General features: G+C 38.4%; 1 protein-coding gene across 2 annotated transcripts; it reads right to left on the reverse strand.

Annotated features, from left to right (window-relative positions):
* Positions 1-2,469: 2,469 nt before the first annotated feature.
* HSF2 (heat shock transcription factor 2) lies at positions 2,470-42,289 on the reverse strand. 2 transcript variants are annotated; one of them, XM_027551096.1, is made up of 13 exons: positions 42,093-42,288; positions 22,905-23,013; positions 22,613-22,740; positions 21,646-21,770; positions 19,367-19,442; positions 15,923-15,984; positions 14,910-14,997; positions 13,031-13,179; positions 12,364-12,603; positions 11,606-11,711; positions 7,430-7,483; positions 3,923-4,004; positions 2,470-3,496 (listed from the first exon to the last, which is right to left on the reverse strand). In XM_027551096.1, the coding sequence occupies exons 1-13, from the start codon at positions 42,183-42,185 to the stop codon at positions 3,204-3,206; spliced, it is 1,605 nt and encodes a 534-aa protein (XP_027406897.1). In that variant the 5' UTR covers positions 42,186-42,288; the 3' UTR covers positions 2,470-3,203. The 2 variants fall into 2 exon arrangements, with proteins under 2 accessions (XP_027406897.1, XP_027406898.1); XM_027551097.1 differs by lacking the exon at positions 7,430-7,483 and having other exon boundaries at positions 42,093-42,289.
* Between the last annotated feature and the right edge of the window lie 29,800 nt (positions 42,290-72,089).

The raw sequence follows: 72,089 nt of genomic DNA on the forward strand, positions 1-72,089 counted from the left end.
TTTAAATACTGGTAAGAGAATGACACGTTTAAAAAATCCTTTGCAATTCAGCTGATTTATATTTCTTTTCTTTCACTGAAATAATCAGGATGATCTAATTAAATTACCAGCTAATAAAATTTTTTAAATACTTGAGTGAAATCTGAAGGATTTCATATTTGGTGACATTGCTGTAACAAAATTCCTTCTATGTTCATCTCTTTTTTTGTGTTAAAGTTTCTTAGGACTTGATAAAAACAAATTGACGCTCTTAATATATTGATATTATAAACTTACCCCCAGATAATAAAACATTTGGGGGAAAAAATCCCTGAGATCTGTTCACCCCACAAAAAGATGTATTTCTGATAAAATTTTACTTTTTATGTTACAGTTCAAAATTTAAACTATCTTAGTGAACAGTGAAATCTCTTAACAGATCAATCCCCCAAAATTCAGAGGCAGAACATAATAAAGGTTTGCTCCCCCCTCACCTGCAATCTAAAGGAATATCCAGGATTGATGGGTGGCTCTCCTCTAAGCGGTGATCCAGGAAGCCAAGTTTCCTCCTCCTTGTGTATATACTCAGAAGCCACATACTCCTCTGCATCAAGCTAGCAGATGAGTAAAAGGTGAGCAGGGTTGCATGGGGGAAATTTTCAGACCAGACCTGTAAGTTCTGAACATTGCTTTTCCTGATTTATTAGAATTCAGTTCCATAGCTACCCTGTTTACAAAGATGGATTTAATGTAACTGCATGATATGAAATGGTTCAGCAATTAACAGTCTCTGCCACATACCTTTATACTGTTTTGATCAACTGTGTATTTATAATTGGAGACAAACTTTAATGCTTGGAATTTTAAAGTTACAGAAAGTAATTTCAAATTTAGTTGCAGAGAAGTGCAACAGTTACTGTCAATGTATGACTATCATGCATAATAAAAGTAGTATAAAATTCTTTGGAGAAAGTGGAATGGATAATGATGAACACCAAATCACTATGGTATTTAGATATACATTTTAGATATACATTTAAAAGCATGTTAGAGAAGGCAATGGCACCCCACTCCAGTACTCTTGCCTGGAAAATCCCATGGACGGAGGAGCCTGGAAGGCTGCAGTCCATGGGGTTGCTAAGAGTCGGGCACGACACAGCGACTTCACTTTCACTTTTCACTTTCATGCATTGGAGAAAGAAATAGCAACCCACTCCAGTGTTCTTGCCTGGAGAATCCCAGGGACGGGGGAGCCTGGTGGGCTGCCGTCTATGGGGTTGCACAGAGTTGGATGCGACTGAAGTGACTTAGCAGCAGCAGCAGCAGCAACTTTTTAAAAATGGCAGTATTAACAGTATTCTAAATTCCCCCTGGCTACTTAAGATGAAAGTGAAAAATGAAGGTGAAGTCGCTCAGTCGTATCCGACTCTTTGTGACCCCATGGACTGTAACCTACCACGCTCCTCCATTCATGGGATTTTCCAGGCAAGAATACTGGACTGGGTTGCCATTTCCTTCTCCAGGGGATGTTCCCAACCCAGGGATCAAACCCAGGTCTCCCGCACTGTAGGCAGACGCTTTACCATACTTAGGATGAAAAAGTTTAAATGTCACCTTAAAAAGTACTAGGAGATACAAGGTTTTCAAAATTATTTTTAAAATACTTCTAGAGTTATCCTTAAAGGAGAAGAAACTTAATCATATCCCCCAGTGAAGAAAGGAAGGGAAAACGGAAAAGTCTCTGAAGCTATCTCTCCTCTCTAACTCTTGGCACTTTTATGCAGAACACTGTTTTGAGTTCTTGAATTTGTTCACCAAGATCCCACTGTCAGAGCCAAGTATTTTAGGATCTGCTAAGGAAGGGTTTCTTACCCTTCTGTGCTAGGCTTTATTTGAATTTTCATATCATAGTAAGAGAAATTCCAAGATACTAAGAGAGAGTCTATAGCCAATAAGGAAAGCCATCTCTGTAATTTCTCATCAAACAGCCCTATTTTAAAAAGCATTCAGATACTAGCTCACTGCTTCCAGTTCTCTGCTCGAAGGTAGAATTCTTCAGGTGATGGTTCTCTGTCCTTGCATTAAGTCTCTCTAATCCTTCTGAGCAAATGTTTCAAAGTGATTTAACTGGTTCTCTTTTCTCTCAAGGTGAAAATTAAAGGCACTTTGCATCCAGTGATAATGTTCATACCTAATTTGGACAACTGGAAGCATTCTTTTCTCAATTCTTTATTAGAAACATAGAAAGTAAGCCAGTATAATTTTTAAACAAAGAACTTAAAACACATTAAATTTGGAGTCATTATATTTTCCTCCTTGTTGCAATACAACCTATCCTCTGAGATGAGGCACAAAGAGCTTGGTATGATTCATGTTTAGAATAATGGACAACAGACAAAGTTCACAGTTTACATCTACCTACTTCATATGAAAAGGAAAGACTGTCACATGTGGATGTCACTCCAAAGAAGACACATAACAGACACTAGATACGCAACATTCATTATATTTATTTTACTAAATAGTATGCTTCAAAAAAACACAAAACAAGCCAGAAAACTTTTACTTAAAACTAGTCCAGTGAGCTGGATGGGTTGACACCATCCCATCCCCTTCTGTCTATAATATATGCAGCTGAAACTGTATCAGACAGCAAGCACTCAAGTATATGTTGCCTTCCTTTTGAACATGAATGAACTTCTCTGAACCAAGAGAGACAAATGAAGTTTTACAAGATACAGGCACTTTATGTTCCCAGTTTTATAAAGAAGTCATGTGAAAATACTCAATAAAAGCAACTGGAACAGAGAAAGCTTTAGGAGTTCTACCATTAGTTATAGTGACTTACACTCAAGGCAAACAAGACAGCATCAAACAAGTAAAACAAACAAACGAAAAGTTTAACTGGGGTTAATGAACATATATGTAAAAAAGAAATCCAATTTAGTGTAACTGGAGAAAACGGCCATTTGAATCCAACTTAAAGATATGCCAATAATTTGATTTAACACATCAAATCTTTATGTACCTATGTAATTGAGTAACACCTGAAAGCTTTGCAAGAGTGGGTGGTTAGTGAGAAAAGCAAAAGGTGCTTTTGATTCCACAGTTATCTGATAAAATGAAACAAAGAAATTTACAAAAAAAAGTACCAAATGATACTTTAAAATAAATAGTTCATCATTTTGATGAATATATACACGTAGCGTCCACTTCTTGGGGATTTAGCTATCTAAAAGTGGCATGTCACTATCCAGAGGTGCAGGAGCGAGTTCACATAAATAAAACAGTGTGGCTTCACTAGCTTCAGCTTCAGTCAATGGCTCCAGGCGAACAAGCTTACTTTGGGTTGGTTCTGGGTCCAAGCTGCTATCCAGAAGCTCATCAACTTCTATGGGTTTATCTACAGAGGACATAACTTCTGACGATGTGGTACTCCCCTGTTCAACAGAAGAAGCAGGGTTCCCATCGAGGAATGCAAGAAGTGGAAAAGCAGTGTACTGGATAAGCTGCTTATCTATAATGAAGATAAGAAAAATGCTCTTTTACCATCAGCTTATACAGAATTCAAGCTGAAAGTGGAAAAAACAGAAGTAGATGTGCTTATGTGCAATCATTACCCTTATATACAGTCAAACATGATACTTTGTGTCAGTAAATTTAAAAATATGTAAGTCAGAAAATGTAGTCTTATATTCACTAATTAAGAAATGAGGGTTCTTTCAGTTCTTCTGAAGTTAAATAGGGCGGGAAATTACAAACTTTAAGAACTATCACTACACGAATTTCCTTTATATGCTGGAACCTTGATATGTTATGAATACAATGAAGACTAATACATATCCATGTTCAATCATTAAGCATGGCAAAACCTTCCTTTGCTCACATTAGTTTCTACATAGAAACCTTAATTTTAAAAAATGAATACTACATTTATACCTACCTGTTTTGGGCTTAGATTTTCTTCCCTCTTCTGAAACTGGCTGAACTACATTGTTCTTGGTTTCTAATCCTTTATTCTCAGACTAAAAGAGAAAAAATAGTATAAAAATCCTTGTCTCATATTTTTTATGTTCCTGAAAAACAGCAAAACATTTAAAATTGGTACAGTATATGAATACTGGTATGTTCTCTGAAATACATGGGAAAGGGGAGCTTCAGGAGAGATGAACTAGAGAGAGACAGAGAGAGAGAGAGAGAGAGAGAGAGAGAGAGAGAGAGAGAGATTTGAGTAGATGTAATCAAATTGGCTAAGAAAACTACTGCTGTCACCAAGTGGATGAAACAAAGAACTTGAACTAGGATGCCAGTAAGTACAAAAAAGGAGGGGCATTTCAACAGCAGAATAGACAGACTCTGTCAAGAGTAGAAGATGGTAATGTATCAAAGATGGCTAGTTTCAAACTGCTAATGAGCTAATTCTATAAACAATTTTAAACAGTTTTGGCTTAAAATGTATTACACATTTCGCTCACAAACAGAATATTTAGCGTAAATAAACATATTTACAGTAGCCCAGGATGACATGATGACATCCTTAAAACTATTTATATTTGGAAGCCTCAAATGTGAGGCGGTATTTCTTCATTTCCTTTTTGTGGCTCTTTCAGTTCTTTTCTGTCATTTAAATTACTTCTTTTGACACTGTCTTCTCTCCTTACACCTGACTGTAAGGGAATTAAATCTTTAACATTAAGTTCTTCAGTGCTTTTTTCAATGATGTTCAAACTGAAGTGCTGAGGTTCAAAATTTTTCCTGAATAGCTGTTAAGTCCCAGATATCTGCATGCTTGTAAATTATATATGGTTTAACATACTAATTCCTATAATTTCCCTGATATCAACACAAAATTAAACAGTACAAATTTCCAGAATTCACAGATAATACTGACTTCATGACATAATAAAAACTAAACTTCCCCCCAAATTATTTCTCATTTAGCATTCACAATTAAAAAAAGCATTAATGCAGTAATATTTTCTTTGTGTTTCTACTTCCTGTGCTAACTTGCCTCAGTTGTGTCTGACTCTTTGCAACCCTATGGACTGCAGCCCGCCAAGCTCCTCTGTCAATGGGATTCTTCGGCAAGAATACTGGAGTGGGTTGCCATTTCCTCCTCCAGGGGATCTTCCTGACCCAGGGATCAAACCCAGGTCTCTTATGTCTCCTGCACTGGCAGGTGGGTTCTTTACCACTAGCGCCACCTGGGAAGCCCTAAATATGTATTTTTCAAGGATGCCACTGTTGTTATTCTAATATGAGAACCAGGAAAACAAGCGGGTTTCATCTCCCAAGCAAATTTTTGCTTATTCCTAGCAGCCACTGAGACTGCTATACTGCATACTGATTCATTAGGAAAAAGTGCTTTAATACACATCGTACAATACTTGTCACCGGCAACGGAATGAAAGCTGATGTGCCAATTATTTAAAATTAATCGAAATTCTAAAACATGATAAAAAATCACTCTCAATTTTAATTTTTCTGTAGTATTGTAGAATACTATAGAATTTGGGCTTCCCAAGTGGCTCAGTGGTGAAGAATCTACCTGCCAATGCAGGAGACATGGTTCGATCCCTGGGTCAGGAAGATCCCTGGAGAAGGAAATGGCAACCCTCTCCAGTATTCTTGCCTGGAAAACCACATGGACAGAAGAGTCTGGTGGGCTATGGTCCACAGGGTTTCAAAAAGAGTCATACATGACTCAGCAACTGAACAAACAGTATTGTAGAGAATATGCAAACTTGCCATTTAACTGTTATTTCTGAAAGCTTTTGGGAACAAGAAGATGATCCAAGAACAGAGAATGCCTTCATGTCTAACAATAAACAAACAGTGCAGCACATTCACTATATATATGCATGATCCTTGTTCACTCAACCTAAGGTCTGCTGCTGCTGCTAAGTAGCTTCAGTCATGTCCGACTCTATGTGACCCCATAGACAGCAGCCCACCAGGCTCCCCTGTCCCTGGGATTCTCCAAGCAAGAACACTGGAGTGGGTTGCCATTTCCTTCTCCAATGCATGAAAGTGAAAAGTGAAAGTGAAGTCGCTCAGTCGTGTCCGACTCTTCGGGACCCCATGGACTGCAGCCTACCAGGCTCCTCTGTCCATGGGATTTTCCAGGCAAGAGTACTGGAGTGGGGTGCCATTGCCTTCTCCAACCTAAAGTCTAACATTCAGTAATACTGTATTACTAAAACACAATCGGACTGTGGTCCATAAATTCTTATAATGTAAACCTAGGCAAACTATAATCCACATGCCAAATTCAGCGTTCTACCTGTTTCTTAAAAAGTTTTACAGAAGCACAACCACACTTATTCTCTTATGTATTATCCATGGTTGATTTTGCAGACCTGAGTAGTTGTGAAAGAGAATATCTGGCTTCCTGCAAAGCCCAAAATATTTAGTCTTCAGAGAAAAAGTATGCCAACCCCTGATATAAACCATCCAAATACCAAATATATAACCAACTTCCTAGTTCAAAAATTCACAAGTACCTTCAACTTTTAAGTTACCCAAGCTATAACTTTGAAAATGTGGTGAGGCTATCCTCACTGAACATGACAATAGTTAGAAAAATTCCACCTCCTCACTCTAATACCTCGTATTTATTAGATATATGTTCATTTTTTATTAAAAAAATATAAATTAAATTTTGATTCTACTGAAGAATTTGTACAAATTTCAGGGGAACTGATTTACCTTTTTATTCAATGAAAAACAGGAATTATGAAATGATTTGGTATAAATACAAGATAAATGAAGTATACACCTACTCAAGACAATAAGCCATACAATGTAACAGACTGATTTCTAAATGTCCGCTCTAATAACTTGATATCCTTATTACTCACTGAAAACCAGTTCTAAAGAATCTGTTAACTCGTGCTAATCCCAACTATAGTTACTATGTTTAAGAAAATAAAAACTCCCCTTAAAAAAGTCCCAAATCCATACTTCACTGATTGAACTCACCTTCCCTACAAATAATACAAATTCCTGTGCTTTTACTATATGCTAATAAAATGAAGGAACTCATTTTCAATATGAATACCCTCAAATTTCAACAAAAATGCTGAGGTGTTATTTATAGATGGAGTAAGAATGTAAAATGAAGACATCAGAACACGAAGAAATAATATTTTAATAATTTCTTTCAGCGACATACCTAAGTATGCCTAATTTAGTCAGTTTATCTTCCAGCACGTTGAATGCTAATTCCACATTCACATTTAACAGCACAAGGCACAGAAGAATTGGGCAATGATCACCCCATAACCAAAAGCTAATTTTTCATTTAGAATTTTATTATCTTGATTACATGTATTAGGTAAGCGTATAAAATGCTTTTTGTAACTGGGAGTGATACTGCTCTCTACTTGGACTTTTTTTTTTTTCAAATTCTTACAGCTATGGGTCCTGAGCAACATGAATTAAAACTTACTTTTGTATTATTGATGTAATCTGTGGGATTCATCTGCACAGAACTAGTGAAAAGCTGAAAGACCAAACAAGAAAGATGATAAGTTTAAAAAATATTTTTAAAAATTTAACTGTGTGTTCAAAATTTTATACAGCTATGTAGGGTGAAGAGATGTATAGTTCCTGCACTACAAATTTTCCATATAGTAAAACAAGTTTGGAAGAGAAAAGCAAGAAAGCAGAAAGAAAAGCAAACAAAAGCAGAGCAAGCTAGCCCATGCATTAGATGTTTTAAGAATTTCTACCCTATAATAATAGTAGGGTAAATCACTTGAAACAAATGGTGGTTTTCCCATCTCCCCTCTCCTTCATTTAGTTTTTCCTCCCTAAATGCCTTCAGCCTTAAATGGCAACCAGGGCTGAATTCCTTGCCCTTACAATGATCCTTCACTGACTGACTACCTGCTAATTATGCGATAATTGTACAGAATCTGCTCTATGAGAATGGTTCCTAAATTACACCTCAGGTGGAGTCCTCTGATCAAATGGTATAACTCCACATTGATTATTTCACATAGCAAGGGAAGCCACATAGCAAGGGAAGCCACAGATGCTAAGACCACTGCTTACTGCACTCCTGAGACCAGCCACTTTACAAACATAATTTTTGTTTATGTCATAAGCTTCAAAGTCATCCCTTCCACAGGGATTTACTGAGCATCTAAGAAATAATTGACATCATGAAGAATACAAGATGACACTATACCTGCTCTCCAGGAGCTTACAATCTAAAAGGCAAGATAAGAACAAAATCAAATAGCAACATATGATCAGATACAATCCAGTATAATAGTAATTAATGGATGGTGGGGCTCAAAAGTACTAAGGAGCTAAGAGAAAGAGAAAAGAAAACACAGACACACAGGATGAGACAAAATAAACTATGTGACATGTATCCGTTCCTGGAAAATGGTTAGGACCTAAAAAGGAGAGGATGTCATAGCATTAGCAACAATAGAGAGGAAATGGTTGTGAAGTAAGTTCTACAAATGAAATGACTGGTCCAAAGGACACAGAAGTTCTGACCTGAATAGTTAAGTTGTATATGTGAGGTTTTTAAAAATAAGGCAAGGCCAATGAATGGACAGGACATTCTGTCCACAATGAGCATCTTGGGAGTGGCCTGAGTAATGAAATATACTGACTAAAGCATTTTAAGAGAATGAGCACACCAAATGGTTTGCAGGACAGAATGAAATGCAGAGGCTCCTTCACCCTCTAGACACTCATTTCTCTCCTTTAAAGTTCCACATTCACTGTAGCCCTAAAAATATCCTCAGCTCTTCCTTTCCTTTTCCTACTTTTATACCACCTACTGTTCCAGAAAAAAGAAGAAACTCGGTTTCGTAACTATAGGTAGGTAACTATACACATCACTGCCAATCTCTACCAGTTCAGCTTACACATGCCTTGGAGGCCTGACCAGATTTTGTCCCTACTGAGAGTAGCATCTGAGGAGGACCTGCAGTATAAACTGCTCTCTCCTCCTTTGCCCCAACCCCCCATACGCTGACTAGGGACACCTTCATGTATTCCTAGCAGACGCATGGTCTCAAGTAGGAAAAAGTAGATCATGTATGAGGAACTGACACGGTTCAATTCCAAGGTCAAGTCTCTCCTACTGATTCCACATTGTGTCACTTAGTACTGAACTCTGCAGCAAGAACCCATGAACTTCTCAGCATATTTATTCACACATATACTTATTTTTTCCATTCAGAAAACAATGCAGCTTATGAGTAATTTTTCATTTATAACAATACTGCATAATTCAAGAATGAAACAATGAAGGTCTTAGATGAGAAAGGCAACAGTGGAAACAGAAAGGAGGCGCGATTTGTGAATGCTATCTTGGAAAATACACAGCACTTGGTAAATGGGGAGATAAAGAAACCAAGATGACGATGATTAGTATCCTGTGTCAGTAAAGAGAAGTCTGATACCACTACAGAAAATAAAACTAAAAGGTAGCTACTTTAGAGAATAAACAAAAGTTTGGTGTTAAACACAAATAATTTAAGGCAAGATCTAACTGATGATCCCAAAGGCATGGAATTGGAATTCAAGCCAAGTTTACTTTAAAAAATATTAAGAGCTGGAGATACACTTTTGAGAGCAATCCTACAAGCCAAAATCCCTTGAGAGGCAAGACAGGAAAAAGAAGAGGCAGAAAAAAAATAGGATAAAAGACTGGGTACTTTGGGGAATAACCACAAGTGTAAGACAGCAAGACAAAGAAAAGCTCTTAGAAGAAACAGAATGGTTAGGGACACAGGAAGAGAACAAAGAGGTCCAGTGCCTTTAAAATCAACATAAAAAGTTCTATTGAAGAAAATCATTGGTGTTAAATAATAATAGTGTCAATTATTTATAATCTTTACAAAAGCCCTTCATGTCAGGCATTAGCCATATTTAATAGATGGGGAAACTGAGCAAGGGAGGTTAATTTTTCCAAGATTAATAACATAGCTAGTAATTAACATGAGCCAAAAATGGAACCCAAATCTGTCTGATTCAAAACAAACCTTCTTCCACTAGCCCAGTGGCCTAATTTAGGGAGAAAAAAGTTGCAGTCTATTTACAATAGGTAAACCAAGGCAGCATAGGATTTGAGTAAATAAAGATATTTACTGTCAGATTTACTTGACAGATACATATCTGTCAAGATAATCCAGAACTTCAAAAGAAAATATGGAATAAAAAAAGTAACAAACACAGCCACTCATTTCTACAGTTTTGGAGTATAAGGATTAGAGAAGCAGAATGGTAAACAAGCAGAGCAATACATCAAAATGTTTTATAAGATGGAGATTACCTGTACCTACTGAAGGCAGCTGGGAAAGATCAAGGCTAGAGATAGAAAAATAAGAGCGGCAGAGGGCAGGTGTACAAACTGTCTTGAAAGAGCAAACAGGTACTTACTTTCTAAGAAGAAAGTATATGAGACTGTACAACTGATGAGAGGACCGATGGTGAATTATGGTGAATTATGCTCTATGAATAGGGAAGAATTGGCTAGATAAGGTCGTGAGGACAGAAGAATGTGCTAACTGTTCCAAAGTTAAATGACCTAGTTGAAGACAGAGGATTTGTAGACAGTAAGAATTACAGGATTTTATTTCCTTCTATGTGATGTAAGGGACAGATACTCTAAAAGGTCTCTAAATTCAGACTGGGAACAAAGACTGCAGAATCAAGAAGGGCTGTCAAGTTATTGTTAACAAGTCGAAGTAGGTCATTAGTATGGATGTTAAATTTACTAGAGAGCAACATGGAAAGGGAATCTTCTAAGAAGGTGAAATCCATCCTGTGAGGTACTAATGATTTAGGAAGAATAATAGCCATCTAACACTGACAAGGCTTTCCAGGTGGCTCAGAGGTACAGAATCTTCTGATGTGAAAGAAGCTGCATTTTAAGGGGAAAACATACCAAAAAAAAAAAAAAAAAAGGAACAAAAGTTTTCAAGAAAAAAACACAACAGAAAATGGAAATAGAGGAAAGAACAAGATTCTTCTGAATAAGACCAGGCCACATAGGAAGCTTTAGCTAAGGGAGACAGGAATGGTAGGAACAAGAGAAAAGAAAGCAAGGAAGGTGGTTAGTGCCAAAAATGATAGACAAGGATTCAAAGTCCAGACAACACTGGAATCAAGTTCATACAGGTGCTGGTGAGGACTGGAATAGGGGAATCTTGGGACTCAAAATATAAAAAATGTTTAAAAACAGCAAATATGACAACATATAGTACATTTGACTGAAAAATTAATTCCCAAATATTGAGAAGTGTCTCCATGATCTTTTTTACAAACTTCTACTAATTTCTATTCAATGACAATTTATTCCAGAGCAAAATGTAACACAGCAACAAGTCCAGACAAGACCTGGATTTAACAGTACTTTTGAAAAGAGTTGATATGTTGTTGCAGAGGGATTAACTGAACTTCTACTCAGAGACAAATAGTGATCACCCTCCTTCACTGTCCTGAAACCATCTGTCCATTCTAACAAAACCATTTCATTTAAAATAAATGAAATGCAAAAACAGTGTAGAATTCAATAAAATGATGCACTGATTTATAAACAATATTCACATATACACAAACTGGTAGTACAACAAAGAATATTCAAAGTACCTACATCAACCAGGAGATCTGGGTCTATGCTAAACTGTCTTCCTGACAGCATGGCTTGGAAGTCCTCTAAACTGCAATCAATACTGTCAAGATAATCCAACAGCTCAACCCTAAGGAAAAAAGATATTAAAAAAAAAAATCAAATATAGGTTTCCTGGCTTTTATGTTTATAATCACACTGCAAACTTGCTAGGCAAAATATTCCTAGCAACTGCTGAATCCTTACCAATTTTTAACCTTAAGAGATCCTATTTAGAACTTAAGATTCAAAAATTCAGTTACTTGAGAACCTACAGCCTTTATATAAAACTTTAGTTTTTAAAGAAAAAAATTCTGCAATAACACAGTCTGACTTTATCTTTTTCCTCTGTATTATAAATTATAAATGTTTCACCTCTTATTACTGGTCTTTGCTACTAACTTCATGTTTTCTTATACTATAAATAAGCTCCTTAATAGAGATTGTGTTATTCTGTAGTCCTGACAAAAACATAAATACACAAAAACACACACACTTTGAAGACATTCAAAAACAAGTATTTCATTAAATAAATCTAAGGAAATGACAAGAAAATCCCAAGACTGCTCTTGGAATAATCAAAGCTTTCTCAAAATAACATTTGCAGAGTTCAGTCCGGACCAAAATAGAAGGTTGACTACCTGGGTTCATAACCTGAAAGTAAAATCATTCACAGAGAAAAAGAACATGTGAAGTAAAAAAGAATGCAAATAAATTTAAACAGCATCCAGATGAGTACTCACTTTCCTAAAAGATTGATGTTATCATTTAAAATGGAATCCATCATGGTCACGGGATCTTCTGTGGTCAGACTAGATGAGCCATTCAGCTGGACGGCACTAGACATGAGAGGGCTGGAGCCGTCACTGCCTGAACTCAGGGATTCTCTGGCTGGTTCACTCTGATCTCCACTTTGGATGACAGGTGCATATTCATCTTCATTGTCATCTTCAACAATGACAATATCAGGGTACTGGCTACAGCTAGATTAGCAATGTGAGAAATAACCAATTACATTTTCAGACGAAGTCAATAAATTCACCCTATCCAGTCATTCTCCAGGGAAACTGTCCCCCTGTCCCCCGCAAAGCACCTGACAAAACGTTTAATTTTCTTGAGTGTGAGGTTTAATGACAAATATGATACTTCATACAATGTAAGAGAACAAAGACCCAATTAAAGGTCTTAAACTCCAAACCTTAAAAATGAGAATTAATTCTCATTGCTTTTTGCTGAGAGTCTTTTCACTGGAAGGAGGGAGGTACTTGGTTGAATAATTTGGCTTAATTTTTCAGTTCAACAATTAAAATATGGGTGAGATATTAGTTCATCAATGAATAAAGTAGCTTTAAATTTAGATCTGTTAAGAAAAGCATTATTTTCATAAATGTTACTTCATAATCTCCTTACTTGGAAGGATCAGATATAACATCCTCATTAGTTTCTGGAATAACTGGGATATTTTCTTCATCTGCATTATCATCAGTAACATCATAAATAATTATGTCATCTGAAATCCGCTCCCTTGACTTTAAACCTTCAGTCCTACTGTGTGGAACCTAAAAAAATCAGGTAGAAAATGTATCAGAAAACAAATTATTTTGACTACCAAACAACATAGCATTTAAAAAATGGTAACTGGGCTTTGAGATACAATGGTAAGCAAAACATATTTTCTCTGCCCTAATGGGACTTATACACTAAACTGGTATTAGAAGTACCAATTCACAAAGGTATAAGGTGTATTATCTGCATGCTACTTAACTATTTCTTTCACTGTAAGGGACCGTAAAGATGACATACCTCAGAATGTTTTAAAGTATTTCTTATACCCAAAGAGTTAAAAAGCTTAGGACTTCAGAAATCTCAAGCATAACCAGACGGCCACTAGGCTGGTGGAGATTATTTCAACTTCAGCTACTTTTGTTAGACACGTTTTATTCTGACTCATTAGATGGTTTCTTTAACAGGGGGGGGAAAAAAACACTTCAACTATCCTACACTAGATGTCAGTTTGGCTTTTTAGCAATGATTTTTTTGTTTTAAATTCAGCTATAAATATATTCAGACCATAGGTACATTAATAAAAAAGCATTCTTCAGAGCAAACTTCAGTAATTATTACAATGCAAAATTATATCAATTTCAACACTAGATAATATAGAAGCATAAGACAGAAATCAAATTAAATTATGAAATCTTCACCATTTACATGAATCTTCAATCCTAAAAACAGATATCATTGACTATTTAGAAACGCTGGGAAAAGAAACCAGATGTTTGGGTGACTCTAACTTGCCTGAGAACAAAAATCTCAACACCCTAATAATAAATCTAAAACAGTATTCAGAATTCTAGGACTTTAAAGTTACTTTTTAAAGTAACTTTACTTTACTTTAAAGTTATGATAATCAGATATTAATAAGTCTGGATTCAACTAATCTTCAACTGGGTATAAGTTTGACAATTTATCCAGAGAGCTTGTAATAAAAATTAAAGTAAACAAAAATATTTTTTGCAGTTGCTATACTACAGGAGTCTAGTCTGTGTACATTTATAGTAAAAGCTGGAAAAAACTTAATCAATGGACAAGTACATAATTGCATTATCATAATATTCAATTAACCCCACAGAGTAGTTAAGATGAACTAAATCTCTATGTTTAATAAATCACAAAAGACCAAGTGAAAAAAGCCACACTGCAAATGGATATGTACAAAATAATATTTGTATAAAGTTTAGACATATACAGGCTTTCCTTGGTGGCTCAGATGGTAAAGAATATGCCTGCAACTACAATGTAGGAGACTCAGGTTTGGTCCCCGGGTCAGGAAGATCCCCTGGAGAAGGAAATGGCAATGTATGCCAGTATTCTTGTCTGGGACAGAGGAGCCTAGAGAACTACAGTCCACTGGGTCACAAGAGTTGGACACGACTGAGCAGACTTTCACAACAGAGGTATACAAAGTAATACCAAATACTGTTCATGGATTCACACATCAAATAGTCATGGGAATAAATACTAATTCAAGATAGTGATTTATCTCTGGATGAGAGGTGAGAGTGAGAGGGAAAGAAAAACGAACTTGGAAACAGCCAACTGAGACAACTGTATGTGTAATAGTTTATTTCTTAAAATAATCTAAATTAAATAATAAAAAAGTCACGATTTTTAAAAGCAGGAGGATAAGCAGTTAAGATTACTCAGTAAACTTTTTTAAATGCATGAGAGACAGCTGTATAAAATTTAGTTTGAGATAATAAATAGAAAACACAATTTGAAAAATTACTTTATGATGGTGATTATCAGCTGGTTCTTTTACTATGTGCTGAAACAAATTCTTCTTTTGGGCTCCATTAGTGTTCAGAAGTAGAGGCCTGAAAATCAGAGGATATATATGAAGTTTGGTGAAGCAAACATACAAGGAGTTTAGGTTGCTTCTAATAATTTACCCACATATAAACACACTCACTTTAACAATGAATAAAACATTTCAGTAAGGGTCAAAGAAACTCTTAAAAAAGATTACATCTTAGGAATAGAAACTGGGGGATGAGTGTGTCTAGGACTTTTATTTCTCCATTCTTCTGTACTATCTGTTCTAATAAACATAATAAATTATTCTCCCCAAATACAGTTGTGATTGAACTATATAACTCTTTATGGTACTTACATAGTTTAAAAAAAAAAAAAAAAAGGTAGTATCACAAAGAATTAGTAGAAGCAGAGTTATTTTCACAGCGTAAGCTGTAAGGATAAACAAGGTCTGCTAAAATCCTCAGCCTTACAAGATAATCTTTTTAATCTTTTTCTCCTTCTCCTATTCCTTTGTCACTGTTTTTCTTGTTTTAATTGTGACAAACGTAGTTATTCACATTTATGGGTATTACAACCCATTGTCAATACACAGGTTTTTAAAGAACTTTATGAATGGATTAAATATGAGATAAAAATTTAAACAAGTAAAAATTTTTTGTTTTCTTCAGCATGTATCCTCTTTTAACAGTTTCTCTCATAAGGTCTTCTAATACCACAATAATTTGCTAATGTAAATGAAAAATGAATTCTTTATCAACCATATGTATGTAAAATGACCATTCAGGCTATACTGATCTCTCAAAAACAGCAAGATGACAACGGTAGAAACAATACCACTCTTGAAATGTTGGAAGATAATAAACAAGGGAGGACCGTTCATCTGGGACAACAGGCATATTAAGCAAATGAAGGCCATTCATGATTAAACTCTAACATGTTTGGTTGTCTACAGATAGGTGAAAATGAATTACCATAAAAACTTACCTTTTACGTTTTAAACTCACAAGTTGGTTATTCTGAACCAATGTAACAATAAACTGGACAATCTAAAAGGAAAATACAGGAAATATCCCATCATAGATTCCTAATTCTTCCGTCTACAAGTCTTATAAAATTAATTCAGGTACTATATGTCCTCTATTCTTAGTCACATAAGCTTTCACATTTAATAACACTTTAAATTTGGATGCATCTTATAATATTAAAAAAAAATACCAGCTTCCAGGCAGAATAACCTGTGATAAAGTTGCTGCTACTTAAAATATAGAGGTACCCCTGGTGGCTCAGATGGTAAAGCGTCTGCCTACAATGCGGGAGACCAGGGTTCAGTCTCTGGGTCGGGAAGATCTTCTGGAGAAGGAAATGGCAACCCACTCCAGTATTCTTGCCTGGAAAATCCCATGGACGGAAGGGCCTGGTAGGATACAGTCCATGGGGTCACTAAGAGTCGGACACGACTGAGCGACTTCACTATCACTTTTAGGACATCCATCTTCCCATATATCTATATCTAGCTTCCTCCCCTGCCATCCACCTATTTATCTCTCCAATATTCAATTCAATTATTTGTCTTGGTATGATAAATATATCACCTGGATATAGATCCTTGGCCTGGATATAGATCCTTACTTTTAAAATTATTTCAAGAAGATTATGATGCAAAAAAGAAAACTGATGTTTGACAAATATTTTTTTTATACCAGGAACATAATTAGAAACAAAAGAGATTGCCAACTCTCTCAGATCATAATGTTTTCAAATTATAAAAGTTATTGGCTAATTCTAGAAAATTATTGAGACACTGAACATCTGTCAAAGCTTCCAGATGACAATCACAGGAAGCTGATTTTCAGTCTCATTAAATTTAGAAAAAACTATTAAACAGATCCAGATATGCAATCAATTCTTTATATTTTATGACAGTGTTTCTTAAAATATGGTCCATGGACCAGCAGTGTTGGCCTAAGAGCTTTTTAGACATTCAAATTATCTACCCCACTCCAGAAATGCTCTAACATTCTGAGGGTAGGGTCCAGCAAAGTGTGCTGTTCACCAGCAAGAGCTCCAGGTGATACTGATGTGAATGTGAGAATCACTGGTTCAGGGTCTGCCTTGAAATTGTACTGCCTAAAGGAGTTAAAGAAGTAAACTATGAAAATCAGTATATCACTGAGATGCTATGAACAAAGGCCAAGTGACTGACAACTATCTAGAATCTTTGCAGAAGAGTTCCTTGCACAAGCTTATAAAATATAATTACATAAATAAAGAGAATTGACAACTGAAAATACATAATGTATAGCTTTACTATTGAACACTCTCCCCCAAATGAGGCTACTAAATGGCTTGCCTTACAATCAATATTAACTTTTCCACAGAGAAAATAAAAATATTTTAATTGAAGAGTTAGACAGCATTAGTCTAATATGCTTTTGAACCGTGGTGTCTACAGATAAGTCAAAATGAGTATTTATTGGAAGGACTGATGCTGAAGCTAAAGCTCCAATACTCTAGCCACCTGATGTGAAGAGCAGACTCAATGGAAAGGCTCTGACACTGGGAAAGATTGAAGGCAGGAAGAGAAGGGGGCGACAGAGGATGAGACGGTTGGACAGCATCACCAATTCAATGGACACGAACCTGGGTAAATTTCGGGAGACAGTGAGGCACAGGGGGGCCTGGCATGATGTCCCCCTGGCATGGGGGTCACAAAGAATGGGACACAACTTAGTAGCGAAACAAGAGTCTTTGCAAAGGAGGTTAGCCACTAAATTTACTTGTTTAAAAGGAAATGCTGACAGCTGATGAAAAGACAACATTTAACCTTAAAGATACGTATGAAACAGTTTAATTATTTTTGTTAATTTATAAAAAACTGTTAGGGAAAATTCTAAAAACATTAGTTAGCAGAATTTATAAGAACATGAAATGCTGGTTAAATTTCTCCTGAAATCTGTTGCAAGCTTCAGCTCTCTTTTGACACTTTGGCACTATGTTGTACAGAGTCTGTTTCCTGAAGATGAGGCATTTAACATTTATATCACTGGACTTCTGTACCTGAAAAGTTCTCTAACAGATACCTCCAATATATTATTCCAGTTAATCCAAGGCCAAAGAGGAAATGGCAGAGTTAGAAACAAATTCCAGGAATAGGGAAAAAATTATCAGCAATCTATCATGCATTATGGAAACTTCCTAACTCTACTAAAACACATAGGTTCAAACTCAAATTTGAGGAGACAGAATGTTCGCTTTCATGAAAAAAATGAAATATTAAGTATTTTACCAACTATCCTTGCTTTCAAGGAAAAGACAACAACAAATTATGAAGTATTATGAGTTAACATTTACCAAAACATTGTTTTGCATTGTGTATCTGAAAAAGATACACAAATTTTTTAAAAATAAAGCACAGGTTAAGATACATCTATCATTTAAAATTAGGTATTCCTAAACAGGACTTCAGGTTGGAATCAACTATGGAAATTTTAAAAATACATATACTTGGACTAAACAATAAAAACTGAATCTTACATTCAACCTTCCCCTGAAACTTATTTTTAAAAAAATCAGTGTATCTGTTTTGACTATAGGCCGAAGGGTGCAGCTACCATTCATATCTGTATTCTAAACCTCTCCACTACATCCAGATCCTTTCAGTCATACTCCTATTTTTAGCTAATGGCCTCTGAATAGGAACAAACTGAAGCTCTCCCACCCTCCCTCCCCCTATAAAACCTGTTGCTTAAACTTAAGAGTACAGTTTACTCATGAGCAAAAAATAGCTGCCTTAATTACTTTTATGTTTCACCTCTTATTAACATATGAAAGCTGATATGAGAAGATTAAATCACAAGGACACAATGCAGCAAGGAGATTTTCAGTTCCCCCAGTAATTTTCAGCTCAGATACTAATTTAGGATTTATAGTACACCACTTCCTTAACTGCCTTTCTGCACAGGCTAATAATGACATACTTTGATAACTAATTTTTTTGTTTAGTTGCTTTCAAAATATTAGTCATTTATCTTTCATGACCATATCTTTGCCTTTTAGAGTAAAAAACAGTAAAACAAAATCAAAAAATTGGACTCAGTATAAATGTCTTTTACATGTTAAAAAATTAGTAGTGTATTAACTATGTTCCTAAGAATGAAGCATATTAAAGCTGTTATATCAGGCAAAAGATCTTACTAAAAGCTAAAGAAACATTAGCTGGAAGTATAGTATGATGATATTTAGCTAATGAGAAATTTTTTTTATTCAAAAGAATATGTAACACTTGGCTTGATTTCACATTTTTACTTCTGTGTACCCAATATATATAAGAAACTAAGATCAATCACTGACTATTCAACAGAGGTTTTTTTGAGGGTCACAAATGATACTCATTAAATTCAGATTACAGTCATAGAGAAAAAAACTCACCTTTCGAATCACTTGTTGCTGTTGTGCATGTTTTGCTCGTAATTCAGACACCTCCTTCCAAAGGGACTCATTCTCACTGTTATTTATCAAAAATAAAAATTTTAAAAATTCAGTCAGAAAAGCCAGATCTCAATATCTTTAATTAAGAACACCAGAGAAATAAACTAGTTTTTACTATATATCTTCATGAGAATAAAAAATTTTGGTTCAATTACACAGAAGGGCAACTAACCTTGACACAACGCAGAATCTTTACTTCGTTAACAGTAGTACCCTGTACTCATGGCAATACATATATTCAAAAACTAAGACACACACCTACATCCATAAAATAGTAGGCCATTTACTCCTCTGACAATCTGGTTCATTATTTCTTGTTTAAAAAATTAACTTTTCAAATATGGTTACCATGTGAATTCTGGACTTGTGCTTAGAAAACAATTCTTAAAACAAAGTGACATTTACTCAACACTTGTTATGCCAGGCACTATTCTAAACATTTTACGTGTATTACTTAAACTTTTCTAAAATCTGTCAAGAAAAGAATCATCTCTTTTTTTTTATAGATGAGAAGACTGAGACTCAGCTAATTGAGAAGACTTACTCAAGATCATACAGACAATTTGGTAAGTGTTGATGCAGAACTAAAGACTATCAAGACTATAAAACAGTCTAAAGATCTGTCTCAAATACAATCATATAAATGTCTGGGTTTTTTTAAAGCATATTAAAAATGTGTTCTGTTTTGTTTTAAGGCATACCCGAATACATGACAGGGACTTTCCAGGTGGCGCTGTGGTAAAGCATCTGCCTGCAATCCAGGAGACGCAAGAGACAGAGGTTCAATCCCTGGGTCAGGAAGATCCCCAGGAGAAGGAAATGGCAACCCACTCCAGTATTCTTGCTTGGAAAATTCCATGGACAGAGGAGCCTGGTGGGCTACTCCCAGGGGGTTGCAAAGTGTCAGATACAATCAAGCACACACACAAACACACAAATACATGACAAACCAATTACATGTCCAGTAGCAATAGCTTTATTTTTCCCCTCACTCATCATCTTCTATGGAAACTGCAGTTATTAAATGTTAATAGCAACGATAATTTTGAGTAAGACATGAAAGAATTCATCTATTAAATGCTTTAATTTTTGTTCTTTTGTTAATTAACTTCCACAAAAGCTATCTTCCTCAATCCAAACTACTGAATTTAAATACAGAAGTATAGAAAATAAGATTTTAATACTTACTGAATAATTGTACTTTCTCTCAAAATATAAATATACTGTCATTTGCCTACTAAAGATAAGTAGGAGAATGGTTACCATGAAGATTTACAGGATAAATTTGGGATCCCAAGCCTTAAAAGCTAAACCTGAGATTCAAGGAACTGGGTCAAAGGACACTTCAGTAGACACAAGATACACACAGTAAACCAACATAAGAGTTTAAATAAAACATGCAGAATGAGTAAGCCTAAAATTAATGCTTATTCACAAAGGGACTCAAAGTTCAAGGTTACTCTCAATGAAAATACTTAAGAATGACTAAACTAATGACCTATGTTACAAATGGGAGAGACAATACATAAAATAACTGCCCTTTAAGACCTTGGTGCCTATTTACATTGAGAAGAATTCTAGCTACTTACTAAGAACAGAAATATAGGTCTACTTTATATACAAGTTAATGTGGCATTAGAATAATGGTGCCAAAAATTCCAGTTTAAAAAAAACACATTTTTCTGTAGATAAGAAGTATGACTATGACCTTCTCAAGTCTATGTAAAGTACCAAGTAGGGCAAGTCTCTTGTGACCTTTTCCCCCTATTTTTTGTGTCCTACTTTTTCCTAAAAGATAGGCCACATAGCAAATGTCTTAAGAAATTTCTATAGAAGAAAAGGACAGGTGACATATGTAGTTTTTATGGCTTGTGGTCCTCACATGTGTGTGAACAAATCAAAGTCAACCTAAACAGAGTCATAATTTCCGACACCAACTTAATGATCTATCATCAGTAAGACTGTGCATCAAATTGTTTTGATTGCCCAAGTTTACATATATTCTTTTCACCACCATCATGAAAACATAATATTGGGGTAAAGTCTATGGCTACCAATAAAAATAGAGGGAATTAATACTTTAAAAAAATGGTTTTTGATCTTGGCTCCAACATAATCTAGTTACCTAAAGCACCAACCTCCAAACCTCAACACACACACACACACACACACTCAAACACCAACCCCTGTTATGATGATTATATTTTGAAATACTTTACCTTTTTAATTCAGAAAGCCTGGACTCAATTGTTTCTTGTTTTATTTGAACCTTTTGAGCACTACTTATAATTTTTGTTAAATCTTCCTGACGAATTTTATTTTCTTCTGGTTTTGAAGATGAAACCTTTCAAAAAGTAAATGTAGGAAATTAAACAAATACTAAACACTGTGGTTATAACTCAAAGTTTTCTTGTTATAAATGGTTTTCTAGCCTGTCAAGAAGGTAAGATCCAGTTCCAAAAGCCCAGGAAAATAACAGCATTCATGGCTCAAAGAGAGGATGAGGAATAATCTATTTATTTATTTTCACTGTGGAAAAGTTTCCACGAACAGAAGCAACTTAAGGGCTTTTTTTAATTTCCTTCTGCCAAATTTCCTGTAATTCCCCCAAGCCTCTTTATTATCACATTCCACTTTTAATTAAATTTATACAGAATAGCTGCACACTAAGGCCATGTTCTGTCATGGTTCACTACCCTTTTATCCCCACCTCCCTTTGTGGACTTAGTCAAAATAGCTCATTTCAGCAAAAGATATCATACGTTCAAAAATGTTATTATTAAATACCTACTATATATATGGGACTTAACCTTGGGCACAGGATATTCAGCAGTGAATTACAGAAACAGGCCCTCTAAGCAGCTGACTTTCTAGTAGGAGCGTATGTTTTTTAAGCTAAGTTATAAGGAGTGAGCCATCATAATACAGTTGACTCCTTATCCTAAGTCAGAATGTAAATATTTCCTTCCCTCTAAAAAAGTATTTAAAGACTGAGCCCTGTACAGCTGAACACAGAGGAAAAATCAGAAAATCCATAGAGGGCATACTTAAAGCATTATTAGTCTAAATTGTCCCCAGCAAAATCTGTCTATTTCAGTACATTTTTACTTTCAACAAATGAAATATGTCTTGACCAAGTATACTACATGTTAATGCCCTAATTAAATCACGTTAACAATAACTCACCTTCCTTTTAATGTTCTCAAGTAAATCATCCTGGCCTTGTTTGAAGTAAGGATGTTGAAATTCAACAGGACCATCTCGTTCCTGCTTCACAATTCCAGAATCAATATGTACTACTTTACGAAAACCATCTGAAACACATTCAAAATTCAAGTAAGTTAAATAGACAAAGTAAAAAACTTAAAAATTAATGGTGCTTCTATGAATATATTTTCCTTTATCATCCTAATGGGAGGAAAATGGTTTAATCAGTGACTGATGACAGTACTCCAATTAAACTGTTGTTCTTACTTACACATATTCAATTGCCTCACAAAGCTTGCCATGTTATTGTGCTTGAAGTATTTGGGAAGAATTTCTTTTGCAAATCTTTGTTCATCCAAAACCAGAAAACTCTGGCCATTCTGAAAAAAATGGAAAATATCAGTGTTAAGATCCTCCAACAGCAGGTGACACATATGAACCTCAAAACTTGGCAGTCCTTCCGTAACACCTCAGACCATTTTGTTCCTGTTAATAGCAAGAGAAACAAAATGAAATTAAGTTCTAAATTTCAATTAAGCTCCAAACTGCAATCAAGCATTTTGATGTCAATCTCAAAAGTTAGAAGTATATCTCAAAACAAAAAATGCATCAGACTCTATGGCTAAATATTAAAAAGACTTCCCATTAAAAGTTAAAATTTGGTGTTTTTGATGCATAAAGCTAACGAAGAATTAAAATCTGCATTTTTAAAGAAGTCACAAATACAATTTCTAAAGAGAAGAAATTACCATAGAAAAATGAGTAAAACATATGAGCAGGCGATTTAGAGAAGAGAAAATACAGTTAACAGATACAAGAAGGGAGTTGCCTGGCAATCCAGGGGTTAGGACTCCAGCTTTCACTGCTGTGGGCCTGGGTTCAGTTCGGGTCAGGGAACTAAGATCCCACAAGCCGTGTGGTGTGGCCATAAATAAATAAATTTGTTTTATACAGAAGAAGAATACTTAAACTCACCAGTAACAAAGGAATTAAAACTAAACAATAGTGAATAGTTATTTCACAGTTATCATATCGCAAAAGTTTGCAAATAAGTGTCAGCAATAAAAGGGAGCAAAGGGAGCTATCACATATGGTAGTTAATTACTGCTGCTGCTGCTAAGTTGCTTCAGTCATGTCTGACTCTGTGTGACCCCATAGATGGCAGCCCAACAGGCTCCCCTGTCCCTGGGATTCTCCAAGCAAGAACACTGGAGTGGGTTGCCATTTCCTTCTCCAATGCATGAAAGTGAAAAGTGAAGTCACTCAGTCGTGTCCGACTCTTAGCGACCCCATGGACCGCAGCCTACCAGGCTCCTCCATCCATGGGATTTTCCAGGCAAGAGTACTGGAATACCAAATTTTAACTTTTAATGGGGTCAAATTTATCAACATTTTCCTTATTATTATTTTTTTTTTTTTTGGTGTGTGGGAAATCATAAAGATTTCCTGTGTTGCCTTCTAAAAGCTTAACCTCTTTGATTTTACACATTTAGAATTGATTGTTTTGTGTGGAGAATAAAGTGTATCAATTTTCCAAATGATATCACCTTTTGTTAGGTCTTCATTCAGGTGGCCTAATGCCACCTCCAGGTCTTTATTTGTTAGGTGGCCTAATGCCACCTCCATTGTATATCGAGTTTCCTAGGTTGTATGAGTCTGTTTTTGGACTCTCTAAACGGACAACTATCTGTGTGTATACACTTGTGAGTGTGTGTAATCCTAAGGCAATATTTCTTTTAATTACTATAGATTTGTATTTATTTATTTGTGATCCTCTGTTCATTATATAAACTTAACATCTGCTTATCAAATTCACAAAAAATTGTATTAGAATATTGACTGAAATTATATTCAATTTATAGATTTGGGTAGAATTAGCATCTTGATAATATTGTCTTTTGTCCATGAACTTGGCATTTATTTCTTAGTGTTTATTATATCCTTTCTTAATGTTTCATGATTTTCCAATAAATGTGTCTTATACAAAAAAAAAAAAAGACTTCCTCCATCTACACAAAAACAAAAAGAAATACATTATGTAGCCAGTATAATTACTTAACACTGTTTTAAAGTCAATGGAATTAAGACAAAAATGAGATAAATTTGAAAAGAAGCCATATTTTATTGATTAAACATAATTATATCTTTGTACAATCAAATGAAAAACCAAAGGAGAATTCAGCAGGATATCTGGCTACTAATTAATACATTAACAAAAAAAAGGGTCAGATGAGAAATTATAGAAACAATCTCATTCACCTTTGTATCAAAAAGAATTAAACATCAAGGAATGAATTTATCTAAGGAAACAAAAAGCCTGCACTCCAAAAGCTGTAAGACAATGATGAAAGAAAACGAAGATGGCACAGATGAAAAGATATACCACGTTCTTGGATTCAAAGAATCAATACTGTCAAAATGACCATAGGATTCAAGGCAATCTACAGAGTCAATGCAATCCCTATCTAATCACCAATGGTGTCAGTCACAGAATCAAAACAAAATCTTAAATTATATGGAGACACTGAAGACCCTGAAAGCCAAAGCAATACTGAGAAAGAAAAACAGAGCTAGAGGACATCAGGCTCTCTGATTTCAGGCCATATTACAAAGCTATAGTCATCAAAACAGCATGGTACTGGCACAAAACAGAAATATAGATCAATGGACAAAATAAAAACCCCAGAAATAAACCCATGAACCTACAGTCAATTAATCTACAACACAGGAAGCAAGATTATACAGTAGAGAAAAGACGGTTTCTTCAATGATGCTGGAAAAACTGGACAGCTACATGTAAAAAAATCAAACAAACATTCTTTAATATCATACACAGAATAAATTCAAAATGGATTATAGACATAAATATAAGGCTGGATACTATACAACTCTTTGACATAAATCAAACAATATATTTTTTGAGCCCTCTCCTAGAGTAATGGAAATATTAAGTTGATGAAAAAGCTAACTGCAGTTTCAGACTATGAATTTTAAATCATTATAACGAGACTCAAACATATCTTTAATCAAAATACTAACCATTACAACATTAAAATCAACACATTTTTGCCAACAAGAAATAAGTTTATTCCTGTAGCATAAAAAAATCATGCTTCACAACTGGCATTTTTTGCCTCCTGCTGGCTGTGGAAGCGTTTTCCCAGCAAAAAGTTGTTGAAATGCTTGAAGAAGTAATAGTCAGTTGGCAAGAGGTCAGGTAAATATGGAGGATGAGGCAAAACTTCGTAGCCCAATTTGTCAACTCTGAAGTGCTGGTTGTGTGACGTGTGGTCAGGTGTGGTCCTGGAGAAGAACTGGGCCCATTCTGTTGACCAATGCCAGCTGCAGGCATTGCAGTGTTCCATGATTGCATCAATTTTCTGAGCACACTTCTCAGATGTAATGGTTTCGCCAGGATCCAAAAAGCTGTAGTGGATTAGATGGGCAGTAGACCACCAAACAGTAACCATGACCGTTTTTAGGGGCAAGTTTGGCTTTGGGAAGGACTTTGGAGCTTCTTCTCAGTCCAACCACTGAGCTGGTCATCACTGGTTGTTGTATAAAAACCACTTTTTGTTGCACCTCATAATCTGATCAAGAAATGGTTCACTGCTGTTGCTTAGGATAAAAGAAAACAATACTTTAAAATGATGATTTTTTTGATTTGTGGTCAGCTCATGAAGCACCCACTTATCAAGCTTTCTCACCGTTCCAATTTGCTTCAAATGCCGAACGACCACACAGATGATCCTGTGTGGAGTCCTTTGACAATTTCTTGTGTGGCTGTAAGAGGATCAACTTTGATGATGGCTCTCAATTGGTCACTGTCAACTTCGAATGGCCAGCCACTACGCTCCTCACCTTCAAAGCTCTCGTCTCCTTTACAAAAGTTCTTGAACCACCACTGCACTGTATGTGCGTGTGTGTTAGTTGCTTAGCCATGTCCGATTCTGCAACCCCACAGACCACAGCCCATCAGGCCCCTCAGTCCATGGGATTCTCCAGGCAAGAACACTGGAGTGGGCTGCCATTTCCTTCTCCAAAAGAACTATATAAAGAAAGTGAATTCGCTCAGTCATGTCCAACTCTTTGCAACCCCATCGACTGTAGCCTACCAGGTTCCCCCATCCATGGAATTTTCCAGGCAAGAGTACTGGAGTGGGATGCCATTTCCTTTGTTAGCAGTGCCCAGGCTAAATGTGTTGTTGAGTTGCAAGCTGTCTCTGCTGCTTTATGACCCATTCTGAACTTGAATAAAAAAATAGCTCATATTTGCTTTTTGTCTAACAGCATTTCTAGAGTCTAAAATAAACATAAAATAAACAGCAAGTAATATTCACTGCAGCACTATTTACAATAGCTAAGATATGGAAACAACCTAAATGTCCATAACAAATGAATGGATAAAGATGTGGTACCTATATAAAATGGCTGTTACTTAGCCATTGAAACAATGAGATAAGACCATTTGCGGCAACATGGATGGACCTGGAGATTACTATACTAAGTCAGACAAGGAAAGACAAATACTATATGATACCAGTTATATGAGGAATCTAAAAAAAAAAATGGTACAATGAACTTACTTTTAAAACAGAAGCAAACTCACAGACTTAAGAGAATGAATTTACGGTTAAGGGGTAAGGGGGGCGCAGATTGGGATTTGGTGATTGACATGTACACACTACTATATTTAAAATAGATAACCAACAAGAACTTACTGTATAGTGCAGGGAACTATACTCAATATTACATTACAACCTAAATGGGAAAAGAATCTGAAGAAGAATGCATGTGTGTGCTTAGTTGATCAGTTGTGTCCAACTCTTTGAAACCCCACAGACTGTAGCCCACCAGGCTCCCCTGTCCATGGCATTCTCCAGGCAAGAATCCTGGAGTGGGTTGCCATTCCCTTCTCCAAAGGATCTTCCCCACCCAGGGATCAAATGCGGGTCTTTATGCACTGCAGGCAGATCTTTACCATCTGAGTCAATGCAACAATCTAAATGGGAAAAAAATCTGAACAATAAATACGTGTATGACTGAATCACTTTCTGTACACCTGAAACTAACAGGACATTGTTAATCAACTATGTTCTAATTTAAAATAAAAATTAAAAAAATAAAATCACTAGTATTTTTCTATATAAAAATAAACAATTTGAAGCTTGCTCCTCAATAACCAAAAACAGTATGGTACTGGCATAAAGAGAGACTGACCAATGAAAGAGAATAAAGAGCCTAGAAATAAACCCTCATATATACAGCCCAAGAATTTCTGACAAGGGTGCCAAGATAATTCAACAGAGAAAGAACAGCCTTTTCAACAAACAACATCAGTAAAACTAGATCCTCACATGCAAAACAATGAAGCGGACACCTTATACCACATATAGAAATCAACTCAAAACAGATCAAAGGCTTAAACACGACAGCTAAAACTACAAAAATCTTAAGAAAAAACACAAGAGAACACAAGAGGGAAAAGCTTCATGACAATGTATCTGGCAATAATTTCTTAGGTAACACCAAAAGCACAGGGACCAAAAGCAAAAACAGACAAATGGGGCTATTTCAAACATACAAACTTCTATGTACAGAACACTATTAAGAGAGTGAAAGGACAGCCCACAAAATCAGAAAAATGATTTGCAAATCATATATCTGACAAGGGTTTAATATCCGTAACAATTACTTTTTTAAAACTCCTATAACTCAACAACAAAAATAAACTACCTGATTAGGAATGGGCAAGGACTTGAATGGGCTTCCCTGGTGGCTCAGTGGTAAAGAATCCATCTGCCAATGCAAGAGACTTGGGTTTGATCCTTGAGTCAGGAAGACCCCCTGGAGAAGGAAATGCAATCCACTCCAATATTTCTGCCTGGGAAATCCCATGAACCAGAAGAGCCTGGTGGGCTATAGTCCATAGACACGACGAGTTGGACATGACTTAGCCACTAAACAACAACAAATGACTTGAATAGACACTGTTCCCAAAAAATATATACAAATGGCCAATAAACACAGAAAAGATGCCTCGTATCACTAATCATCAGGGAAATACAAACCAAAGCCACAATGAAATACCATTTCACTCATCAGAATGGCTCTTAAAAAAAAAAAAATACAAAAACCTAGAAAATAATTGTTGGTAAGGATGTGGAGAAACTGGAACCCTTGTGCACTTCTAGTGGGAATATAAAATAGTGCACCCACTGTGGAAAACAGTATGGTGGTTCCTCAAAAAAATTAAACATTTTTTGTTGGTATTGGTAATGACCAATATATCCAAAAGAATTGAAAGCAGGGACTCAAAAAAGGTACACATATGTTTATAGTAGCATTATTCACAATGGTCAAAAGGTGGAAGAAACTCAAATGTCCACTGAGAGACGAACAGATTAACAAAATGTGGTACACACATACATTGTACAATTGACTATTATTCATCTTTAAAAAGGAAGGACACATGCCACAGTATGAATGAACCTTGAAGACATTATGCTGAGTTAAACTGGTCACAAGAGGACAAATACTGTATCATTCCATTTACCTTAGGTATCTGGAGTACTCAATTTCATAGAGACAGAAAGAAGAATGGTTACCAGGGGCTAAGAAGGAGGGTATTGGAAATTATTATCCAATGAGTACAAAGTTTCATTCTGGGAAAACGAAAAACATTCTGGAAATGGATGGTAGTGATGATCACATAACCAGTGAATGTACTTAATGTCACTGAACTGTACATTTAAAAATGGTTAAAATGGTAAAAATGGTTAATTTTAAACTAAAATGGAATAAAGATTCCAATAGTATAAAAATTCAAGAATTTAAAAATAAATTATAAAAATACACAAGATTGGGACTTCTGCGGTGGTCCAGTGATTAGGAATTCACCTTGCGATTCAGGGGATGGATCCCAAGACAGGGACCTAAGATCCCACATGCCAAGGAGCAACTAAGCCCGCATGTGTCAACTACTGGGCCCTCATGCCACAACTACAGAATCTGTACCACAAAGAGAGATCCCAAGGCTGCAACTAAGACCCGACACAGCCAAATAAATAAATACTTCAAAAAAAAAAAAAAAAGGACCTTTAAGAAAAAATTACAGAGGTTCAAATAGTGTTATAAAGATGTCAAGTCTCCTTATGTTAACCAATATATTAAATTCTGTCTCAATTTAAAAAAAGTTTTGGAGACAACATGAAGAGGTGCTACCATGACCAAATACTAGGCACTAAAGTTCATTTCATAAAGACAATTATGTAACAAATAGGCAAGAAAATACTGAAAACAATGGAGAGAGAGATGTTAATCCTATCCTTTACAGGTAATAGAATTATAGTGTTTACAAAATTTGATACTAAAGATGGATACTAAAGTTGGAATAGCTGAATGGACAGACTAGAGAGAACAGAAGCAGCAACAAATCTATCTGAGAATTTGATAAGTAATAATTAAGGGTAGCATTCAAACCATGAGGAAAAGGATTAGTTAATAAACTTTCCATTTGGAAGGAAAAAACAGAAGCTCACTGATAACTGAAAGCCACCTCACTTTTTATAACCAAGCTTCTGAAAGCACCATAAAAAAAAAAGAAAAAGAAGTCATAAAGGTAAAAATTAAAAAATTTATTCACGGGGACTGCTAGCTGCCTACCCTATCTTCAGATTTCTCTACTTTCTTATTTTTAAAACTAAAATTGTATATATTTAAGGTGTACATCAGTGGGCTTCCCTGGTGGCTCAATGGAAAAGAATCCACCTGCCAATGCAGGAGACAAGGGTTAAATCCCTGGGTTAGGAAGATCCCCTGAAGTAGGAAATGGCAACCAACTCCAGTACTCTTGCCTGGAGAATCCCATGGATAGAGAAGCCTGGCAGGCTATACTCCACGGGATCGCAAAAGAGTCAGGCATGATTTAGCAACTAAACAACAAGGTGTATATGATGATTTGACATATATTCTCACACACGGTGAAATAACTATTACAGCCAAGCTAATTCACCAACCTAAAAAGCTTCTGCACAGCAAAGAATAATCAACAGAATAAGATGGCAACTTAATGGAATGAGTGGAAATATTTACAAGTACTGCTACTGCTAAGTCACTTCAGTCATGTCCGACTCTGTGCGACCCCAGAGATGGCAGCCTACCAGGCTCCCCCGTCCCTGGGATTCTCCAGGCAAGAACACTGGAGTGGGTTGCCATTTCCTTCTCCAATGCATGAAAGTGAAAAGTGAAAGTCAAGTCACTCAGTCATGTCTGACTCTTATCAACCCCATGGACTGCAGCCCACCAGGCTCCTCCGTCCATGGGATTTTCCAGGCAAGAGTACTGGAGTGGGGTGCCATTGTACAAATATTTACAAATACAAATACATTGATAAAAGGATAATATATAAAACATAAAAAAGAACTCTCGCAACGCTAAAAAGACACACCCAATTAAAAAACAGGCAAAGATTTTGATCATACATTTTCCCAAAGAAGACATACAAAAGAGCAGCAAGTATGTGGGATACTCAAAATCACTGATGAGCAGGCTCCCCAGGTTAGTGGTAAAGAACCCACCTGCCAATGCAGGAGATATAAGTAACATGGGTTTGATCCCTGGGACAGGGAAATCCCCTGGAGGAGGGTATGACAACCCACTCCAGTATTCTTGCCTAGAGAATCCCATGGACAGAGAAGCCTGATGGGTTACAGTCCACAGACTCACAAAGAGTCGGACATGACCGAAGCGACTTAGCACGCACTGATTATCAGAGAAATGCAAATCAAAACCTCAATGAGGTATTATCCTATACTTCTCCGGATTGTTGTTGTTGATGTTGTTCAGTTGCTCAGTCACGTCCAACTCTTTGCAACCCCATGGACTGCAGCATGCCAGGCCTCCCTGTACATCACCATCTCCCAGAGCTTGCTCAAACTCATGTCCAATGAGTCAGTGACACCATCCAACCACCTCATCTTCTGTCACCCCCTTATCCTCCCGCCCTCAATCTTTCTCAGCAGCAGCGTCTTTTCCAGTGAGTTGGCCCTTCTCATCAGACAGTCAAACTAGCGGAGCTTCAGCATCAGTCCTTCCAGTGAATATTCAGGGTTGATTTCCTTTAGGACTAACTGGTTTGATCTCCTTGCAGTCCAAGGGACTCTCCAGAGTCTTCTCCAGAACCACAGTCTGAAGGCATCAATTCTTCAGCGCTCAGCCTTTTTCACTGTCGAGCACTCACACCCATACATGACTACCGGAAAAACCATAGCTTTCACCATACAGACCTTTGAAAGCAAAGTAATACCTCTGCTTTTAAATATGCTGTCTAGGTTTGTCATTGTTTTTCTTCCATGGAGCAAGCGTCTTTTAATTTCAAGGCTGCAGTCACCATCCACAGTAATTTTGGAGTCCAAGAAAATAAAGTTTGTCACTGCTTCCATTGTTTCCCCATCTATTTGCCATGAAGCGATGGGACCAGATGTCATGATCTTCGTCTTTTGAATGTTGAGTTTTAAGCCAGTTTTTTCACTCTCTTCTTTCACCTTCATCAACAGGCTCTTTAATTCCTCTTTGCTTTCTGCCATAAAGGTGGTATTTGCATATCTGAGGTTATTGATATTTCTCTCCACAATCTTGATTCTAGCTTGTGCTTCATCCACCCCACCATCATGTGAAATATGTACAGCATTTCACATGATGTACTCTGCATATATGTTAATTAAGCAAGGTGACAACATACATACAGCCTTGATGTATTCCTTTCTCAATTTGGAACCAGTCCATTGTTTCGTGTCCGGTTTAACTGTTCCTTCTTGACCTGCATACAGGTTTTCAGGAGGCAGGTCAGGTGGTCTGGCAGCCCCATCTCTAAGAATTTTCCACAGTTTGCTGTGATGTACACTTGTCAGGATGGCTACTACTAAAAAAAGATTTTTTTTAGAAAATAATAAGTGTTGGCGAGAAATGCAGTGAAAAGAGAGCCCTTGTGCACTGTTGGTGGGAATGTAAATTGGTAATGTCATTATGGAAAATGGTACTATATATTTCATAGTACCAGAACTACTATATGATCCAGGGGCCCTTCTGAGTATACACCCAAAGGAAATGAAATCAGTACATTTAAGAGGTATGTGTGCTCCTGTGTTCACTGCAGCATTATTCACAATAACCTCACAAAAACAACCTAAGTGTCCATCAAAGGAAGAATGGATAAAGAAACTGTGATATATATACGTGTGTGTATATATATATGTACACACACACATATACGTATTTATCCACAATGAAACTGCTCAGCCTTAAAAAATGAAAGTGATCCTGCCACCTGCAACAACATGGATGATGCTCTAATTTCATACTAACAACACAGTTTTGTTTGATGCTACAATTCTCAGTCCTTCTTACATATAGAGGTGGCCAAATAACATATCTGGCAAATACAATATAAGCAAGGGAAGAAGGTAGAGTCTCATACATGATAGAATGTACAACAAAACAAATAATGATTTTCACTTATTAGACTGGCAAAATTTTAAGTTTAGCAATAACCACTGTTATTAGGAAGTGGTTATTAAAATTTAAAAGTGCATACATCTCTCTCTATCTTAAAAGGACTTTCTCTCTACCTTTGACTTCTTCTTACACACCGTATCTGTCTTTTTATTCATTACATAAAACTTCCTTCTCCAATTCAGGCCCAGCTACTTACTCTCACTAAAAACTGCTTTCAGTTTTTCTCAGTTTACTCAAACTTTTTTCTAAAACGTCAAACATCAAGTTCAATACCTTCTTTTCAGTTCTCAACTTCCTACACCTCTCTGTAGCATTTCATTTGGGACTACAGACACTCCCCTCCTTAAATGCTCTGCTCTTATGGCTTTGAAACTATACATTGGGTCTCCTATCTCTCGTATTTCATTTGTCTTCCACCTATCAAGAGGAAGTTTGTTTTTTAGGTTTCTATCCTTTATCATGATACCTTTATACTCTTTCCTTAGGCAATCTCAGCCACACCAGTGTATCTAATTACTAACCTTATTACATATAATAATTATCACATCTATGCCTCTGCCCCTGAACCATATCAAATTTCCCCCTTGAATTATCAATCGTTAACATTTATACACCATGTTCTTTAATTTACTGAGTTACAGAACTTGATGTTCTTTAAAATTGAGACAATCTTCTCAACCTATTGTCTATTTCAAACCTATCATCCTACTCCCCCAACATCAACTTTTTCCTGTAGTTTCCATCCTGGCATGCCCTGTGCCCTCTAAATTACCCAATTAATTTTGTTATCAATACCAATATGGTAAATTAAAACCCCTCAATTCTAGCAGCTAATAATTTAAAGAGCAAAACTGTCATATCCAGATGCCTATGGATGTACACTTACAGAATCCAAAATCATAAAACGATTAGCTCACTGGTTTATTATCAATATACAAATGTTACCTGTATTTCTAATTACCAGCAATTGTTCAATTTATTTTAAATAAATTGAATATAAAATACCTATATTTTATTTTAGCTTTATTTATATTATAAATGATATTATAAGATATCTATTATATATTACCTATGTTATATATTATCTATACCTAGTAGTATATATAATTATATATTATAAAATATCTATATTTTATTGAGTATAAAACATCTATAAAGTCTAACAAAGATGTACAAGACCTAACTGCAAAAAAACATAAAACTTTATTAAGCAATAAATGAATTTAGAAATATGCCCTGTTCGTGGGAATACTCAATATCATAAATATATCTATTTTCCCTAATCTGATCTATACTTCTCAGTATAATTTCAATTAAAACTCCTAATAGATTTTTTTCAATAGAACATGATTTTAAAACATATATGAAAGAGCAAGAGTAGTCAAGACACTCCTAAGACTAGGCTGCCCTCCCAAAAGCAAGACTTTTTACAGAGCTACAGTAAATAAGACATATGACATGGGAAAAAGGATAAATTGGAACATTCCAATGGAACAAAATAGAGAACCTAGACCCCAAAAACACAATTTATCTACATATAATTTTGCTTGTAAGACAGGTAGCAACACAAATCACTAGAGGAAGAAGAAACTATTCAATAAGGGGGTTAAAACTACTAAATATTTATGTGGAGAGCAATGAAATGGATCAAACAAAAATCAATTCCAGGTAAATTAAAGATTTAGGTACAAAATGCAAACCTTTAAAACTTTCAGAAGGGAAAAAAAGAGAGATGGAAAAGCATCTCTCTCTCTTCGGGGTAAGTAAGCAAAAACATCTTGAAAAAATGAAAACTGTGGACCACAAAAAGGCAGATATATCATACTAAAATTAAGAACTTATATTCATCAAAATAAAGGGAAAAAAAAAAAAAAGACAAGCCACAACCAGGAGAAGGCATAGGCAACACATACATTCAAAAAACACACAGAATTATAAGAAATTTCTATAAATAATAATAGATAAACCACCCAATAGAAAAACAGTCAAACATTTCATACAATAGGACACACAGATGGCCAATAAATATGAAAAGATGTTTGAACACATTAATTATCAGGGAAATATAACCTCACTGAAATAGTATTTTATACTCACTAGACAGATAAAAATTCAGAAAAATGAGAATATCAAGTTTTGAAGGGACAAATTAATGGAAAATCTCATGCATGGCTCATAGGAGTACAAGATGATTTGACTTTGGAAAATAATTTGATCTTGAAGTTGAACATTTCATATCTTATTTTCCATAAATTCCACTCTTCAAACTACCTTAGAGAAATGTTTGCTTATATATACCAGAAGAGATACATAAGACTATTCATAACAGCATTTGAAATCATTGATCACCTCTTTCTTGAAACTATTTTCTTCCATTAACTGATATGACCTCACTCCTTGTGTTTCCTCCTTTCTTACCATTCCTTCTCAATCTCTTTTGCTGTTGTTTTTTTTTTTTTTCTTTTGTCTTTTATACTCTCTAAATATTGGAATACCCTATCTTTCAGGTCCTTCGATCTTCATCTATCTTGCTGAATGATCTCATCCAGTCCCATGGCTTTACCACCCGCATCCTCCAAACTCCACCTGGAATTGCCAGAGTTTTATATTATCGAAATAACCTATTCAACACTGCCACTCAAAGGTCCTGGAGTATAGACGTCATTCATGTTGTTCTCCTTTCCAACACTGCAGTTCCCTACCTACTTTGAAATAAGGTGTGACCATATGACTGAGTATGGTCAGTAAAATGCAAGCAAAACAGAACTCTCTTAAAGTAATACTAGTAATCTATTTGTAATCTCAAAGTTACTGTGGCCAAAGAGAATCCCACCTGTACTTCTCTGAATCTCCACATCTCAGCAAATGGTACCATCATCTATCCTTTGCTCAGACCATATATATGACTCATTTTAATTCTTTTCTATCCCTCAACTCCAGACAAATTTATCAGTAAGTTCTGTGACTTTGCTTTCAACATAGATATTATATCCAAAAGTTTCTCACCACCTCCACTATTATCCTAGTCTCAGCCACACTATTTTTGATACCTTAGAGGAAACCTATGTTTTCTATCTAGTTCCTTCATTTCCAATCTCCTTACCATGTCCTAAGACCCTATAACATCTGCTTCTACCTACCTCTCTCTCCATGATATCTAAAGATAATCCAACCACATGTGCCTTCTGCAACTGTACGAACACGCCATGCCCAAGGTCTTTACATTTGCCATTCCCTTTTGTCTATCTGGCCTATCCTTTCTAATCATTCAGATCTCTGCTCAAATGTCACCTCCCCAAAGAGGCTTTCCTCATCACTCTATTTAAAATATAATAAATTCCAGTCATTTTACAGGTTAGTCATGAATTTACTGCTCCAAATTCATTCTTTAGTGTCTGCTCTGCAAACATGGAGCTGAGTCTTAAGTATCTTTATTTTTTGTCAAGATGTTAAGCTTTGTCATAGAAGATACTATACAGATATTATAAGAGGGAGGGGCTTCCCCTCCTGGTTCCAGTGTGAACTTATGTTCCTGCTGTGTAGGTTCTCCAGCACATAGCTCTCGCAGTGCATGGGCGGCAGAAGCACCCTAAGGCCAGCTTCCCCCAACACTCCCTTTCCTTCGGGAGGCTTCAAACTGGAGTAGCTCTGGCCAGACATCTCCCCATGAACACCTTTCCTTGGTACTCGAGAGCACAGACAGATAAACATATTCCTAAAGGTTCAAGTAATAAATATTTTAGGCTTGCAGGTCATAAAGTCAGAACTCTGCCCCTGTAACAAGAAAGCAACTACGGTCAATAAGTAAATCCAGGGAGCTTGGCTGTATTCCAAATAAACTTTACTTATAAAACAGATGGTTGGCTCACAGACCATAATCTGCCAACCCCTGCCCTAAAAGGCATATTTCCCACAAGTTCTGAAGGATGGATTTCTAGTAAGTTCCATGAGTGTGGTATCAGTGACTTCTCTGCCATTTAGTGAGACATTGTATGGAGATAGTCTCTCTCCAACAAGGTCTCAGAACACGGGGGTAAGGGCTCTTACTTGGGCACTGGATCTTAAGCCTACCAGTGATGGCTGCTTCTTAAAACTACTATTCTTATATTCTTTAGAGTTTTCTTTAGTCTAATTCTCCTGATATAGTTAGTTAATCCTATTAAACTTTCCTCTGTTCAAAATACTTGTGTCTTCTGTCTCCTAATTAAACTGATACATTCTCCTTACGCTGCTTTATTTTGTTACTTATCACTAACTGAAATTATATTATTATTTGTGTTTGCTTACTTTTTAATTACTAGTGTCCTTCATTAAAATGTAAGCTCCATAAAGACTGCTAGTTTTTTCACTACTGAATGAATTCCTATTACCTAGGCACACTGTCTTGTCATAACAGATTCACAACTACTACTTGGGAGTGACTGAATGATGAGCCTTTGGTCACAGTGGACTAAATTATATTTTTATAATTTCAACTCTTGGATTATATATAACAAATGAAAAAATGAATGCCTCTTGTTTATATCTGCTCTCTCTCTCAAACACACACAACCCTAACTCACTCATATTGTTCTGTGTCTCTGTTTATGGTATTCCTTCAGTCTCTGCTTCAAAATTAGTAAATAAGCTCTTTGTACACAAAAATTCCACCTTACTGCTGTTTAAACTTGTGAAGTTTAAGTACTGTAACACAGAACTCTCCTGATACATTTTACCTTGTATCTCAGAAGGGTGGGAAGGATGGTAGCCTCTCTTCAGGCCTTACCTAAAGTTTCCAAAGAGTAGTAATAACGGTTTCTGCTAAGATTGGTACTCTTGGTTTAAAATGTCCAAAATAATTTTAATAATAATACTTCAGCTCCATTATTTTAAAATGGTTTTCAAAACAGAAATTGGTATTATTTTTTAAACAACCAGTCTATAATTTCTTAATGTTTACCAATCATTCCTTGTGAGCCTCTAGCTCATTCTCTCTTGTGTGCGTGCATGCTAAGTTGCTTCAGTTGTGTCCGACTCTGTGATTATATGGGCTGCAGCCTGCCAGGCTCCTCTGACAATGGGATTCTCTAGGCAAGAATACTGGAGTGGGTTGCCATGCCCTTCTCCAGGGGATCTCCCCGAACCCCAGCGATTGAACCCATGTCTTTTTTGTCTCCTGCATTGGCAGGCAGGTTCTGCACCACTAGCATCACCTGGGAAGTCCCATTCTGTCTTACTTATACAATAAAAAAGTACTTGCCAATGAATCGGTCAACTTTTCTGTAGGCTCATCTAAAGTGGATTTAACCTCTATTTTGCCATATTTGTGGCCTTTCTTGTTTTCACTGGAGAATACTGTAATAATACAATGTTTGCTGGGAAGGTCAAAACAATACCATAACATTGGTAAATCTAGGGATCTATTGTTCAAATTCATCCGAAACAAGTAGGAGACACTGGACAAATTTTAGTTTTGTTTCATTTCCCTCCTATTTCCTTGATTTGTTTCTGCTGACTTGAGATGGACAGGGAAATAGAAACTGCCATAGGGCACAAAAAGGGGAAACAAATGAGTAAGAAGTCTTTGGTGGAAATCACTTGTTGGTATTCTCAAGCAACCTGAAGAACTGAGACAAAGCTAACAACTCTGGTAAAACAATGACCTCCAGTTCTGTCCTTTTCTAATACTGCTTCACTTCAACACACACTGAGTATCATGTATCAGTAACAGTAAAGGCTGTTCCTCACTATCAATGGCAAGAACTTCCATTCAGCTTCCACAACCTCTTGTCCCTGAATATCAAGTTTCCCCAGTTGCTACCAAGCTAAACCTGTGCTTTCTGTTTAGGGCTCTGTTACATTTAAAACAGTTTTAATTTGTCCAACAGTACTATCTCTGTCCTTGATTCTGATAACAGACTTCCTATCAGAGCCAAAACAGCTACATAAAACTTTGAAGTTATAGGAAATGTAAGAACAAAAAAGAAAGGAAAAAGAAGTATCAATGAGGAACTTTGGGGGATGTACAACTTCTACTGAGTCTGTAACAGTATAAAATTTTGATTGGTGAGAATATTATATTTTTTAATTAATGACATGAATGGGGATATTTCATTTTTGTTATATTACAAACTTCAAGGAAAATTAAAGCTATGTAAGTCTTCAGGAATATTAAGCCAAACTTTTCAAACTGCAGTTGGTAAGAGTTTTCTCCCCTTGCCTTATACTCAAGCTACAGGAGTAAATTATTTTCCACAAGTGAAAACAATTACATAAAAGATTGCCTGGTTTCCAAAACATCTGCTATTTCTAAAAAGTCTTAATATGATTTTCACTCAGATAGTACAAATGCTAAATTACCTCAACAGAAGTCCAGCAAAACAAGTTTGAAGGAAACCAGAAACAACCATAAATAGCAACTTTTAAAAGATGAGAGTAAATTATTTTGGTTTTTCCATCTAGCATCATTGTTCAATTAAAGTTTTACCTTTCATTGTTAACAGTGTTTTTAAAAAATCTGTGGGAGCGTAAGACAGCTTTCCTAAGCTTAGCCCTAGACAGCATTAATCCAGAATTGTCCACTGACTTGTGGAAGTAACATTTTGATATAAGACTAACTATTCTAACAACTTGTATTACCTGCAGTGCTATTGATGGAAAATGATGTGGGAGATCAGAAATTTATATTAGAACCCTACCTCCAATAATGGTTAGCCTTGTATTTATAGATAATCTAACCTGCCTAAGTCTCAATCCTCATCTATATAATGATGAGACTAAACCAGATGATCTTTTAAGATTCTTTTCAAGCATCATTCTACCTTATTCTTTCCTACCACTTCCACTACATAGTCCATGGATTTCACTGCTTCATCAAACATTAAGTACCTACTGTGTCCCTTGGCACAGATACTGTTCCCTTCCCTCACTGAATTTGTTTTAACTGTCCCACCATGTATTAAAAAATGAGTAGCTAAAAAAGAAGCTTTGACTTAAAGGAAAAACTAAGAATGATTTCTAAGTGGCTTGTTTATCTGGCTTAGAATTCATAAAATGATGCTTTCATGGATTAGTATGAAACTCTACGGGGGCTTCCCAGGTGGAGTAGTGGTAAAGAATCTGCCTGCCAATGTAGGAGACGTGGATTTGATCTCTGGGTCGAATCAGGAAGATCCGCTGGAGTAGGAAATGGCAACCCGATTCAGTATTCTTGCCTGGAAAATTCCAGTGGACAGAGGAGCCTGAAGGGCTGCAGTCCATGGGGTCACAAACAGTCGGACATGACTGAGCGACTGAGTACCAGCAGCATTAAACTCTACATATTTGATACTGCCCCCAAAAAACATTATTAAAATATTCTGACTAATGAAAATCTATTAGACCTGCCACTGACGTACGCCTTAATTAAGACCAATTACCAATATATTTAGGTACTATTTCTTGGCAATAAAAACAAAGCACATCCAAGACAAATAGGTGTGATAAAGTCAGCAGGGAGTGGGCAGACTCTCAGTTCAGTCTTCCATGCACAAGGCTGAGTAACAGCAGTCCGTGCTGATCCATCCTTGTCAACTTTTAATCCTTATGACTGATGAAAAGCATGAGACATATGTTTATTTTTAAGTGTATACTGGTGGCTGGCTTCCTGTTTTCACCCCTTCTTTGTACAATTGCACAGAATTCATCAAATGTTTTAAATACAACATCCAGTTCATGATACTGACCTTGAGGAAAATTAAGTCATAGAGAGAGATAAAGAAAATGAACAAATGACAGCATGAATATGGTATATTGAGTAGCCAAAACTCAATATACTGCCCTCTGTCAATATGAAAGTAACTAATAAAACTGAAAATAGAGGAAAGAAATAAAGAAGGGAGCAAGAGGTAAGACAACATTTACTCAGCACCTAACAGGTGTCAGGCACTGTGCAGGCAGTTTTCACTTACTCTTTTCCAGACCTCTAAAACAAGATAATATCCAAAACAGATGAGTATCTACGATAAGAGAACTCCACCCCCCTTCACAAAATGATTCCATAGCTTAATATTCTAACGCAAACGCTCTGTTTATATAATAATCATTCTAATCAGAATCAGTATATGGAACTACAGGGGGGTCTTGAAGTAACTACGTAAACCATCAGACACTTGGGCCAAATGAGATAAGAAGCCTGTTTAGCGGCAGAACTGGGATCAAACCACTTATCAAGGCATCTATATACTACCCTGCCGGCAACAGTTTAGTGAAATTTAGTGATTCGTTTTTGCTCTTCACTATGTTATTCAGCACCTGTCCATTCGCACTTTTATTAAAAGAATCATTTAAAAAATCCGTTTACACAAATGGCTCAGAATCGTCAAAGAATAACGTGTCATTTTCTATAACACGGTATTTTTAAAACCTACGGATAAGCAATGCCGTCCTCACAATGATCTCAGATGCGAGGCGGGCTGTGTGTCTGTATTCAGGGACGAGAATCAGGTCGCGGAGGTGAAGACTGCCTTGCAGAAACCCCGCGTCGAAGATCCCGGCCGGGCTGCCCGGCCCCCAGCGAGCCGCAGCCCGCGAGCCGGGCGGGAGGACGAAGGATGAGTGTGCAGTAACGTGGCTCCCGCGCCCTGGGCTCGTCGGCCGCCCTGGCTCCGCCGGGCCGGTTCCGAACGCCGCCCCTGTCGGACCGTTACGGGGTCTCCCGGGCCGCGGAGCCCCGCGCGGGCCGCCCCTCCCCCACCGCGGCCTGAGCCCTCTGCGCCGGCCGGGACCCCCGCGGCTCCCCGCGCGAACAATACCGGGGTCCCCCGCGAGGCCGCACGCCGAGGCCCGCGCCACCCCGCCGCCCCCGCGCCGCGGGCCCTCGCAGAGGGCGTCGAGCCGCAGGCCGCGAGAGACAGCCCCGCGGGAGAGAGCGTGAGCGGAGGACGTTAGTCAGGGGGTTCGGAGGCCGCGGTGCCCTCACCCTTACCTGACTCCAGGTGATAAACTCGTTGGTGTGCGTTTCCTCCACAAGCGTCCACAGCTTGCTGAGGAAAGCCGGCACATTCGAACTCTGCTTCATTGTTAACGAGGCGCAGGAATTCCAGATTCTACACCCAAACGCGGCGGCGGCGGCGGCGGCGGCGGCGGCGGCGGCAGCTGCTGCCCGAGAACGCCCACAACGCAGGCGCAGCAGCTCCCGGGCCCCGCCCCCTCCCCGGCCCAGCCAGGCGCGCTGTGAGGCGGGGTGGCCGGGCAGCCGCACGTGACGGACAAGTCTCCAGTTCGGCCCGTGCGCACTGGTCCCGCGCGGGTCCCGTTCTCGGCCAATGCCAGGAGCCGACCGCGCAACAGAGAAAAGCGATTGGATGCTGCAGACGGGGAGGGGTGGGAGCAAAGCGGGGGCGCTGCCCTCTCATTCGCCCTTTATATGGGAGCTCTCGCCTTAGCGGACCTTGGGCTTGGGAGGTTGTGTTTGGTGGTTTCACGTGGGAGAACCTTTGGGTGTTTGGGCTATGGCTGGAAGGCTACAGAAAGTCCTCTGGGGCCTTTGAGTCGTAAGTTTGGTAGGCAAGGTTGTAGGCTGCGCTAGTCAGGCAGGAGGAAGTGTAATAATTCACGTGGGGAAAAAAACAGCTTTCAAGCATGACTTGCTAGGCCCCAAATTGAAACTGTCTTAAATATAATGACCCTTTTCCTTAAATTCTCATCGGGAAAAAAAACATTCCTTTAAAATAAGTTTATCAAAAATAGGAATTTAAATAACACACTCTTTACTGAGCATGTACTGCAGTGATCCAAGAACTGTAATAGGCAACTTACGTGTTTAATTCAGCAGAAATAGAATGCCCAGTATATGCCCAACGTAAAAAGAAATAGTATCATTTATTCTCTTTTAATCATTTAAAATAATTGTTCCTGTATGTCCTTTACAGATTTGGTATGATGGAAAAAATATTAGGCAAAGAGTCAGCATATGAGTTTAGACCCAGTTTCAAGGACACATTAGTGGATATTTAATTACACTGGTAGTGTGTGTAATTTAGGCAATCTCTTACTCTGTCTGTTCCAATCTTTCCCTTATTCTCATTGGAAATAAAACTCTTTTCACCCCTGTAGGAGAAGGCAATGGCACCCCACTCGAGTACTCTTGCCTGGAAAATCCCATGGATGGAGGAGCCTGGTAGGCTGCAGTCCATAGGGTCGCACAGAGTCAGACTCGACTGAGCGACTTCACTTTCACTTTTTCACTTTCATGCATTGGAGAAGGAAATGGCAACCCACTCCAATGTTCTTGCCTGGAGAATCCCAGGGGCAGGAGAGCCTGGTGGGCTGATGTCTATGGGGTCACACAGAGTCAGACACGACTGAAGTGACTTAGCAGTAGCAGTTCAACCCTGTAAGTTAATATCAATAACATAATCAGTTCAGTTCAGTTCAGTCGCTCAGTCGTGTCCTACTCTTTGCCACCCCATGAATCGCAGCAAGCCAGGCCTCCCTGTCCATCACCAACTCTCAGAGTTCATAATAGGTGTGAAAATACTTTGAAAATATAAAGGATTGTACAGAGTTTTAAAAATTTTTTATAAAAGTCAAAATTTGAATATAAGAATGTACAAACAAGTTGGAGATAATGAACGTTTTATAAGTAATTCAATGTAAAATTGTTTTTCTTCCTGGGTACATGTAATTTAATACAAGAAAAAAATACATACACTTTCCAACAAGCATATATTTATTGAAATTTGTTTTTGTGTTTAGCAACTGTTTGCTAAAACAAAATCAAATGTGTGGAGGGAGATATCCAATAAATGAAATAATATTTTATGAGCATTTATATAAGAGAACTTTCTAGGTGGCACCAACGTAAAGAACCTGCCTGCTAATGCAGGAGACATAACTGATTCGGATTCCATCCCTAGGTTGTTAGGATCCCTCGAGGAGGGAATGGCAACCCACTCCAGTATCCTTGCCAGGAGAATCCCATGGACAGAAGAGCCTGGCAGGCTCGTGTCCATAGGTTGCAAAGAGTCACACATGACTGAAGCAACTTAGCACAGCACATATATGCCCAGGGATTTACATATATCATTTAGTCCTCACAACAACCCAGTGCAGTAGGTCTTATTATCCCATTTTTCCAATGAAGATTCTGAGACTCAAAAGCAAATTTACCGGTATCACAGCTAGTGAACAAGAGAGGGTATTTACACCCAGGCTTTATAGAGTTTGAAATCCCATGTTCTTTCCATTGTATGATGATGACACCATCTCACAACTCAAGATGTTTATATTCTGATATAAGAAACAAGAGGAACACAATGATCATCATTAACATTTTAAAAAGAGCTACATTTGTAATAAAACCATTAAAGACAAGTTTAGAAAGACAGAGTTGAGTGAGTTAAGGTCATAAGGGAAGACTTCTCAGAGGATGGGGACCTTAAATTGGGTCTTGAAGTACAAATGCATTGGGCCTGCTAAAAAGAAGACAACACTGAGAGAAGATGGGAAGCCACAGTGTGGTCTGTCTGTGGAGATTGACAGCACAGGAGGTAATGTCTGAGTAGGAAATGTGGCCCTCTTTCATAGCACTGTACACTTCCATTCGAAAATAAAATGGTATGGTTAGACACAAGCAAAGACTCCTCTTTGGGTGTTCCACCTGTGTAGTTGTAGGCCTATGTTTAATAGAACTTCATACTTGATGTAAGGCTCCTCCTGTCACCATCTTGAAATTCTTATATTTTGAACAAGGACCCTGCATTTTCAAGCTGCATCGGGCCTCTCAAATTATGTTAACTGGTCTGCCTCCAATATATTACACTTATAGACCAGTGGTTCTCAAACTTAAGCATGTATCCAAATCACTTGGAGGTGGGAGATTGTCAATAGAGCAAATAATCAAGCATCACATAATGTTCATGAGGCCAGCTATGGGATTAAGTTATTAACCAGATAATGTGATGAGAGCACCAGGAAATAGATAATGTGTCTTAAAATCAAATGTCTGGAGTTTGAATGGAAACCATGTATTTTATAGTCTGAGACATACATGCTTTTTTTCTTTTATACCAATGTACCTCATACTTCAGCCTACATCAAAATCACTGAGGGCATCTGAAAAAAAATGACTGCCTCTTCTCTCGTTCCCCTGCTCTACTCCACACCTTGCTCAGCTCAGTAGATCTGGGGTTCAGGGTAAGAATCTGTATTTCTAACAAGTTCCTAGGTAATGCACATGGCGTTGGCCATGGGATCACAGTTTGAGAACCAGTGTTACAGAGGAAAAATAAGGAAACTGACTTTCCCTTGCCAATATTACAGATTTATTGCTATTCACCCTTCACCCCAATGAAATCCAGACTTCCCAGGAATAGTTTTAACTAATATGTTTTCTTTTTCTATGAACATAATCCTTAATATTTATTGTAATTAATAAACTCTGAAAACTTTAGAGATACTTGGGGGAAAAGAAAATCATTATTGGCTTAATTTCATTTAAATATAAAACTGAGAAGAGAAGAAAACCAAACCACAATTATTTGACACCTACAACATCCCACAGATAGCAGAAGAAACATATTTGAACCAGTGTCAACGGTTTTGAGATGTTTACAATATTAGAGGATAAAAATGTCACTTTCTTAAAGTGAATTGCCTCCTGTTGACTAAAAATTAGAGAAGTTGGAAATTTCCCGTGGTTCATTTGCAACCTGGAGTGTAAGATTTAGAAGATATAGGATAACATTAGAAAATATGAGTGACCCAGGCCTTTGCCTAGGAAATAGAAAAACATATTGTGTCATATTTGAAGCTTCAAAGTGTCTAATTCAAATTGTAAAAATTCTATCTAATTCATTACAGAAAACCAGTTGGAGTCAGCAGTGCAACCAGAACTAGCTTGCAATTATTATTTTCAAGAAAAGCAAGATAGAAGCCAAAGGTAAACTACATAGAGGTTTCCATCTACAATCCTGTCTGAAATTGTTTATTTTTTATCAATTTTGAAATGGCCTATGGGCCCTAAACAAATTACTCGACACCTCTAAGTCTTAGATTCTTATATATAAAATGTGAGTAAAAATACCTGTTATACTCACTTCACAGGGTAGTTTTGCGAATCAGATAAACTACTTCTTCCTCTAGTCCACCCTCATCTTTCTAAGACACAAATCTAAAAAGGTCACTTTCTGACTTAAAACTGTTCCATGGTTTCTTATAATTTTCAGAATAAATCCAAATCCCTTGAGAAGGCATAAAATGACCTTCTGTGATCTGGTGCCACCTACTATTCCAGGCATTATCTACCAGTCTTCAAAACATCTTACCCTTAACCACACCCGGTTCTTGTAGTTACCTTACTGATCATGTGCTTTCACACCTCCGCGTATTGGGTTGGTCAAGAAGTTCATCCGAATTTTTCTGTAACATCTTACGGAAAAACCCGAATGAATTTCTTAGCCAACCCAATATTTCCATGAGCTGTTGCCTCTGTGTGCAGAGTCTTCTTCTTCCCTCTTATTCCTAACCTTCAAGGTCAAGTACAATTCCACAGAGAAGTTGCCTTTCTCAGTCAAACTCTCCCTGATTACAGCATATTGTAGTTATTTAGTTACATGTACTTTTGTCATACTAAACTAGAAACATTTCCAACATAAAGACTAAAAGATTACATTCATTCTCATCTACAATGGCTATCACAGTGCTGGTACACATAAAACTCTCAGCAAGTATTTGTTGGATTAATCAATGAATGCATCAACAGATGAGTGCTAACCCTCCTTTTAATCTTCCATGACCCCCAGATTTGGATGACTTGTTCCTCTGCTGTGCCCGCATAGCATGAGGAGCTTGACCTTCATGGTATATATTTCCCAGCAACCCTTGCTAGGTTGATAGATTGTGCTTACATTGTTCAGTCTTATATCTTTAGTAGTAAACACAGTGCTATAGTACAGGAACAGCTCAATAAATATTTGTTAATGAATAATTTTAGTTTCTGATACCTTTTGCATAAAATATACTCTACCCAATAATAAAGAAACACCCTACAACTTAGTAGGGCTCAGTCTATACAAAATTTTAGTTTTTAGGAGAAGCGAATGAAGAGAAGAAGAACTTAAGGATAGCTAAGCTGAAAGACATGTGATTGAGGAGCAATTAGTGGAGTAAATATCAGAATCTTGGAAATGTCAGAATGAAATGGAATGTCATAGAGTCCCAGGCTTCAGGTCATCTGTCTTTGAAACAAGCAAACCTTTGGTGATAGTGGCAAAGTGCTTAAAGACCCTTTAGTAGGTTTTCGAATAAGTATAGAGCCGGCACACTATGAAAGTTAATTTCTTAAAATTTTCAAGAAGGTCAAAGAAGAGGCTTCTTCTTTTTTTTTTTTTTTCCCTAGGACTGCAGCTTGAATGTAAACGGGACTGTCTGGAGGAACTTTTTAAGTCGGAGATGTGTAGGTACCAGCCTTGTGCTGGCGCCGCTCCACATGAAACTTCCATTGTATGCCACCTATGATAGAATCTAACCAGTCACCCAACAACAGTGACAAACTGGCCCAGATTTGCCCAGGACTTGACCATTTAAGTACTGCAAATCCTATGCCCCAGGTACTACTTCACCCCGAGGCAAACCTGGATGGTGGATCACCCGAACTCCAGCCTCTTCAAGCTACTGATGTTATACAGGAAGCAGGGACTCATCAAACTAAACCAAGTGACTTGTATAGCAGCTGGTGTGTGCTGTGTGCTAAGTCACTTCAGTTGGGTCTGACTCTGTGTGATCCTATGGACCGTAGCCTGCCAGGCTCCTCTGGTCCTTGGGATTCTCCAGGCACGAGTATAGGAATGGGTTGCCAGGCCCTCCTCGAGGGATCTTCCCCACCCAAGGATTGAACCTGCATCTCTGACATCTCCTGAATTGCCAGGCAGGTTCTTTACCAGTAGTGCTACCTGGGAAGCCCATATAGCAGCTAGAACAAATGAAAGATCTGCAACTTTAATGCATTTCTTAGCCTTTCTGGATGCAAGTTACTTTTCCCCAGAAACCCAATAGGCAGCTGATAAATAGAAGGAATATATGAACCCCACAAGCCAATATCCTGGTGGAGGCCCAAACCCATGCTGAAAGATGATGATAAGAAAGAGAATATAAAAGGAGTGCAAGCAGTAGAAAAAATACAGAGAAAAAAAAATATAGTAGCCTGGGTCATGACCTGTGACTCAGGTCTTCCACTAACGTTCTAGTTTCCGTTCACCTGGGACTGATTTTGCTCCCAGTGTAAGTGGTAGCTAGGATAGAAGGTGTTTTGACTTCATCTTTCTAGATCCTTTTAGACAGTGGGGTTTTATTCATTTTATTCAAATTATTTGCTGGTGGGGATCTGAGCCCCTTCAATGATTAAATGAGTTGGGTTTTATGGCTTGTGGGGGCTTCCCTAGTAGCTCATCTCGTAAAGAATCTGCCTGCAATGCAGGAGACCCTGGTTCAATTCCTGGGTTGGAAAAATCCCCTGGAGAAGGGATAAGCTACCCATTTAAGTATCCTTGGGCTTCCCTGGTGGTTCAGATGGTAAAGAATCCGCCTGCAATGCGGGAGATCTGGCTTGAATCCCTGGGTTGGGAAGATCCCCTGGAGGAAGGCATGGCAACCCACTCCAGTATTCTTGGCTGGAGAATTCCCATGGACAGAGGAGCCTGGCAAGCTACAACAGTCTATAGGGTCACAAAGAGTTGGACACGACTGAGCGACTAAGCACACACATATGGCTTGTGTACAGAAATGTACCCATACCTTGAACATAAGACTGAATGGGAGAAATCTGTTTCAGTGAGGAGGTAGCCACTGTCAGAGATGTGTGTGGTGATCTGAAGGGTGTGTAGGAAGAGGTAGCAAATGTTTGTTATCTGCTTAATTTGAAGCTGAGTACAATGAACAGCATCGAGGGACCAAGTGGAAAGGGAAATGTCCTTTCTAGTCTCTGGGCTCCCAGTGCAGGTTCCGAACAGCAGAGATCAAATTGAGGCCTATTAGGATAGAGTTGAATCAAACTGGAATCAAGATTGCCAGGAGAAATATCAAGAACCTCAGATATGTAGATGACACCACCCTTATGGCAGAAAGCAAAGAACTAAAGAGCCTCTTGATGAAAGTGAAAGAGGAGAGTGAAAAAGTTGGCTTAAAGCTCAACATTCAGAAAACGAAGATCATGACATCTGGTCCCATCACTTCATGGCAAATAGATGGGGAAACCGTGGAAACAGTGGCTGACTTTATTTGGGGGGGCTCCAAAATCACTGCAGATGGTGACTGCAGCCATGAAATTAAAAGATGCTTACTCCTTGGAAGAAAAGTTATGACCAACCTAGACAGCATATTAAAAAGCAGAGACATTACTTTGTCAACAAAGGTCCGTCTAGTCAAAGCTATGGTTTTTCCAGTAGTCAGGTATGGATGTGAGAGTTGGACTGTGAAGAAAGCTGAGCGCTGAAGAATTGATGCTTTTAAACTGTGGTGTTGGAGAAGACTCTTGAGAGTCCCTTGGACTACAAGGAGATCCAACCAGTCCATTCTAAAAGAGATCAGTCCTGAATATTCATTGGAAGGACTATGCTGAAGCTGAAACTCCAGTACTTTGGCCACCTGATGCGAAGAACTGACTCATTTGAAAAGACCCTGATGCTGGGAAAGATTGAAGGCAGGAGGAGAAGGGGATGACAGAGGATGAGATGGTTGGATGGCATCACTGACTCAATGGACAAGAGTTTGAATAGGCTCCTGGAGTTGGTGATGGACAGGGAGGCCTGGCGTGCTGCAGTCCATGGAGTTGCAAAGAGTTGGACACGACTGACCGACTGAACTGAACCAAACTGAGGATAGAGTTGAATGACTTCTGACCTTTCAGAGAAAAGTTTTGTAATGTTTGTACGCAGGATCACGTTAATTAGTGGCAGAATTCATAACTAGAAAGCCCTTATATATGGTTATTGTTAGACTTGGCTATGCTGCTGCTAAGTTGCTTCAGTCGTGTCTGACTCTGTGCAACCCCAGAGACGAAAGCCCACCAGGCTCCACCATCCCTGGGATTCTCCAGGCAAGAACACTGGAGTGTGTTGCCATTTCCTCTCCAATGCATGAAAGTGAAAAGTGAAAGTGAAGTAGCTCAGTCGTGTCTGACTCTTTGTGACCCCACGGACTGCAGCCCACCAGGGTCCTCCGTCCATGGGATTTTCCAAGCAAGAATACTGGAGTGGGGTGCCATAATTTACTTTAAAATACTGCTGTTTGAACAATGATATATAGTATGATAGTTTGGTGTAATTTACAACCTAAGGGCAGTTTGAACTGTGGTGTTGGAGAAGACTCTTGAGAGTCCCTTGGACTGCAAGGAGACCCAACCAGTCTAAAGGAGATCAGTCTTGGGTGTTCATTGGAAGGACTGATACTAAAGCTGAATCCCCAGTACTTTGGCCACCTCATGCGAAGAGTTGACTCATTGGGAAAGACTCTGATGCTGGGAGGGATTGGGGGCAGGAGGAGAAGGGGACGACAGAGGATGAGATGGCTGGATGGCATCACTGACTCGATGGACGTGAGTCTGAGCGAACTCCGGGAGTTGGTGATGGACAGGGAGGCCTGGCGTGCTTCATGGGGTCACAAAGAGTCAGATACCACTGAGTGACTGAAGTGAACTGAAGGGCAGTTAGTTAACATTTGAATTACCCTAATTAGGTATGCAGACATCAGGGGTGGTTAGTTAGCACTTGAAAGATTAAGCAAAGCTCACTCTCCAAAGGCTGTATCCTAATTTTATTAAAAAAAAAAAAATTAACCAACACCGAAAGTTTTGTTAATTAGAAAAATGGATGTGGAAATGATTTTTCCTTGATGAAATGACTGAACTTCAGGTGTCAACTAGAAACAGAAAGCCAGTAGGCTCTCTGCTTTGAACTATACTGGGCAACAAGGTATAGTGAGCCAGCAGCCTCTGCCCTTGGGTAGGGGCTCTAACCTTAGGACTCTCCTAAATCATGTATTCGGGGTACTTTTCAGACTTGTTCAGAATATTCCTGTAGCCTAGATCAAAAGGAAGAGAGGCCCACATAAATATTTTAAAACCTTTGAAGATCACAAATCAAATTAACAAACTATAAAACCAAGGTAGAATTCTTCCTACCCTGACAAATATAGCTTCATAATGACATTTGAAAGATAACTGTAAAACTATAGTTTTATAAAGTCACTAAGTTGGCAAAATATCCAAAAGACCAAATTTAATTATTATTGTCTGGTGACTGTTGAATAGGAAGTGTTTTAGATGACTAATAAAATAAAAGTATATATAATTCATGAATCATTATGTGTTTATTCTACGAACTTTCTTTCTTGCCTTTATTTCAGAAAAATCATTAGGTTGTTATCAAGATTTTTACATAATCTGTGTTCTAACGATAATGGTGAAAGAATTTAAAAAAGTAATTGTATTCCAAGCATGATTGCATTTAAAATCCAAATTTGAACATATTTTATAAAATGTATTCTTAAGTAAATGTAAAAGATTTAAAATTAAGATTATGTTAATGTTTTTAAGTTACAAAATATTACGAGTTATGTAATTGAATTTTAAATGCTTCTACCTTTTGGCTATTGTGAATAATGTTGCTATGAACATTGCTATAGAAACATAGTTTTATGCATTTTGCTTTTCTCGCTTGACAACACAGGGTGGAAATTCTTTTGTCATCTGGCATAGTTGTAATGTACTTCTTTTAATGACTCCGTGGTATCTGTGATATGTGTGCAGCACAATATATTCAGCCATTCTGTTACTGGTGGGCATCTGCTTTGTTTCAAGGCTTTTATCTATTTATTCACTCTGGAAGCTTCTGCTGCCGCTGCAAAAAAAAAAAAAGAAAAAAACCCTAAACATAAGTTATTAAATACCCGTGCTTTTATTTCTCTGGATTAGTGAGTTCAGATATCCATGTAAAATTTGCATGGCAAATCTATACGTCCTGTTATTGTACTGGCATAGAAAAAGAAAGTCCTGCTGATTAAAAAGCCCCACATCTAAGCTGACAGAATGCTATTGTATACGTACGCAATGCTATGACGCTCCTAGCAACCAGAAATATCAACACCACGTTTCTATGGCAATAAGCAAATGTTTAAGCTTGACAGAGAATACTCTAATATGTGGTGTTCAGGGAAGTTTTGACTATTAGATAGAAATTAAAGGAGATACCTTTGTTCTTAGATATTTGCATAATATATTAATGCAAAGCCAGGAAAATGTAGATTTATTACATGTGATTTTGTGAGCACGGGTGGCTGAAGATACATTCCATGTTGCTACTGGCCCTGTTTAATTCTGGTTTATTTTTCACTAGGTTAAATTTACAATTGGTAATTATCTCCTCCAGTCCAACTCAGCTATGCAAAAAGAAAGAATTAATGTTTACAGAGATGTTTACTGAATTTGAGGGCTTTCCTGGTGGTTCAGATGGTAAAGAATCTGCCTGCAATGCAGGAAACCCAGGTTTGATCCCTGGATGGGGAGGAGCCCCTGGAGGAGGGCATGACAACCCACTCCAATATTCTTGCCTGGAAAACCCCATGGACAAAGGAGCCTGGCAGGCTACAGTCCATGGGGTCACAAATAGTTGAACACCACTGAATGACTAATGCTTTCACTTTTTTCACTTACTGAATCTGAGACCCAAAGAGGTGTGATCATATTCTGACAGTTTCACAGTCAGTATGACACCTATTTAGTGTTTTGATTCAGAACTTTTTCACTTTAAAGCTGATGTGTTTCCACCACTTTGCTTAGGATCTACCATTCGAGAACTCTACAGGAATGCAAACCAAGCCTGGTGTCCCAGGTCTCCTATCTGTTGTACCAGGAGTGAGTGTGTGGTTTTCCCTGTCCACAGTGGTAATCTTCTCTTTCAACTCTCTTTACTCATCTGGACCCTATAACTGAAATTCACTGATAGTCTTATGACTTGTGTTCTAATTCCCATGTTAGGCCAGAGCCCTGCCTTGGCTACCCACCCACTTATCTGGGCTGCTCCCTTAGTCCTTAGCCAGGATGACGTCAGACTGGTTTAGACCCTCAGAGGATAATTAATGGGACTAGTATAATAAATAAAAGAAATTTCTGCTTTTTCCGTGATGACTGCTTTGATGCTTTCTGAAAATATCAAAATATGCAAAAACAAACAAACCCCAAACACAAACAAAATCATGTTTTGATTCTCCTGTTTTGCATAGTGCTCAGTTAGGTAACTGGATGCTGCATTTTGAGTTTTGCTTCAACCAGATAGATGATTCAGATCTTGCTACTAGGTGTTAGGGGCTGGATTGTGTCCCCTGCCTCCCCAGATTTCTCTGTTGAAATTCTAATTATTAGGACATCAGAAAGTGACTGTTAAGAGGCAGGGCACTTAAAGAGCTAATTAATGAGGTCAGATGGATGGACCCTGATCCAGTATAACTGGTATCCTTATAAGAAGAGGAGATTAGGACACAGACAACACACTGACCAAGGCACGAGCATGAGAGGACATAATGAGAAAGTGACCATCTGCAACCCAAGGAGAGAGGCCTTGGAAGAAACCGAAACAGCCAACACATTGATCTTGGACTTCTAGCTTCCAGAAGAATGAGATAAAAAAGTTCTGTTGTTGAAGATAACTATTTTGTGATAGTTGGGTTATTATTAAACCTTTATTAATCTTATTATTAATAAATATTTTGTTATTGCAGTTTTAGCAGGCTATACCTTAAGTGAGCATTACAGCAGCCCAACTACTTGCTGGGTTCCCTTTCTTGGGCAACAGTACTGGCCCCTGTAAGGAAGAAGTTCACTCCACCCACTGAACACTGCGATGGATCTACTGGCCATCCACTCCCATCAGGTCTGCAGCCAGCTCCCTCTCCTCCTTTGGTTCTTTCTATTCACTCTTCCTCCCCTGCGTACTGTTATTGCTGGAAGCCCTGCTTCTGAGAGTGCTAATCTATTTTCTGCAGCAAGTCTGTGACCTTCAACTACACCAAAACCTGAGCTCTCCCCAAAAGTCCAACAACTTATATCAAAGCAACTTTAATCAAAATATTTACTAACCTAGTTGATTTATAATGATTGGACAAACTGATAAACGCATTATCAGTTCAGTTCAGTCGCTCAGTTGTGTTCAACTCTTTGAGACCCCATGGACTGCAGCATGCCAGGCTTCCCTGTCCATCACCAACTCCTGGAGTTTATTCAAACTCATGTCCATTGAGTCAGTGATGCCATCCGACCGTCTCATCCTCTGTCATCCCCTTCTCCTGCCTTCAATCTTTCCCAGCATCAGGGTCTTTTCAAATGAGTCAGTTCTCATCAGGTGGCCAAAGTATTGGAGATTCAGCTTCAGCATCAGTCTTTCCAATGAACATTCAGGACTGATTTCCTTTAGGATGGACTGGTTGAATCTCCTTGCTGTCCAAGGGACTCTCAAGAGTCTTCTCCAACACCACAGTTCAAAAGCATCAATTCTTTGGCACTCAGCCTTCTTTGTAGTCCAACTCTCACATTCATACGTGACTACTGGAAAAACCATAGCTTTGACTAGACAGACCTTTGTTGGCGAAGTAATGTGTCTGCTTTTTAATATGCTGTCTAGGTTGGTCATAACTTTTCTTCCAAAGAGCAAGTGTCTTTTAATTTCATGGCTGCAGTCACGATCTGCAGTGATTTTGGAGCCCCCCAAAATAAAGTCTGTCACTGTTTCCCCATCTATTTGCCATGAACTGATGGGACCAGATGCCATGATCTTCGTTTTTTGAATGTTGAGTTTTAAGCCAACTTTTTCACTCTCCACTTTCACTTTCATCAAGAGGCTCTTTAGTTCTTCGCTTTCTGCCATAAGGGTGGTGTCATCTGCATATCTGAGGTTATTGATATTTCTACTGGCAATCTTGATTCCAGCTTGTGCTTCATCCAGCCCAGCGTTTCTCATGATGTACTCTGCATGTAAGTTAAATAAGCAGGGTGACAATATACAGCCTTGATGTACTCCTTTCCCAATTTGGAACCAGTCTGTTGTTCCATGTCCAGTTCTAACTGTTGCTTCCTGACCTGCATACAGATTTCCCAGGAGGCAGATCAGGTGTTCTGGTCAATGGCTGTTAATATTTTCATTTCAGTAGCCAAAGGCTTATGGTGACATATTATGGCATTGTTGTAAGCCTAGGTGAATAGAAAATTATTTCTTGATATCAAAATTAAAATTTACTCTGTGATATTTGTCATCAGCTTGTAAAGGTTTAATGAATAAGCAGTACTTGGTATGTAAAAAGAAAACATTTTATTAACCCTACTCCAAGTTATCAAAGAAATGATCCACTAATGAGTCAATAAAAAGTTTAGGTTGACCTTTAAAAATCAAAGAACTTTATTGTTAATATTTGTTCCCTCAATAAACATGTGTCTAAGATTTTCCACACCACCCATTAAAAAAAATCATTAATTTCACATTTGAAAAATTTCAGTGTAATGATTTGAGACTTTATAATAAACCTACAGAGTTCTAATATTTTATATTAGTTAATTTTTGACATTTGATAATTCTTGCTAAATTTCATTGGATAACTCTAGATATATGCATTTTGATTTTTATTTCCCCTTTATTTGTATTTCCATAATCATTTTGCCTGTGTAATATAAATGTTTAGTCCAAAAAATTATTTCTTCAATTCATCTTACTTCTATTAATGGAAGATTCTATAGAAGAGCATATATTAGAAGTTTGGTAGACACGGATTTGAACCCCAGCTTTGTCATTATTAATGACAGAGTGACTGTCTGAGCCTCACTCACAAAATCTCATAAGGTTGTTGTGAAAATTTCAATTAAATAATGAATTCATTGTGGATAGATATGTAACAGTAAATATCTGACAAATGTTCCCAGATACTGTCAAATAACCCTGAGATAGCTATTTATTTATTTGAGCAGTTCTCAGATTTCTTCAGTTGGAGAAGGAAATGGCAACCCACTCCAGTGTTCTTGCCTGGAGAATCCCAGGGATGGGGGAGCCTGGTCAGCTGCTGTCTATGGGGTCGCACAGAGTCGGACGCGACTGAAGTGACTTAGCAGCAGCAGCAGCAGCAGATTTCTTCAGAGCTTATTTATAATTTTCAGTTTCCACTAATAAGTGTGCAGACTTACATGTCATACTAGTCATTTACTCATTTCTAAGATGTGGAATACATTGATCAGATCAGATCAGTCACTCAGTCGTGTCCGACTCTTTTCGACCCCATGAATCGCAGCATGCCAGGCCTCCCTGTCCATCACCAACTCCCGGAGTTCACTGAGACTCACGTCCATTGATCAGTTTAGCTGATGTTTCTTCCAGTGTTTCTCAAGTGTCCTCAATTATATTAGTTTCATGGACAAATCAGGCAAGTATACAATACTTTGTGGGATGTGCCAAAAGGAATATGTGATCCAATGAAGATACAAAATGAAAATATATAATTAAGAGAATAAATATTAACTAGGTATCACTGTCTAGCAGCACAGTGAAATTAAAAGTCAGAATGGGTGGGATTAGAAAAAAACTTCATGGAAAGAGTGTAGAGCACTATTTGAATTGGCCTCAATTAACCCTTAATATAACAAAAACACCAGCAATAAGAAATAGTATTATAGCTCTTAATATGTTCTGGGGACAGTTGTTGCTTAGTTGCTAAGTTGTGTCTGATTTCTTTGTGACCCCATGGACTGTAGCTCACCAGATTCTTCTAGTCAGAGGAATTTTCTAGGCAAGAATACTGGAGTGGGTTGCCATTTTCTTCTCCACGGGATCTTCCTGACCCAGGGATCGTACCTGAGTCTTCTGCATTGGCAGGAGTATTCTTTACCCCTGAGCCACAAGGGAAACCCTCTGGGAACAGCACTTTTATTAACTCACTTAATTCTCAAAGAACCCTTATGAATTAAGTACTATTTATTCCATTTTCCAAAGAGGTAAAGAGGCAAAGGAAGGATGAGAATTAGTGGTTGTGATACTCAGTCTTTCCTACCAAATCTACAGAAGTGGAAGAGATTAACTGAAAGGCAGAGTCTATTGTAAGTATTGCAGATGGCCCATCCCAGGGACGGGGGAGCCTGGTGGGCTGCCATCTATGGGGTCACACAGAGTCGGACACGACTGAAGCGACTTAGCAGCAGCAGCAGCAGCAGCATCCTCATTGTTTGACAAAACATACAACTTCCCCTGGTATTCTTCCACCTGAACCCCATACTTTAACACGATTACATTTTCCCCTCTTTTACTTCATGATATTGTTCACAGCCATGGGGTTGCAAAGAGTCAGACGTGACTGAGCAATTTCACTTTCACTTTTCACTTTCTCGCATTGGAGAAGGAAATGGCAACCCACTCCAGTGTTCTTGCCTGGAGAATCCCAGGGATGGGGGATCCTGGTGGGCTGCCGTCTATGGGGTCACACAGAGTCGGACTCGACTGAAGCAACTTAGCAACAGCAGCAGCATTGTTCACTTTGCTTTCTATTTACACTCATCCATATTCCTCCATCCCTCAAGATTCTTCACAAAGGTTGTGTCTTTAGAAAGAGTTTTCATGTTAATCCTCAATATCCCACAGAAAGATATTATATTTTTCTGATAGTACTGATATTAAACCACCTTGATATTTATTTGCATGTTTTTTGCCTTATTTATGTCTATTTTTTTTTATCACATCATGGCATGTGGAACTTCCCCAACCAAGCATCGAACCCATGCCCTCAGCAGTGGAAAAGGAGAGTATTTAACCTCTGAACCACACCAGGGAAGCCCTGCTGCTGCTGCTACTGCTGCTAAGTTGCTTCAGTCGTGTCTGATTCTGTGTGACCCCATAGATGGCAGCCCACCAGGCTCCCCTGTCCCTGGGATTCTCCAGGTAAGAATTCTGGAGTGGGTTGCCATTGTCTTCTCCAATGCATGAAAGTGAAAAGTGAAAGTGAAGTCACTCAGTCGTGTCCGAATTGTAGCAACCCCATGGACTGCAGCCTACCAGCCTCCTCCATCTCTGGGATTTTCCAGGCAAGAGTACTGGAGTGGGGTGCCATTGCTTTCTCTATTTGTGTCTATTTCTTACTATATTATAAACAACAGAGGAAATGAATACTGTCTTTTTATTTTTTCTTTTCTTCATTCATCCCTTGTTGCTACCCCCAACCCTGTTGCCTGGTACCTATTTTTTGTACTGTAGACATGCCTTAAGCATTTATAAAAATAAGTAAATTAGTGATTATAGCAGCTGATTTTGTTATTTCCACTTCACAAAAGTGGAAAAGAGGTAGCATTTCAAATAAACATGAAAAGAGAAAAGAGGGAAAAAATCTGAACAATTGCTAATTATTAAAAAAAATCACTAATTATAAAAGAAGAAACTTACAGATGGAAGAATATGATGAATGAAAAAAGGAATAAATTATGAAAAATAAATTAAAGAGCAATAAAAAACAAAGGTTGAAATAAAATGTGACAGGAAGAAAAGATAGAAATAGAAAAGAGCACGTAGGCATCATTTGGAGAAAAAGTTGTGGAAATGAAAGAAAAATTAAAAGTAAAATACAAAGGAAAAGAAATACATAAAAAGAATGTGAGAAAAACATGAGACAACAGAGAAAAGAGAAGTGAACAGGAATTTTAAAATGTCTCAATTGTGGGAATAAGTTTGTACCCTCACAAGTCTTTCTTAATAGAAGTCCTGAGTTAGATAATTTGATTTGGCTTAACTTCCCACCAGCAAGATGGTAGGAGGGGCAAATAACATTTAGAATCAAACCCCATACCTGCCAGAGATGTTCAGAGGGCTCAAACAAAGCTTGTGCACACCAGGACCCAGAGACCCCACAGAGACTGAGCCAGAACTGTGTTTGAGCATCTCCTGCAGAGGTACAGGTCAGCAGTGGACTGCTGCAGGGGCAGGGGCTTTGGGTGCAGCAGACCTGGGTATGGCATAAGCCCTCTTGGAGGAGGTCGCCATTAACCCACCATAGAGCTGCCAGAACTTACACAGGACTGGGGAAACAGACTCTTGGAGGGCACAAACAGAACCTTGTGCACACCAGGACCCAGGAGAAAGGAGCAATGGCCCCACAAGAGTCAGGGAGACTTGCCCGTGAGTGCCAGGAGTCTCTGGCAGAGGCCTGGGTCAGCGGTGGCCTGCTGCAGGGTTGGGGACACTGAATGTAGCAGTGTGTGCGTGGGACCTTTCGAAGGAGGTCCCCATTGTCTTCATTACCTCCACCATAGTTTGGCCTGAGGTCAAATAACAGGGAAGGAACACAGCCCCACCCTTCAACAAAAAGTTGGATTAAAGATTTACTGAGCATGGCCCCGCTCATCAGAACAAGACTATTTCTCCCTCAGTCAGTCTCTTCCATTAGGAAGCTTCCATAATCCTCTTATCCTTCTCCATTAGAGGGCTGCTGCTGCTGCTGCTAAGTTGCTTCAACTGTGTCTGACTCTATTCGACCGCATAGACGGCAGCCAACCAGGCTCCCCCATCCCTGGGATTCTCCAGGCAAGAACAGTGGAGTGGGTTGCCATTTCTTTCTCCAATTCATGAAAGTGAAAAGTGAAAGTGAAGTTGCTCAGTCGTGTCCAACTCTTAGTGACCCCATGGACTGCAGCCTACCAGGCTCCTCGGCCCATGGGATTTTGCAGGCAAGAGTACTGGAGTGGGGTGCCGTTGCCTTCTCCAACATCAGAGGGCAGAGAGACTGAAAACCACAACCACAGAAAACAATCTAATCACTTGGACTACAGGAAAAGGAAAGTGAAGTCGCTCAGTCGCGTCCGACTTTTTGCAACCCCATGGACTGTAGCCTACCAGGCTCCTCTGTTCATGGGATTTTCCAAGCAATAGTACTGGAGTGGATTGCCATTTCCTTCTCCAGGGGATCTTCCCGACACAGGGATCAAACCCAGGTCTCCTGCATTGTAGACAGACGCTTTACTGTCTAAGCCACCAGGGAAGTAGCCCACATGACTATAGCCTTGTTTAACTCAGTGAAACTATGAGCCATGACATGTAGGGCCACCCAAGACAGACGGGTCATGGTGGAGAGTTCTGACAAAATGTGGTCCACTGGAGAAGGGAATGGCAAACCACTTCAGTATTCTTACCTTGAGAACCCCATGCACAGGATGAAAAGGCAAAATGATAGGACACTGAAAGATTAACTCCCCAGGTTGGTAGGTGCCTAATATGCTACTGGAGATCAGTGGAGAAATAACTCCAGAAGAGAAAGGAGTCGAGCACCTAGAGAGGCCAGCGAGACAGTGAGCACAGGAGCACAGCCAGCGCCTGGTCCTGCTGAGGGGCAGGCCCTGCACCCAGATCCCCCACCGGGGCCCAACTAAAAAAAAAGAAAGAAAGAAAGAAAGAACTCCAGAATGAAGAGAAGGAGCCAAAGCAACAACAACACCCAGTTGTGGATGTGACTGGTGATGGAAGTAAAGTCTGAGGTTGTAAAGAGCGATATTGCATAGGAACCTGGAATGTAGGTCCCATGAATCAAGGCAAATTGGAAGTGGTCAAACAGGAGATGGCAAGAGTGAATATCAACACTTTAGGAATCAGTAAACTAAAATGGACTGAAATGGGTGAATTTAACCCAGATGACCATTATATCTACTACTATGGGCAAGAATCCCTTAGAAGAAATGAAGTAGCCCTCATAGTCAACAGAAGTCCAAAAGGCAGTACTTGGATGCAATCTCAAAAATGACAGAATGATCTCTGTTTATTTCCAAGGCAAACCATTCAATATCACGGTAATCCAAGTCTGTGCCCCGACCTGCAATGCTGAAGAAACTGAAGTTGAACGGTTCTATGAAGACCTACAAGACCTTCTAGAACTAACACCTCCAAAAGATGTCTTTTTCATTATAGGGGACTGGAATGCAAAAGTAGGAAGTCAAGAAATACCTGGAGTAACAGGCAAATTTGGCCTGGAGTACAGAATGAAACCACAAAGGCTAATAGAGTTTTGCCAAGAGAACACACCGATCATAGCAAACACCCTCTTCCAACAACACAAGAGAAGACTCTACACATGGACATCACCAGAAGGTCAATACTGAAATCAGATTGATTATATTCTTTGCAGCCAAAGATGGAGAAGCTGTACACAGAGAGCAAAAACAAGACCAGGAGCATGAACTCCTTATTGCCAAATTCAGACTTAAATTGAAGAAAGTAGGCCAAAACCACTAGACCATTCAGGTGTGACCTAAATCAAATCCCTTATGATTATACAGTGGAAGTGAGAAATAGATTCAAGGGATTAGATCCTATAGACAGAGTGCCTGATGAACTATGGATGGAGGTTCGTGACATTGTATAGTAGGCAGGGATCAAGACCATCCCCAAGAAAAAGAAATGCAAAAAGACAAAATGGTTGTCTGAGGAGGCCTGACAAATAGCTGTGAAAAGAAGAGAAGTGAAAGGCAAAGGAGAATAGGAAAGCTATACCCATTTGAATGCAGAGTTCCAAAGAATAGCAAGGAGAGATAAGAAAGACTTCCTCAGTGATCAATGCAAAAAAAATAGAGGAAAACAATAGAATGGGAAAGACTAGAGATTTCCTCAAGAAAATCAGAGATACCAAGGGACCATTTCATGCAAAGATGGGCTCAATAAAGGACAGAAGTGGTATGGACCTAACAGAAGCAAAAGATATTAAGAAGAGATGGCAAGAATACATAAAAGAACTATACAAAAAAAGATCTTCACGATCCAGACAATCATGATGGTGTGATCACTCACCTAGAGCCAGATGTCCTGGAATGTGAAGTCAAGTGGGCCTTAGGAAGCATCACTAGGAGCAAAGCTAGTGGAGGTGATGGAATTCCAGTTGAGCTATTTCAAATCCTGAAAGATGATGCTTTGAAAGTGCTACACTCAACATGCCAGCAAATTTGGAAAACTCAGCAGTGGCCACAGGACTGGAAAAGGTCAATTTTCATTCCAATCCCAAAGAAAGGCAATGCCAAAGAATGCTCAAACTACCACGCAATCGCACTCATCTCACACACTAGAAACGTAATGCTCAAAATTCTCCAAGCTAGGCTTCAGCAATATGTGAATCGTGAGCTTACAGATGTTCAAGGTGGTTTTAGAAAAGGCAGAGGAACCAGAGATCAAGTTGCCAACATCTATTGGGTCATCGAAAAAGCAAGAGAGTTCCAGAAAAACATCTATTTCTGCTTTGTTGACTATGGCAAAGCCTTTGACTGTGTGGATCACAACAAACTGTGGAAAATTCTGAAAGAGATGGGAATACCAGACTGCCTGACCTGCCTCCTGAGAAATTTGTATGCAGGTCAGGAAGCAACAGTTAGAACTGGACATGGAACAACAGACTGGTTCCAGATTGGGAAAGGAGTACATCAAGGCTGTATATTGTCACCCTGCTTATTTAACTTATATGCAGAGGACATCATGAGAAACTCTGGGCCGGATGAAGCACAAACTGGAATCAAGATTGCCGGGAGAAATATCAATAACCTCAGATATGCAGATGACACCACCCTTCTGGCAGAAAGTGAAGAAGAACTAAAGGGCCTCTTAATGAAAGTGAAAGAGAAGAGTGAAAATGTTGGTTTAAAACTCAACATTCAGAAAACTAAGATCATGGCATCTGATCCCATCAGTTCATGGCAAATAGATGGGGAAACAGTGGAAACAGTGACAGACTTTATTTTTGGGGCTCCGAGATCACTGCAGATGGTGATTGCAGCCATGAAATTAAAAGACACTTGCTTCTTGAAAGAAAAATTATGACCAACCTAGACAGCATATTAAAAAGCAGAGACATTACTTTGCCAACAAAGGTCCATCTAGTCAAAGCTATGGTTTTTCCAGTAGTCACGTATGAATGTGAGAGCTGGACTACAAAGAAGGCTGAGTGCCAAAGAATTGATGCTTTTGAACTGTGGTGTTGGAGAAGACTCTTGAGAGTCCCTTGGACTGCAAGGAGATCCAACCAGTCCATTCTGAAGGAAATCAGTCCTGAATATTCATTGGAAGGACTGATGCTGAAGCTGAATCTCCAGTACTTTGGCCATCTGAGGCGAAGAACTGACTCACTTGAAAAGACCCTGATGCTGGGAAAAATTGAAGGCAGGAGGAGAAAGGACAGGCAGAGGATGAGATGGTTGGATGGCATCACCAACTCAATGATCATGAGTTTGAATAAACTTCAGGAGTTGGTGATGGACAGGGAGGCCTCAAGTCCTGCAGTCTATGGGTTTGCAAAGAGTCAGACCTGGCTGAGTGACTGAACTGAACTGAACTTCCCACCAAGGGTTGCAAGACTTCATATGAGGATTTCAGACTCTGCACTGGTTGATGACATGATGACTGTCATTGAGGTGGTAAGAAATTTGCAAGTGATGTTTCCAAAACATTTAAAAAAATAAATTGACAAAATATTTTCCTAATTATATTTTACCAAGAAATAATATTTGGCAAAACGCACTTCATTAAAAGTAGTTAGAATTTCTCATACTATTTTTAAGAATAAAGAAATCTCTCGATTATTTCCGTCAGTATACTTTATCCGCCCTCACAGTGAGGAGCTTTGCCTATGCATGCCTGTCAAGAGTTCCAGTGTGGTTCAGCTGTGGTGGTGAGATACTACACTCACCGACCCTCACAGCCTCGCCTGTGCTCTCGGCTCCCTCTGCTGTTCACAATGCGTTACTGCTGAGACCGGGAAATGCACCTGTTCGTTTTTCAGTTAAAAATATACATATAGCATAAAAAAACTACTTGTAAGAAAAATTGTCTATTAAAGAAAGCGGAATCTCATTTTCAAAAGCTCCAAATGGTGTTTAATATGATTAATTTCCTAAATTCCACAATCACAGCACTAGAATTGCCCATTCTTAAAAAAACTACATCTCTGAATATAGTGTTTCAGAGAGTTGTGTTCCTTAGGATCAGATTTTTCTCCCCTTGGTTAGTATCAGTTTTATATTAACTAGTGGTAAAACATGAATACATAGCAAGTGGTTCTATTTGTAGGTATTTTTTTTAAAGTGTCTAGATGATGTTAAAGTCACATGCTTTCTCTGAACATTTCAATGACTCACAGAATTTTGTAATACTCTTAAAGTGTGGTTCATATTTATTTAAGCACTTTTTAAAAGCTGTTTTCTTAAATTTTAAAAGTGTGGTCATTTCTGAGATGCCAAGAAACCATTCCAGAGTTATAGAATAAATTGCATTTATAATAGGTATTACAATAACTATATTATAGAGATGGATACATTTTAATTTCTGAAATAACTATTTCCATGGTCACCGATACACTGAGTATTAAATAATCCCAAGAGGAATAAGTAAGCACCATAAGACAGGCCATTAACATCCTAAAACTGAGGCAGGGCCACCAGTAGAGACAGAATAAAGACAATGAAAGAGAAAAAGGGGTGGGTAGGTTGCGGGGGTGGAGGGGTTGGGGTGGGGAGGAATGAAAGGAAATGAAGGGGAGAAAGAAAGAAACAATCCATGTGCATAGCAATGAGGAATAGAGCACCTAAACATTTTTACATGGAGATCATACATAGAAGGATGAGAATTTGGGTTAATTGCACTCATGTTGATCCTTTAATTTGATTTGACTTTATAGAGATCTTTACTACTGTTACGGAGCAGGCACTAGCAACCCACTCTGGTACTCTTGCCTGGAAAATCCCATGGACGGAGGAGCCTGGTAGGCTACAGTCCATGGGGTCACTGAGAGTTGGCTACGACTGAGCAACTTCACTTTCACTTTTCACTTGCACGCACTGGAGAAGGAAATGGCAGCCCACTCCAGTGTTCTTGCCTGGAGAATCCCAGGGACGGGGAAGCCTGATGGGCTGCCGTCTATGGGGTCGCACAGAGTCGGACACGACTGAAGTGACTTAGCAGCAGCAGAGTTGAGTTAAAGTGAACATGAGGATGAGGTAGGTTATATGCAAAAATCACATTATTTTACATAAGGGACTTGGGTATCCACAGATTGGGACTTGGGTATCTGAGGAGGCTATAGAACTAATACCTTGAAGACACGAAGGGATGATAAGAGATTTATGTGTATTAACTCATTTAATCTTCACAATAAACACCTCACAATAGTATGTACTATTATTGTTCTTATTTTACAGATGAGGAAATAGGTATTGCGGTTGTTTTAGCTCTCACAAAGTTAATACATCTTCTCTAAAATATGTCTAAAATCTGCTTATATATCTGCTAGATTTATCCATCTTATTCTTTACTGACTTCTTGCTATGATACATTAGGATTTAGCTTGTTTTTAGCAGGCTTTCCAGTATTCCTCTGCTTCTCAATATATTTTTCTCAAAAAAGCCTAATTTACTGTGTTGTATTTAGTTTAGTTTGTGTGCATGCATGCTAAGTCACTTCAGTTGTGTCTGACTCTTTTCGACCCTATGGACTGTATGTAGTCCTCCAGGCTCCTCTGTCCATGGAATTCTCTAAGCAAGAATACTGGAGTGGGTTGCCATGCCCTCCTCCAGGGGATCTTCCCAACCCAGGGATTGAACCTGAATCTCTTACATCTTCTGCACTGGCAGGCAGGTTCTGCCTTGGTGCCACCTGGGAAGGTCTTAGTTTTGTTAGGTAGTATGATTTTTTACTACCTTGATTTCTTGTTTGTCTTACTATATAGAGTATCTACAAGGTATATACCAAGTATCTTCTGACTCCTCTCAGTAAACATGGACAGTAGCCCCGATGTCTTTCAGTTTTTCTACTTTCTCTTCCACCTTCACTTTTTGATACTGAACTTATATTTTTTTTCAAGGTTCACACCCCTTACATTCTACTCTATAACCACAGTATTTTCCTACTTTGTCCATAAGTTGATTCTAAAATAGAAAAGTCAGTCAGATCAGATCAGATCAGTCGCTCAGTCGTGTCTGACTCTTTTCGACCCCACGAATCACAGCACGCCAGGCCTCCCTGTCCATCACCAACTCCCGGAGTTCACTGAGACTCACGTCCATCGAGTCAGTGATGCCATCCAGCCAGTAGACAATGTTATTAATGATTGTGTAAAATATAAATATTGTTGACTGAAGAGTCAAGAAGTGCCTTGTATTTAGATTGCCTTTTACAGTTGTTTCTTTCTTGTAGAGTTTCTAGTTGATTATGTTTTTTTTTTTCCCTTGAATCATTTGCCTTTATTACATTTTACATTCTGTTCAGACTGCCCATCATGTTTTCTATGATACTGCGGGCTTTATTCCCCCACCAAATTCTCCTGCTTGGAGATTTCCGGGCCTAGCTAGTATGACTTGCTGTTCTGATCCCCCACTGTTGCCTTGCAGTTTACTGTCATTGCTCTTCTGAGTAGGAGCTGCTCTTGCTGGCATTTTACTTTTTCTTGGCTTATCCCTTCTTTATTTTGATGTACATCCTAAAAAGAATTTCATCAGAAAGCACCATGGTGGCTAACCTTTCTGATTGCATACACGTCTGAAAGTGTTTCTTGTTCCCGCCCTCACATATCATGGGTGATTTAGCTGTACATAAGCTTCTAGGTGGAAAATCATGTTCCGTCAGAATTTTAAACATTCACCTACTGTTTTCTATCATCTAGTATGGCTGATAATATCGATGACAGTCTGTGTTTTGTTCCTTTTTTAAGGAACTTATTTTTATTTCCACACTGGGAGTTTTAAGTATATTCTCTTCTTTTATTGTTCTGAGGTTTTAAAATGAAATGACTCTGAATGTCTTCCTTTTAGTCATTGAGACAGACATATTATGTACTTTGTCGCTCAGTTGTGTCTGACTCTTTGTGACCCCATGGACTGTAGCCCACAGGCTCCTCTGTCCATGGGGATTCAGGCAAGAATACTGAAGTGAATTGCCATGCCCTCCTCCAGGGGATTTTCCCAACCCAATGATCAAATCCAGGTCTTCTGCATTGGAGGAAGAGTCTTTACCATTTGAAGCACCAGGGAAGCCCTATTATGGGGTATTTCTTTCTGCAGACTTCCACTGAAATACTTTAGCTGTAGGAGATTTCTTCTAGGATGATTGTTAGTGTTTATTATTATTATCACATCTCTTCTATGATCTCTGTTCTTTCTTTCTAATGTTGGGCATTTGGGAATAATTATCTGTTTTGTTTTACATCTTTTGATTTTTTGTCTTTTAGTTCTACACTGGGAGAGTTTTAGCATTTGTATTTTAATTTGACATATATTGTAACACATTTGCTTTCTGATATTTGAGTTTTAATAGCATCCTGTCCTTGTTTTTTATTTGTTAAAAATGCAATAGATATGATATCTTATTGAATGTTTCTTAGGATGCAATAAGAAGTTGTGTTTTTTTTAATCCACTTGTTGATGAATTGCCTCTGTTTTTCCTAGAATCATTTTTTGCTTATTTTGATCTTTCTCATTCATAGTACAGGGTTTCTTTCCTTCAGATATTTGGTGGTTCTTGCTTGTTCATTTATACCAGCTTAGTGAGTTTTTGTCCAAGGCGGTTACTGCTCTGACAAGCCTTGTTTTAAGGTGTGTGGGTGGGGAGCTGCAGGTTATAATCTGGGACTCAAATGACAGAGTTGCAACTCCCACACAAGCTGCCCTACTTCTTCTCAAGCATTGTATTCAATTTTTATGGAGAGGAGTGGTTACTTTACTCCTTCCTTTCTTGTCTGCTCACCCTCCCTCTCTACTCTTTACTTCCTTTTCATTGTTTCTCTTTTCCTCCCTCCCTCCCTCTCTTTACCTTTCTTCCCTCCTTCTTTCTTTTATTCTTTTCTTCCTTTCTTTCTCTCTCTCTCTTTTACCCACCTTTGGGAGGAGTGTGAATGCTAGGTCATTGGACCCTTTGAGAAAGATTCTTGATGAGAGAGGAGGGTGTGCGGGGACACAACGTGTTTTCCCTAAAGACTTTCAATGAATCGCTTCATTTTTTGGCTAGGCCTCACTTTTACTTTCCACTGTAGTTGATACAGTGTACTCAGTCGTCTAGATTCCACTGGGCAGATTAGCTTTCTACTGCAGCCCGCTGTGTGTGCATACTTATAGCATCTTCATTTGCTTTATTACTCACTAGCTCATCACCATTTGCTTCTCCCCCAGAATTTGTTGCAATCATTTGTTGAGTGCACTGCTTTCGACCTTCTTTTTCATTGTTCATGTATATCATTTTTAAGTATCAGATCAGATCAGCCACTCAGTCATGTCCGACTCTTTGCGACTCCATGAATCACAGCACGCCAGGCCTCCCTGTCCATCACCAACCCCCGGAGTTCACCCAGACTCAAGTCCATCAAGTCAGTGATGCCATCCAGCCATCTCATCCTCTGTCGTCCCCTTTTCCTCCTGCCCCCAATCCCTCCCAGCATCAGAGTCTTTTCCAAGTCAACTCTTCGAATGAGGTGGCCAAAGGACTGGAGTTTCAGCTTTAGCATCATTCCTTCCAAAGAAATCCCAGGGCTGATCTCCTTCAGAATGGACTGGTTGGATCTCCTTGCAGTCCAAGGGACTCTCAAGAGTCTTCTCCAACACCACAGTTCAAAAGCATCAGTTCTTCGGTGCTCAGGCTTCTTCACAGTCCAACTCTCACATCCATACATGACCACAGGAAAAACCATAGCCTTGACTAGACGAACCTTTGTTGGCAAAGTAATGTCTCTGCTTTTGAATATGCTATCTAGTTTGGTCATAACTTTCCTTCCAAGGAGTAAGTGTCTTTTAATTTCATGGCTGCAGTCACCATCTGCAGTGATTTTGGAGCCCCCCAAAATAAAATCTGACACTGTTTCCACTGTTTCCCCATCTATTTGCCATGAAGTGATGGGACCGGATGCCATGATCTTTGTTTTCTGAATGTTGAGCTTTAAGCCAACTTCTTCACTCTCCACTTTCACTTTCATCAAGAGGCTTTTTAGTTCCTCTTCACTTCTGTGTTATTTTTACTGAGTCTTGGGAAAAAGAAGAGATAATTGTAGGTACTCTTATCTTTCATCTTGATTCTTTTTTTGGACTGAAGACAAAAGTGGCCTTTGTCATTTGTCTTTTTGTTCATTGAAGAAATATTATTGAGTGCTTACTAACTCTATTCCATGCACTGAAAATATAATGATAAGCAGAACCAGAGTTTTTCTATGCTGGTAAGGATGCCAAAGTGGGCAGATAAGAGCCAGGATGTGGCCTAATCTTAAAGGGCATGTTCCCTGAGAAAGTGAATTTGAGTTAAATTCTGAAGAATAGCTGAGAATGAGGTGATTAGATTAAAATGGAGTAGGAGGAAATATATTCTAGAAGAAGCAAAAGTATTTACAAAGGGAGATAAATTTGGATGTTAGGACAGTCGACCAGTTCAGAAGTGTTGGTTGTTTGAACTAGGACTGCAGAAGTGGAAATGGACAGTTGAGAGTTATTTAGTGATCTGAACAACGGAGTAGACTTGAAGAGCAGGGAAGAGGCAGTTTTAAAGGATGACTTTCAAGTTTCAGGATGTCGTAGCCTAAATAAATGGGATCTGCGAAAGAATCAGACTTGCAGGGAGAGAACATGACGGTTCCGAACATGTTGAGTTGAAGTGTCCTTGAGATATACAAAGAGAGATGATGAGTTGGCTTTTTTTTTTTTTCAATTGGGGTATATTGCTTTACAATGTTGTGTTACTTTCTGCTGTACAACAAGGTGAATCATCTATATGTATAGACATATCTCCTCCCTCGTGGCCCCTCCCCTCCCCCACTCCCTGCCATCTAAGTCACTACAGAGCCCTGAGCTGAGTTCCCTGCGCTATGCAACAGGTCCCTACTGGCTGTGTGCAAACAATAACTGCTGGGGAGGGGGTGGAGAAAAGGGAACTCTCTTGCACAGTCACTGGGGAGAACAGGATGGATGTTCCCTACAAAACTAAAAATAGAGCTAATGTGATCCAACAATCCACTCCTAGGCATACATCCAAAGAACATGATAGTTCAAAAAGACAAATGCACCTCAGTGTTCACTGCAGCACTATTTTCAATAGCTAGGACGTGGAAGCAGCCATCCACAGTGGAATGGATAAAGATGTGGTACATTTATACAATGGAATATCGCTAAGTTGGTTTTTGAGTATGAGATGTATTATATCGGAGAAGGCAATGGCACCCCACTCCAGTACTCTTGTCTGGAAAATCCCATGGGTGGAGGAGCCTGGAAGGCTGCAGTCCATGGGATCGCTGAGGGTCGGACACGACTGAGCAACTTCACTTTTACTTTTCACTTTCATGCATTGGATAAGGAAATGGCAACCTACTCAAGTGTTATTACCTAGAGAATCCCAGGGACGGGGGAGCCTGGTGGGCTGCCGTCTCTGGGGTCGCACAGAGTCGGACACGACTGAAGTGACTTAGCAGCAGCAGATGTGTTATATAAGATCTGTATTGAAAGGAAAGGTGAAAGTGTTAGTTGCTCAGTCGTGTCCAACTCTTTGCGACCCCGTGAACTGCAGCTTGGCAGACTCCTCTGTCCATGGAAATCTCCAGGCAAGAATATTGGAATGGTTAACATTTCCTTCTCCAAGGGATTTTCCTGACCCAGAGATTGAACTGGGGTGTCCCACATTGCAGGCAGATTCTTTATTGTCTGAACCACCAGGGAAGCCCAAGATCTATATTACAGATATTAATCTGAAGTGAGTGGCATATAACTATTAACTGAGACTTTAGTTTTGAATGAGACTAATTAGGGAGAGAGTATATAGTGAGAAGAGATGAAGACATAGAGTTTTAGTCTTGATAAAGTGTTTTCAGTATAGCATAGTAAGAGTAAGGAGCATTTTCTCATTAAAAAATTGTGTTTAAAAGTAATATTAATTTGTCCTAAAAAATAAATTGAATATATGCCAGAAAGACACAGTTGAATATTTAAAATGTTTACTCATAGAAAGTAATGTAACATTAATTAATTTTAATTTATTATTTAATTTACAATAAATTTGTAATTTATAATTAAATAATTTTTATAAAATATTATATAAATATTATATAATATATATTTAACTAATTAAATATATCTATATATTAAATATGGAGAAGGCAATGGCACCCCACTCCAGTACTCTTGCCTGGAAAATCCCATGGACAGAGGAGCCTGGTAGGCTGCAGACCATGGGGTTGCGAAGAGTCAGACATGACTGAGTGACTTCACTTTGACTTTTCACTTTCATGCATTGGAAAAGGAAATGGCAACCCACTCCAGTGTTCTTGCTTGGAGAATCCCAGGGACGGGGGAGCCTGGTGGGCTGCCATCTATGGGGTCGCACAGAGTCAGACATGACTGAAGCAACTTAGCAGCAGCAGCAGCAGCATATATTAAATATATTAATATAATATAATTAATTCATATAAATATTATAATTAAACAGTTTTAATTTATTATTTAATTTTTAATTTAACAAACTCTGCTATATAGAGGCTATGAGGCCCAGAAAGATATTTGATAAAAATGTTTGATGATGAAATTAAATTCTTTTTCCTTCTCTTTTTTGGTATGGAGAATAAAAGAGAGGAAAGTTTTTCCTTGTATTTTAAACTTTTTGTTGGTAACATAAGTGTTACATTTAATTTTAAATAAATAATAGACTTTGGTTTAATATTAGAAGAAAATCTAGCTGTCGGCTTTCCAATTTATTAAGGGAAACTAGGAATTTGCCTAGGTGGTTCAGGGGTAAAGAATCTGCCAATGCACAAGATACAAGAGACGCGAGTTTGATTCCTGGGATAGGAAGATCCCTTGGAGTAGGAAATGGCAACCTACTCCAGTATTCTTGCCTGAATAGCCCCATGGACGGAGGAGCCCAGCGAGCTACAGTCCAGGGGGTCGCAAAGAGTTGGACATGATTGAGCAACAGAGCACACACACATGTAAGGA

Source organism: Bos indicus x Bos taurus, chromosome 9 (genome assembly GCF_003369695.1).
Source record: "Bos indicus x Bos taurus breed Angus x Brahman F1 hybrid chromosome 9, Bos_hybrid_MaternalHap_v2.0, whole genome shotgun sequence".
NCBI classification, from domain to species: Eukaryota; Metazoa; Chordata; class Mammalia; order Artiodactyla; family Bovidae; genus Bos; species Bos indicus x Bos taurus.

Bases quoted from the DNA above. Each gene is read 5' to 3' on its own strand.
- HSF2 (XM_027551096.1), bottom strand. From the start codon at position 42,185: ATGAAGCAGAGTTCGAATGTGCCGGCTTTCCTCAGCAAGCTGTGGACG. The intron at 21,771-22,612 runs GTGAGTTATTGT...ACTTTTTGAAAG, and splicing joins TTGAGAACATTAAAAGGAAG to GTTTCATCTTCAAAACCAGA. The intron at 15,985-19,366 runs GTGAGTTTTTTT...TTTTCCTTTTAG, and splicing joins AGCAACAAGTGATTCGAAAG to ATTGTCCAGTTTATTGTTAC.